Source organism: Cibotium barometz, chromosome 34 (assembly GCF_041138505.1).
Source record: "Cibotium barometz isolate CiBa-2024 chromosome 34, ASM4113850v1, whole genome shotgun sequence".
NCBI lineage: Eukaryota > Viridiplantae > Streptophyta > Polypodiopsida > Cyatheales > Cibotiaceae > Cibotium > Cibotium barometz.
In genome coordinates this window covers 31,456,755-31,528,843 of record NC_141079.1, presented here as the reverse complement: position 1 = coordinate 31,528,843, position 72,089 = coordinate 31,456,755, and the positions used below count along the sequence as shown (strand labels likewise).

At 43.4% G+C, this 72,089-nt stretch overlaps 1 protein-coding gene across 1 annotated transcript; it reads left to right on the top strand.

The window, feature by feature from the left end:
- Positions 1-26,239: 26,239 nt before the first annotated feature.
- On the top strand, positions 26,240-63,181 carry LOC147618910 (chaperone protein dnaJ 15-like). The gene is made up of 11 exons (XM_086774043.1): positions 26,240-26,907; positions 40,901-41,024; positions 41,163-41,245; positions 41,614-41,725; positions 41,821-41,925; positions 42,028-42,078; positions 55,473-55,562; positions 55,685-55,793; positions 55,894-56,042; positions 56,176-56,229; positions 62,311-63,181. The coding sequence occupies exons 1-11, from the start codon at positions 26,774-26,776 to the stop codon at positions 62,524-62,526; spliced, it is 1,227 nt and encodes a 408-aa protein (XP_086630169.1). The 5' UTR covers positions 26,240-26,773; the 3' UTR covers positions 62,527-63,181.
- Positions 63,182-72,089: the final 8,908 nt, after the last annotated feature.

Here is a 72,089-nt window from a genome sequence, read left to right as displayed (position 1 = left end):
GCTAGAGTCATTTTAGCTTGGCTTAGTCAACTAGATGACTATTTTTTTGGAGAAAATTTTTCAGAGAATGATAAGATTAAATGTGCAGTCAATCATATGGTAGACAGTGCAGCTTTATGGTGGAGTGTAGTTAAGCAAGGTCGTGACAAGCCAGATTCTTGGAAAAGATTTCAACGGCTGGTTAAAAAGCACTTTTTACCCTCACAATTCAAGTCCAAAGTTAGGCACCAATGGGACACTTTGCATCAATTGGAAAAGGAAACTATGTCACAGTATGTAGAAAAGTTCTGGAATACTTTATTACAGGTGCAGGTTGTCGATAGAGTTAGTGAGAAGGATCAAAAAAGGAAGTTCATATCGGGCCTTAGATCTACTATTAGGGCCGATGTGAATATGTTTCGACCTCATTCACTATCTTCTGCAATATCCTTGGCAACTAATTCAGAACGTAAAAATGGTTTTCCTAAAGAGCCTAAAGCACATGAGGGTACTTCTTCTAAACCATTTACTAAATCTTTTTATGCTTCAAAGAAGATGTATAAACCAGGTTATGACAAAGGCAAGGACGAAGCTAAAGGCAACATGAGTACCAATAAGAAAGTCAATGGTGGCAAACCGAAGATATCTCCTATCAAATGTTTCAAGTGCCACAAAGAAGGTCACATAGCACCGAATTGTCCGGAGCGTACCAAGAATTCAACACCAGCAGCAAGCAGCTCGAGTCAACATGATTGAAGAAGACGACAATGAAGAAGAATCATTCGAGCAAGAGGGTAATTCCGATCCGGATTACTCAGAACAAGAAGGTAAACCTCATGTTCATTCTTTGCTTAAAATAAAAGGAACGATAAATGGACATGAAGTTCTTATTTTGCATGATGATGGTAGTACACATGATTTCATTTCTGAAAAGGTACTTAGAGCATTAAATCTTCATTCTTTACCTACGCACTATAAAGTCAAAGCAGCATTTACTGGAACAAAGTATAATTGCATGCAAGTAGTGAAAGATTTGGATTTATGCATCAAACCTTTAACAGAAAAGAGGGATTTCTTAGTTGCACCTTTACAAGGGGTAGATATAATTTTGGGTATGCCTTGGAGACACAAAAACAATCCTATTATAGACTATGACACTCATAGTATTTCTCTAAGGAAGGATAATGAAAATATTATCCTCCAGTGTTAAGTCAAAGGAGAAATGAGTCCTTTGTTGAGTCACACTCAAGCAAAGAGAGCTCTAAGAAAAAGAGACAAGACTTATATGGTATGGGTTAACCAGCTTGATGCTGAGTTGGACACATCCAAAAGACCAAAGTTTGATTCTTTTATCTCCAAATTTAGTGACTGTTTCATGGAAGATCTGCCTCCAGGATTACCTAAGTCTAGGCCTCAGGATCATAGCATTGATTTATTGCCTGGAAATTCCCCGCCTTGTAAAGCTCCCTATAGAGTCAACAATTTAGAGCAAAGAGAAATCCAAAGCCAAATAGAAGACTTGCTAGAGAGAGGCCTTATTCGACCTAGTAGTTCACCTTTTGGAGCTCCAGTACTTCTTGTTAAGAAGAAGAACGGAACTTACCGAATGTGTGTAGACTATCGTGCATTGAATAAGATAACTATCAAGAACAGATATCCTATTCCTAGGGTAAATGATCTTCTTGATAAGCTTAGAGGATCAAAGGTCTTTAGCAAGATTGACCTAAAGTCTGGGTATCATCAAGTTCGTATGACTCAATCTGACATTTTCAAGACAGCTTTTAGAACCCAAACTGGTCATTATGAGTTTTTGGTTATGCCATTTGGTTTGACCAATGCTCCAGCTACTTTCAGCCGTATGATGAATCGTATATTCCTTAAGTTTCAAAGTTTTGTTATAGTGTTCTTTGATGACATTCTTGTTTTCAGCAAGGATCGACAAGAGCATGAACAACACTTGGAACAAGTGTTCAATCTTTCGAGAGAAAATGAATTGTATGTCAATCCTGAAAAGAGTTCTTTCTTTCAAGAGGAGATTGAATACTTAGGACATATAGTATCGGCCGAAGGAATTCGTGTAGATCCTAAGAAAATTGAGTGTATTGCTTCTTGGCCTACGCCTAGAAACATACATGATCTTAGATCTTTTCTTGGCTTATGTAGTTATTATAGGAAGTTCGTCAAGAATTTTGCTTGTATTGCCAATCCTTTGACTGAACTCCTTAAGAAAGCTACAAATTTCAATTGGACTGAAAAGCAAGATAAATCTTTTGCAACACTCAAGAATGCTTTAACACAAGCACCAGTTCTTACACTACCTGATTTTCAAAGACCATTGGAGCTGTTCTTATGCAAGACAACCATCCTATTGCATATCAAAGTAGAAAGCTTAAGCCTGCAGAGCAAAATTATAGCACTTATGACAAGGAATTAGCAGCAGTAGTGCATGCTTTGAAAATCTGGAAGCATTACCTAATGGGCTCTGAATTTCTTATCAAGACAGACCAACAAAGCATTAGGCATTTGCTTACGCAACCTCTTATTTCAGATAGACATATCAAATGGGCATCTTTCATTCAAAGTTTCCAACCTATGATTCAATATCAACCTGGAAAAGAAAATGTTGTTGCCGATGCTTTGAGTCGAAGACCAAATATCAACAACATTTCTATAATTGAAAGTGAACCATTTGTCCTCATGAAAGAAACTTATGAAGTTGATCCAGATTTTTCTCAAATATGGATTAAATTGCGTGAAAACAATTGGACACCTCAAGGAAGTTATTCTCATAATGATGGCTATCTTTTCTTTGAGAAGAGATTGTGTGTTACTCAACCTTATAGACAACTTGTCTTGGAAGAGATGCACCAACCACCATTTGTGGGACATAGAGGAGTTTCCGCAACACTTCAAGTAGTTTCTCGAGAATTCTATTGGCCCCATTTGAAGAATGATGTAGCTAAGTTTGTAGCTGAATGTAACATTTGCCAAACAATCAAAAGCTACAAAGGCAAAGCTTTAGGATTGCTTATGCCTCTACCTATTCCTGATAGACCATGGGAACAAGTGTCTATGGATTTCATTACTGGCTTCCCTACTACTTCCAGTCACCATGACATGATTTGGACAATAGTGGACAGATTTAGTAAGCAAGCCTATTTCATTCCATGTAAAAAGACACTAACTTCTCAGCAAGCCGCGAACATATTTGTTAAGCAAATTTTTGTTCATCATGGTCTACCCAAAGTGATAGTTTCTGATAGAGATTCTAAATTTTGTGGTCACTTTTGGGTTGCTCTTTTCTCAAACTTGGGCACTAAGTTAGATTTTTCTACGGCTTTCCATCCGGAATCGAATGGACAAACCGAAGTTACAAATAGCACTATCTTAGATATGCTTAGAGCCTATGTTTCCCAGCAACCTAGTGCATGGGATAAGTACATACACCTACTCCAATTTGCTTATAATAATACTCCAATTTGCTTATAATAATACTCCTCATACTGCTACTGGTCGAGCACCATTTGAGATCATCTATGGAAGAGCATTGCCTATTCCGGCTACTAGACTCTCTCATAAGATTGAAGTAGCCGACCAATATGTTAGAGACTTTGATCGCATTCTATCTGAAGTGCGTGATTGTATTCAAAGAGCTCAAGAGAAGTATACATCTCAAGCAAATAGGAAGCGTAAAGATTTTTCATTTCAAGAAGGTGATTATATACTTTTGAGAATTGAAAAGCGTCGATTAAAGAGTGTGGAAAAATTCCCTGCAGTGAAGCTAGCGCCTAGATATTATGGGCCATTTAAAATCCTTCAAAAGATTAATGATGTGGCCTATAGACTAGAGCTTCCATCTAATTGGAATATCCACAATTCTTTTCATATCCATGTCTTGAAACCTTTTTGAGGAACACTTCCTACTCACCCAACATATGAGGAACCACCTCTTATTGAAGGAGAGGAAGAAGTATTAGTTTCTGATGCAATTATTGACCAAGAGATAACAACAACAAGAACAGCTAATCAATACTTTAAGTATCTTTTGACTTTTAAGAATCATCCACAAGAAGATGCTAAATGGATGGCTCAGAAATTTTTCCGAGTTTACCCTGAAATTCTTCATTCTTTTCAAACCCAGCAAATCCGCAATTGAGGACAATTGCAAACTCAAGCAAGAGGGATGTCATGAGAATATATTTTAAGTCCTCTATAAAAATATAATTCATCCCCTCTTGAGTAATTTGGGGACGCCTAGATTACTCTTGCGTCATGCCGGCTAGGTTAATATCATGGGTGACACCACTATAAATATTAATACGTGCGGTATATGACGTATGTTTTAGGCCACCTATGATTATTTCAGTTAGGTTTGTATGGCAGGGTGATTCCTGGGGTACTTACGCCTGGTAGTCATGAGTTGGTGATGATTTGTGCCTGTCTAATATTTGTGGGATTAATTTAATAATTAATTGGGCTTATATTTTCAGGTGATGAAGACTATGGGAATTGAAGAGTTTACTTTGGAAGAAATGTCTTGGATCATCACATTTCATTTTTGGCAAGCATAGTAGCTTGTAATCTTATTAAATGATTTTTTCATTTTGAACATTAGGAAAGATACATTTATTTTTGTGGAATTTATTAAAGCCTATGGCTTTACCCTAGTCCCAATTTGACACTCTATTTTTGTTAAAGAAGAGTGCCGTGCTCTCTAAAAAGCACATCTTGTATTTTGGGGGCTATGGCCTAATTTTGGTGAAAAGGAAAGCTAATAAAGAAATACTCTTGTGTGGGGAGAGGCCACGCACAAGAGGGGGGAAGATTGCACCCAATATGGTCTTTTTGGAGCTAAGTATTTTTGTTTAAGTGTTTAATTTTTCAATTGCTTTGATTTAGTTGAAGCTAACAAGCAATGGTTTTTATGATTGAATTAATTCTCTATCTTTCCACAATCAATTCCTAGAATAAGATTCCGGTTGCAAAACAAGAGAGAGGGATTCCTCTCTCCTCTTCTCCATTCAATTCTCTCTCCACCCCCTCCTTCTTTGTTTTAACAGAGAGGAGGATTAAAGATTAATTAATCTTTTGATTAAAGAATTTAATTAAACCAAGCTTAATCATAATTAAAAATTAATTATGATTAGTGTTTAATAAAATTGTGCCTATTAAGAGACGTTCACAATACGACAATACGGGCGAGAGAAAAATAGAAGAGAAATTTAGATTTGAGAGACGAAGAGGGTCCCAGGTACACGGGAGAGCATTCCATGCACCAACATGCTGTCCCTACTGCATTTCAGCAGAAAATCGGTAGAAAATAGATAGAATATCTGTGAAAAACTCGCAAAAATGCATAAAAAATATATTTTTAACCATAAAAATACTCTAAAAATTTCTAAAAAATTAGGAAAAATTTCTAAAAAATTAGATTTTTTTTAAAAAAATTATTAAAATTCAGGGAATCCATTCTATCAAAAATATTCACAATAAAATATGTAATATTTTAGTAAAACTTTCCATAAATGCTTATTTTAAGCCACAAAAAAAAGAAACAATAGCATTAAACTCACGGAATTCCTTCGCAATGTCGATTCGTCCATTGAATAGTAGTAACACGCGTTTCAACTGCCATATCGATGATCCACGTGTAAATCATAAACACAAATCAATAAAATAATATTTTTATTTAGTATTTATTAAAATTTACTTAAAAAAATCAAAAATTACAATAAGAAAGAAAAAATAATAACAATTAACTATTGATTGCTCTGATACAACTGTTAAAACCTTAAGATCTCTCTAGATAATTGTTATGCATAAACATGCATAAATCAGGTGTATAAACTCATCCACCTGACCACCCCGAGCCCAAGGAGATGCACAAATGAATTATAATGAAGTACATCATACCTTTACCTTGATGTCCCATACCATCAAGAGGTATAACTCCAATCCAGTAGCATGTTGCTATAGTGTGAAATGGTAGGTGAGTAGATATAATCCTCTATACAAGAGAACATCATATCATAACCTAGCCTCGAGATAACATAGCCTTAGCCTCTCTTGAGTGTGCCCCATGTCCCTATTATATAGGAGGGCCCTCAAGTGACTCTTGACTCTCCATTTTCCATGTGTGACCCTTGGATGCCTGACCCTAACCTTAACCCTTAAGGTTAGTCCTAACCCATGTTCCACTAGAGCTTGTTCCCATGCTCCCATGCTCACAAGTCTAATGTGGGTTAGCCTCCTAGTATATGCACACATAATGTGCATATAACAACGTGTCTCATGATTCTGCCAAAAATGATACATTATTAAATTCCTATTTGATTTCGTCAACGAGATCTTAAGACTTAAACAAGATAATCGATCTTATTGGAGATCTACGACATATGTCCGAGGAATAGATCTTGTTTCTTCAATTCGTCATATAATAAACAAATTACTTATATAACTGAGAATTTTCCACAAAACATTTCTTTATTTATATAAAGGTTGCAATATGTACATAGAGCAACGTGGCTCCATAAAATCAAAACCTTTGTGGTATAAGCATGAGACGGCGATACTGGGCTATTGACATGCCGCGATACAATTGTTCCCTTACCGCTAAAGATGCTACAATCTTACTACTTGGGATAAAACATCTAAGAAGTCTATAAATATGACAAGAAAGCCTAAAATCTCGAGGTGTGGAGTGATATAGGATAACACCGCGAACCACCTTTAGCCTCAAGAGGACCATGGCTAAAGAGATATTCTTTCTCAGTAGTATCAGGCGTTGGTTGCAAGAGGTGTGGACATAGTGCCCTGCATGCCACTTATGCTGCCGTCTCTCAGCTGGGTCCGAGAAATATAATTTCTCAAAATATTTTGTAAGTCTTACTCTGCCCGTTCGAGTCATTAGTAGAGGAGAGGATATGCTCAAAGGCGAAAGCGGTCATATCCTAAGACTGAGTGAGATCGGGAATACCAGATAAACATGGAACTTCCATCTATAAAACCAAATTTATGGATTAAAAGTCTTCATTAATAAAGCTTAAGGAGTGAAAACACAATACGTAAATGCTCTTTCTGAGTTTTTATTATAAATTTATGATAAAATTCGTTTTTCCTTCCTAGCTTTTAACAACGCTCTGATACCAGCTGTGAGACCCCCGCCCCCTCCGATTGCCCCATCTGGGGAGCGGTGGCGACGGAAGCAGTGTTGGCCTCTCGTGCGGGGTAGGGATTCACACTCGGGACGTCACCCACGAATATCCGGACAAGAGACTAGCCCAACATCGTACTTGCTTTTTGACACTTGTCAATGCCGTCAATTCCTAAGCGTATACTAAATTGCTAATGTGGCCGAGAATTGTTGTTTGATGCTAGTCAAGGATGTTTTGACATGCACTAACTAAGACAAAGGCCAAGGGCAAGTTGTGTTTGGGAAACTATTTCTATTGAGCCTTACATCAATCCTTTCACCATGAATTGAAGAACAAGTATCCTTCATATTTAAATCTATTTATAACTAAAATTAAATTTTTTTGTGGAGTTTTATTTGATTGAGAAGCCTTCCCACCATGCTATTGTGTGTGTCCTATTCCATGCAAAATATTGGTTTATAAAGCCGGCAAAGCTGGCCAAGATACTGACTTTAAAAAAAAAATCAGTGACCCACTCTGGCAATCGAAACCATAAAAATAAAACTATAACACTAAATGGAAAAAAAAAAGGGCACGCCTGATAAAAAAAATAAAATTAAAAAAACTGCAGCACAAGCAGAGAGCAGCTACATAGGTGCTCTCGACTTGTCATGTGTTAGCAGCCTAGGCAACATGCAGGCACACATGCAGACATAGTATACCTCTGTTTTGGCTCTCTAGTTTTGTCATGTGTTTGGGTCTTTCGAAGATGTTAGCTGCAAGCCGTGTATTGCAGGTGCTGTGTTTCTTCCTTCTATCATCTGCTCAATATGTAGTAATTGTCACCTACGCTGCAGCCACTAATGTCGGTGATAATCCTTCTCTGCTTGAGTTAAATGCGGGCCTCAATCTGTCTATGCGCGCATCCTTCCCAGCAAGTGGCCATGCCATCTCCCAAGACCTTATGTTTACTGCAGCCATTCCAGCCTATGGCCAGGGCATCTTCTTCCCTATTCTGAGCTCCCCAGGCTTCAACAGCTCCAATTCGTCTGAAAGCCTGGGTTTTTCTGTTGGTTTCTTCTTCTCAAATTTAGGTTCTTCTTTTTTATATGACATCTACTTGGCTGTGTGTGGCGGGCTATCAGGCAACTACTCCGGCTTCACTTCCAACATTTACTGAAGAGGAAGTGATGACGGGTTCAATTATGGTCTGTACTATCCATGGACAGGTGCTGATGGCTATGCAGTGCCAGTGTGGATTGCCAATCTGGATAGTCCTCTTATGTCTGTGAATTCATCTCTGGTGGTCGTGGAGCTTTCAGACGCGGGTGCGGACACCAGCAGCAAAGAGTTGCAGCTGAGGGATCACAATGGCACGGTAGTATGGTACTATGTAAGCAATGTTGGCATGATGGAGATGCAGGACACCGGAAATCTGATCATCTACGACACAAATGAGCAGAACAAATGTGGTATGGCAAAGCTCCACGCATCCCAGAGATACTCTTCTTCTAGGGCAAAACTTGACAGTGGGACAGGAGCTGAGAAGCAACGACTCCCACTACTTGGCTCGTATGGAAAAGGGAGCGCTTATACTATATTTCAATGCCCAGTTTATTCAGCAACCATCTCCGTTTTGGGTGATCCCTATCTTCTTTACCAATGTCACCAATGCTCTTGATCGCAATACACTGGTTTCTTCGTCACCATGCAGCCCAAATGATACAGCTTACAGCAGGCTACACAATTCCGACTTGAGTTTCTTCCTTGAGCCAGGACCCTGCAATAAATATGCCTCTTTCATCACGTCTGAAACATTTTATGATGGTGAGACCATGTCCTGGAGCTTTATAAAATCGGAAACGATGGGAGGCTATACGCCTACGTGGTTAAATCTAAAACTAGCCCACCCTCAACTGAACGATATGCAGTAGACAAGGGATACGGGATGAGCATAGCTACTCCAGAACCAGATGATCGTAATATTGCAGTATCGGTTCCATGGATGGGATACCAGGTGCTGCAAGCCCCTGCGCATGCCCGCGTTCCTCACCTGAAGAGATCGTGTTCTTTGATCCTACATATAGACACCATCGATTTCTCAAAAGGCTGCGCACACCATACCTCTCTGCCCAACTGCATTAGCGGTAATGAGCATATCAGCACCACAGATTTCCTGCAGTTAAACCAGACAGCAAGCATCTTCCTTTTCGGCGGATGGGCCTTTGCCTCCACTTCTGCGCCAGTGGAAGAATGCAGCAAGTCATGCTCCTCCAACTGCTCTTGCATTGGGTTTTCCTACCAAGCTGACACTTCTGCTTGCTTTTTTATAACCAATGAGATCACCTTGCTCAATGTAACGGACCAAAATTTGACTTCCATTAACAGCTCTCACCCTTTGAATGGCACCTGGGTGTCGCTGGAGATCTTTGCCAGTAATTATGTCACCTATTTGAAGGTTACATCTGCTCCCGAATGGCTGTTGCACGGGGCTGTGAGCAAGAAGAGTGATGTATACAGCATGGGCATGGTGATGTTGGAGATTGTGGGAGGCAGGAGGCCTTACGCTCCTCAGTGGCTGGAAGGGAGCTCTCGTGTGAAGCAGCCTCCCTTCTCCACCGCTGCCAACCATCAAGTGCTCTTACAAATCTCAACAAAGTCTTCATCATGCACCAAATTATCCTCATGGCCCAGTCTTCTTCTTAAGAGACTCACATTAAACATTGGATGAACGCTACATTCTTCTGGAAGCTTTAATTCATAAGGAACTGCACTAATCTTTCTAAGCACTTTGAATGGACCACAATATCTAGGAAATAGCTTAAAGCATGTTTCCGGCTGTTTTTACGATTTCAAAAGAATACATATGGATACTTAAGAGCTTACACATTTATTGGTGGGTTCTCCGACACCTCCTATGACTCATCCCTATCACTCCACCACTAGCAAGGTCTCTTTGACATAAACTTGCTCTCAACCTTTGTCGTGGATCTACCACTGTTGGGTGTAATGCCAAATGGCCACATAAGGTGTGGCTACCCGTAATCAAATGAGATGTCAAAAGGCACAAGTCAAAGGACATATCTCCTTATATCATACCTCATCTTGGGTACGTATGTAACCACCAACCTCAACCTGTAACATACAATTATGTGCTTTTGTCTATGAGCACTCTGAGCGTTAGAGAGAGGCTATGTAGGTGTTTACCTTTCTCTACACGGTATCAGATGGGTACCTTTCTCTACGACTCTAACTAATACCGGTACACCCAGCTACAAGCCTAATAAGTGCTCGAAACATCCATCCATAATTCAAGAGGGTTACACCCATGTGCGGGACAAGCCCCACTTAACGGGTGTGGGATGTGCACACATGACCCTGACATTCCTATGGTGCCACACTCAATGTTGTGTCCCGAATAAGGGCTCACAAATGACCAAGTGTCCAACCACAAGGCTTGCACTTATCCTTTACAGACATTTCCATAGTATCCAAGTACGGGATGCACATGACATCCCCTCATGCTTGATCGAAGCTACATTGCCTTCTAGTAATCTGTTTATAAAGTCGGATACTCCTAGAACAAATATTTATTGAGCCAAACGGCTTCATGCTTTGTTGCATGTGCAAAAGCTTTGGCTGTAGTGTTCCACAACGCTAAACTTGATTAAGAACAAGATGCTAAACAAACATGATTAAGATAGGGAGAGAGAAGAGAGAAGAGAGAAAGAGAGTTGGTGTTAGGGTTTTATTTGTATTATAGTACAAAAAGGTGACATGAATGTTTGTACATCTTGTAGACCCTTGGTCTACCCCATAGGGGTGACCTCTTGCCTTCTACATGCTTCTATTGACTTATAACTTCTTCAAAAGGTGTTATGATGCAATACAAATGATGTCTTGTGCTTATATACATTCATGGGCTATAGGTCGACCATATGGATAGATATCTTCCAGTATTTGGACAAAAAAAGCCTGTAAGTGGGTCGGCCTGCATGTAAGCTAGTCGGCTAGGTCCTCTTGCCCTGATGCGTAGCTGAAAGGTGCATTGAATGCTATTGGCATGCTACTACTACTGTAGATACCCATGCTAAGCCTTAAATGTTTTCTTAAACATGGATTATGCTGAATATATATTGAGATTATGTGTAAAATGCAGAAGCTTATAGATAGGATTATACTTTGGATAACAAATAATCAGCACCATGGATCCAAATGATTGCACAATGCAGTGGAGTTGAGAGTGCAAGAGAGAGGGGGAGAGAGGGAGGGAGGGAGAAGACAATAAGGCATAATACACCCGATTGGGTCCCAAATACCCTCTGCAGGGCCCCCACCAAGGATGGTTTGTTTGCTTTATTGAGTGATGAGAAAAAAACTCAACTCTGTAGATCTTCTCTTGGTTGTAGATTTTCACCCTGTAAATGATCTAATTCTTGACCTTCAATCTTCACCTTTGCTTGAGGAGTCCCCTTGGCTGTCCTGACCCTTGAATACCTTCATCACTTTTTTTTTTCTTGGGAAAAAGATCCTTCAATTAGCTAAAGAAAAATAGCCACAAAGGGCTAGATGCAATTACCAAGGGCTACATACAAACTCGCCTCATTTAAGGGCAGGAGTCAAATGATCGTGAGGGGAAGAGACGCTTCTCCTCCGGCTGGCCGCTCTATGAGGAGAAGGCTATCTCATACAGGGGGAGGGGGGGAACAACCACACAAGTGGTCTATAGTGTCAAATGGGGTCTCCTCCTCTATTTGGAAAGGGTCAGGCCTCCAAAATCGCAAGAAAGCTTCCCACCGCTTCCACATTCAATCTGAACTTCCCTATAACTTTTCCCACTGACCGCAAAGGGTGTGAATGATATCAACACATATTCTCTTGATGGTCTCCGCCGACAGAGTGTGAGTACCCTCAATGGCCTCTCTACATTTAGCACACCAAATGTGCCAGGCTGCTATGCTACTACACCTAGCACGCCAAATGTGCCAGGACTTCAGATCTCTCACCTAGCCCTCCCCCATCCTCATAAGCCCTGACCACTCCAACCTTTGTGGCCCAAGCGACAGTGCCCCATGTGATGATTCGCGATGGGTTGATGCCATGTCCATAGCAGAGATGTGGAGAATCCTTTACCAAATCTGGTGAGCCTTCGAGCAATCCCAAAGGCAATGTCTCTAAGTCTCTCTTGGGGGGGTGGCCATTGGTTGACCACACCAATTGCCAGCTAAGTACCGACCGCTAAACTCGTATGTGCCATCAACATCCAAATAAAGAGGGTGATCTTTCTTGGCAAAAATTTGTCCCATAGTCTCTTCTAGAAATCTGAAAGGAAATGCTATGAGAGTCCCTAAGACTGCCAATGTGTTGCCTACAGGTGTGCCATCTATCTCGGGCATCTAGATCCTGCGACCTAGCCGTGCAGTATACGCAAAGAAGGTAGCAGCTAGAGTCTCCTCCCAATTTGCTGGATCATGCCATATCCACTCTCCTGGATTCCACTATAGGTGCGTGAGAGGGTAGCACTTCGATATCCATAGCCGCCATAATCTCTCCCTGGCCACCTTGGCCACCGCCGATGCTGGATCAATATGCCATTCCTGTGCGTGAAAACCAATCACCCTCACCCTCTGCAAGGTGTAGCCACTAAAATCCTCCAAAGGAAGCCCAGATCTCTCTAGTCTGCCATGGGATCCAATAGAGAAAGTGAGCAGACCGCCACACTAGGATATTGTGCTGGTGGGTAAACACGACACCAGGGGAGTTAGGTCTAGGGGACTGAGCCACTCCTAAAGGATAGCTGAGTCAATGCCGATGCTGAGCCTATCTCTGCCCCCCCGGATCCTTGTCAAGCCTCTCTCCTGCACCTCTGGGGGTAACTACCTTTGGGCAATCCAATCTCGAAGAAACTTGGTTGGTCCCATGCTCAAGGTGCCCCAAGAAATGTGCGATCGGGCCCCTAGCATGTGGCCATTGGGTAAACAGATCAAGGGGTTCTAGACCAAAGGCTGCCAAAGTCGTTCCTCTGATGCAACTAGAGCTATTTGTCTGAGGGCCGGGCCCAAGGTGCTCCCAAGCACGAAGTAAGCTGGTTGCAAATCTATCCTCAAAAGCCAGACTAAAACCATGGGCTCACATCTCTGTGAAGATCCATCGGGTACTTTGCAACCAAGGTCCCCCAAGACTTGGAGTGTGGGCTGAAATCTGGGCCAACAGAAAATCCTTCTAGTGCTCACCACCGAGAAGGAGGGCTCTAACAATCAACTTGCCCAACAGGGTGGGGCTCTAAATAGCTGGGTCAATGAGGCCTAGCCCCCCTCTCCGACAAGGCTGAATAATCACTTTCCATGCCACCTTGGCCTTGGCTGGCCGCCCATCACTTCCGGCCCATAAGAAATTTTGGATCAATTGTTGTACCTAGCCAATACAAACCTGAGAAAAGGCCCAGCATGAAGTGATGCACTACATGGTGGGTAGAAGTACCTAGTTTGCCACCACCACCCTGCCTACTAAAGATAGCCTTGATCTCCAATAAAGAAGCTTCTTCCAAATACTCAGAAGAAGCAGGGTGAGCTGCTGCTCAGGAGAAATATCAATGCCAACCTCGTATAGCTGAGATGTCAAATTGGAGTGCCCCTCGAGATCCACTGGAAATCCTCAACTGGTCGCTAAGTCGGGCCAGGTACTGAGCCTACCCAAAAACTAGACTTTTCCTAGTTGATCTATGCTCCTGATGCGCGGTAGAAAACCTTGATCTCCTCCGCAAATCTCTATAGATTCCCCACATCTCTAGCCAGGAAAGCTGCTATGTCATCTACAAACTCTGAGTCCAGCAGCTCCTATTGTGTGCGGAGGGAAGACGCAATCACTGAAGCTCGGTCTCTTGGGTGGAGAGAAAACTACTTATGGAATCAGCGACAAATAGGAAGAGGTAAGGTGCCAGAGGACAGAGGGGGAATCTATTGCCCACGGGATCCATGAATGAGAACCTAGTTGTGTCAGGCTGAGTAAAGTCCTGAGACTCCATGAATCCACTCCATGGGGAATCCCATCCGGTACATAGTATCCTCTAGAAAGCTCCAATCCACCCTATCATATGCTTTCTCAAATTCTAGGAGTAGCACAATGAGGTCCTACTACCGTATCCTAGCCAAAGTTGTCGCCTCTTAGAAGGTAAAGATGTTGTCCAGAATGCTTCGATCTTGAACAAAGTTGGTCTGAGTGTCGTGGATCAAGTCTAGGAGAAACGGATGAAGTCTCCTGCTGATGACCTTGGCCAAGATCTTATAGGCTATCTCTAGAAGAGTGATGGGTCTCCACTGCCGGATCTCCAATCTATCACCACACCCTCCTTGGGAATCAAGTGAATCAAGCCCTCTTAGAGCCTCACTAGCATGGCACCTCTGATCATAATCTCATTGAAGACAGCTCAAAGGCCACCATCCATAAGGTCCCAATGGCAAAGAAAGAAGGAGATGCTAAAAGACTTTCTAGACTATGCTATGCTGGTCGGTGAATGCAAACATGGGTTGGCCTATTAGATAAATCCCTCCATGACTTGTTTCTCATGCATATATTATGCATCTTATTTTCCCATGCTATGGCCACCTTGGTTATGTTGTCTAGGTTGCCTAGGGTAGCCACTTTGCTGGACTGGCTGTATAGCTGATAGTCTAGCCAAGCCATAAGGGCTAGTCGACTCGGCTACCCAGGCCATATGGGCTGGCCGACACGCTAGCCAAGGCCTTTGGGCTAGCCGCCTTGCTACCTAGGCTCTTCTAGGCCTCTGACCCTGACAGCATGCTATTGGGCATTGGCCATGGTCATTCTTGACCCCCCTTAGGGTGGCCTACAAGCGTAGTCACCGTCCAAAACGAAAACGTTTCAAAAATGGAAATGGGGAAACAAGTTTTTAGGGATGGAAATGGCCATTTCCTATGACAATATCACTTGGGAAATGAGAAACGGCCATGGAAACAGATGGGGTCCTGAAATAGAGAAATGCATTTCTAAGGACTGAAACGGCCATTTCCTGTGACTATGCCTACAAGACCTACCCCTTTCTTAGGCAATGGTGTCAAACCAACTTCTCGGGTGGCCCATAGGTTTGCCCCTTCTTGTACATGCAACTCCATGCAACTACCCAAATGCCTGGTATCTAGCCACAAGCCGAACACCAGAACACTTGTCATCATTCCAGAGGGTGATTCATTGTACAGGCTGACATTGCTTCATGTGCGAGACTTCCACACCTGACCAGACCATGTACAAGACTTGTACACCTGACCTTGGATCCTTAGAGTGGAACCCTGGCTGACTCGTCCCGGACTGAGGCTCGTAAGGGACCAGTCATTAGGCGAATTTTGGACTCAACTTTGGGCCTTTTTCCTCTAGAGAGAGAAAGGCTTTTGATAGGAAGAGAGCCACCGTAACGGAACTTTTGATAATTAGACATTTTTTATATATTCTTTATATGAATATATTGTTATTAAAGAAATACGAAATGCATTTGACCACACTTTATAATGTTAATATATATGAAAAATAGAGTGTTGTCAGCTCATTTAATAAATCTCAGCTCATTTAATGAATGGTTTTCAATCTAAAATTTTCCTCGTTCAGCTCATTTAATTAAAGTGCTTTTTTCCTCTAAAAATTTGAAATGTTCTCTTCGAAGTTCCTACGTCATTTAATGAATGGATTTCCCTCTAAAAAATTCGCACGTTTTGGAGGTTATCTCTTCTTCCATCTTCTTACATCTGCTTTTATTTTCTATTTGCTTCCATGGAAACCAGACGTCCTAGGCGTCCCTGCTCCTCTACTAGTGCTATTATAGTATACAACAGTTTTGATATGGATAATCAAAGGTGGATTCCTACCATAATCTCTATTGGTAGTTGGATTATGTTGCAGACTAGGAAGTAAAAAAAAACAAAGAATGAGTTCATCGACACTTACAAAGGCAGAGTTCAAGACTTCAAACTCTCTGACACAAGTAGAAGCATTAAGGAAGTCCTTATACATGCCTACATGCACTTAAAACTGCGTCTGCAATGTTTGCCTGATGGAATCCCACTCCATAGACCAAACTGTAAGTAAATGTTTTTACATTATGTTTATGTAATGTGTTTCATTTCTATACTTATGCTTCTCTTGTATTCGTTTTTATAGATATATATCCTTCAAACTTGGTTGACTGGCAGCCTATAGATAGTATTGTGGGAATCTTCGATGTTTTTCATGCATCTATGCTTCTCTTGTATTCGTTTTTATAGATATATATCCTTCAAACTTGGTTGACTGGCAACCTATAGATAGTATTGTGGGAATCTTCGATGTTTTTCATGCATCTATTGGTGAGAAGATATACAAAGAAACATCCAGTAGGTCTTTGGCAGAGAGAGGAGTTTTCTTTCATAATGAATTTTACACAGCACCTCATAGTGTTACAGGTTATTGATCTTTGAAAGCATTACCACTACCTTCATTTGATAGTCCAGAATGGCCCATACCATCAGCAGAAACAAGTGAGTGCTTTAGATTAAAGATATACCAAGATGTGCAGAGGTGTATAAGACCAAATGTAGCAAATCGTCAGGTAAAAATCATTGTCTTTATGCCATTGCATGTTTTTGTCGACTTCTTTTATGACGAGGAGGTCAAAAAACATTGTCAATGTTTTCTGTAAATCAGAGAAATGTTTGGATTTCTTAAGTCAAAATTGGGATGTGAAAGAGTTAAATGGGGTTACCTGCAAAATCCATAGGAAATCTATTGTCTGTAAATATATGATTGGCTCCCAGAATTTTATTTTGGCCTTTCATTATATGCGATGGCATTATGTCAATGGAAAACTTCTAGCAATTGATCAGGACTTGGAGGATTACATTGAAAATCCATTGATGTTATTAGAGGTATGGTTTGAACATGAGATGTTGACAGTACTCATATAAGGTCAAAAATCTCACTGCATTAAGTGAGAACAGACTTGGCAAATGAGGATGACCTACAAGTGCCTGATGATTATGTGTTCAAGTGCAACGACCATAAGGTATGTTATTCAATCTAACCTATGCCATAATCATTATTACTTATATACATTACTTTGAATTTTGGAAATAGGTACCAAGGAGAAAAGAAAGGACCATTCAATGTAAAGACATAACAAGGAAGCAAGTTTTCGTGTGGTGAAAACGACCATCACATAGAGATATTTTTGACAGCATATAGTTACATCAATCATGACAACATTTTGTATTTCTTAGAGCAATAGAAACTAAGACAAATATTCTACATTTTCTTATTGGATGTTTAAAACATTGATAGCATGTTCTCGTTTTTTCCTACAAAGTGTGCTATTGTGTGTGGGATGATTCTTGTTGTTCGGGCGGTGAGGCTTGTCGTTGAGGGGGTGCTTGCTCTTCGGGACGCTCTTGGGTTGGTTGCTCTTCGGGACGCTCTTGGGGGGCTGGTTGCTCTTCCGAACACTCTTGGGGTAGTTGCTCTTCCGGATGCTCTTGGGGTGATTGCTCGTCTAGAACTGAAGCTTGCTGTCGTTGTTGCAAGGTTGAAGCTTCCAAATTGACGTCTTCAGATTCATCAGATTCTGGAAGCTCGCAACAAACCTGTCGACTTGTGTTCGTGGGTACTGCTGTGGCAGTGGTCCTGGTCGCGGCCGTGGTGGAGGGGACACAAACGCAACAGGGATATTAGGCGGCTTGCTATGAATGTTGACAATAATATGCTCAATGGCCTCTTCCTTGAACAACCCTAAATCCACATCAAAGTATTCTGATAATCGTGGATTCTACAAAAAGTCAAAAAAATAGACATGTGCCGTCAAAGAATGAGGAAGGAAAGTAAGATATCATTCAAAAAAAGGAGCATGCCTACATTTTCTGTGGGTAACAAGAGAACTAAGTGTAGCAGCAACTTTGCGTTGTAGCACACCCTCCAACTGCAACTATGGCCATCCCGTTGCTCCGAGACTTTGTATCTCACAGTCCTTGTGTGTTCTAGTAGTGTGTCCTGGATTATGGCCTCGAGAGCAATTATTAGCTTTCTAACTGATCTGCACAAAACAATACTGTTGTCAATACTGAAAGTTCTCTAACTACTTCTCCTTCTCTCTCTCTCTCTCTCTCTCTCTCTCTCTCTCTCTCTCTCTCTCTCTCTCTCTCTCTCTCTCTCTCTCCAACTCGTTTACGATATATAAATACTGAATGTATGGACTTACTGTCTCACGGTGCCATGAAATTCTTCACCTGAATTGGCCAAGTAACAAGAATTGAGCTTAAGGAAAGAAGAGCTCGATACTCGAAAGGCAAAAAGAGATGAGAAATGTGAACCTATTTCAATCACATGGAAAAGAACCAGAAATGGTTATGGGAAGGAGTGAGGGAGAAATTCCAAACTTAGAGCCCATCAATGAAGAGACAAGAGCAGAGGAAGTGTTCGTAAACCAAGATGAAGGGGATAATCTACCGAGGGAAATGGGTGAAGTAGAAGACTGCCTATACACCAAGAAAGACATCGAGTAAATGATCAATCATCCCAAGTTCTTACATGACATGAAGCTCTTGATTCTACAAAGGCGTATTGAGGCTGCTAATGATGAGCCAGTTCAGAATGAAGTGGCCAGACCATCCTATAGACCAAAAATGCCTAAAAGAGCCAATGTTAGAAGAGAACGAGGTCTAGGTAGGGGGGAGTAGCTCCTCAAAGACCAAGGGCGGATCCAAATATAGATCTTAATGCGGTCACAAGGATGGATTCGTTGAATATGGTTACGAAAATAGACCAAGGAATGGTCAAGGAAGTAGGCACTGCTCTAGAATCCAAACCATCCCAAATGAAGCCACACATCATTTCAAAGCTCATACAAAAGTTATCTGGGATGGGGATCCGATCTAGTATGTAGAGATCTTTGAGTCCACATGTGAAACCTGTGGGCCAGTAAGTGATGTAACCATGATTTATGCCTCCTCATTGACCCTAGAAGGAAAAGCTCATCAATGGTTCTAAACCCTCAAGCTAGAAGATAAGATCAATTTCACGGCTCAAGAATATGTTTGTGCCAAGCTTCGCCAGAAGTGGCGACATATAGAGTTATGTGGCGTAGTTGCATAACATTAAACATAAAGAAATTGAGTCGATGCGAGACTATGTGTCCCAAGAATAAAGCACTTGAATTCAAGATGCAAACTACGGGAGAGGCTAACTGATGATCAATTATTGCCATGCTTCCGGAGAGGAGTTCGAGAGACCATAAAATGCATGATTATCTATTGTTAGCCCGAACGACTACTTTGGATGCATGTTGTAAGCTGGAAACTGAATATGAACACAATATACTGGAATTGCCATTCACATCATGAAATGGAGATTGTTCACGTCGTGAGATGTAATTGGTTCACGTCGTGAGATGCACTGAAATAGTTCATGTCGTGAACTATTTAGTGCTTCACGTCTGAAGCATTTTCTGTTAGTTCACAGATCACAATTTTGTCAGACCCGTGGTGTCATATATGTCAAGATAAGACAACCTTTTTTTAGCAAGGTAATCCTATGAATTGTGGCGATGATTTCAGGAACGTTTCATGCCGTGAGATTGCAGGAAGTAGTTCACGTTGTATCTGTTTTCTTGCAATTTCATGTGGAAAATTCCTACTCGATAGAGAGGAGTTTGTGTGCAAATTACCTATCTAGACGCTTCCAAAATGATTGTGCTAGGCATAAAGAATGTAATACGAGTTCAAAACACAACCAATAGCTCCTTATTTTTGAGATTTTTGTAGATTTTTTCAAAGAAACAAAAATAGAGTATCACCCTGCTCTTTCACGTTCACAATTTTCGTGAAATAAACATCAAAATTGAAAGGAAAAACAATGGAGCTTTCCTCTAAGGTCACTCCAATACACTCCCACACAACAAAAACAACCAATTTCTCACAAACTTTCACTTTCACTCAAACCTTATCCATTCATTCCATACACAATGCACTACAGAATGCAAAGGCAATGATGAAACTTATGTAATGGGAGGTGAAACTCAAAGAGGATGGAAGAAACAAAGGTGTTTCCCCGATAGTGGTGCCAAAAATGCTATGGGCTACCACACCTCCAAGAAGGAACTCAATGCATTCACCTTTGGAAGAAGCAATAGAGCACAACTATCGTAGGGAACTTATCAATGCTTCGTGCTTGTGTCCCTTGAGGTCTCCAAGCTCACGAGAAGCTCCAATCCTCCAAACTCCACCTCCACGCTATCACCATAGAGTCACTCACATCACCACACAAGGCAATCACTCTCTCTCACTTCTCCATACAAGCATACAAGTATAAAGAAGGCACATGTGCTAGATTAATCTCTCTCTCAAGACAAAAGCAAGAACTCTCATAGCACAAAGGGGAATTGTGTCCATTCATTATGAGAAAATGCCTTATATACAATTGGCCCTTATTCACACTTGGGTGCCCAAAACTTACTAACTAAGGCCCTTGGTGGTGGCCAATATCTCATAATGTATAACTTTTATAGTGCCTTTGCACATGACACTTATTAATGTCCTCAAATGGAGGAGCATATTTGTTAATCTAAAATGGGATTAACAATTCCACCTTCTTAGGGTCCATGCACGTTCCCTCTTTAAAAATACGATGACCCAAATATTATTATATTTACTTAGCTAAAAACGTGCATTTTCTTTCCTTCACAAATAACTTATTTTTTCTAAGAAATTTAAACACCAAGCACAAATGTTGTAAGTGTTCCTTTTTGGACTTACTATAAACTAGTATGTCATCTAGGAAAACTTTTGTAAACTTTCATAAGTATGAATGTAACACATTGTCCATCAGTATCATAAATGTTGCGACACATTTGTCAGGCCAAACAACATAACTAGGAACTAATAGTGTCCAAAATGAGTCCTAAATGTGGTCTTGGGAGTATCTTGTTCCCCTATCTTAACTTGGTGATACCCGAAGCTAAGATCAATCTTAGAAAAGTATCGCGTACCATTAAGTTGGTTAAATAACTCGTCAATGGATGGCATTGGGTATTTGTTCTTAATCGTAAATCTGATTAAGAGCATGGTAGTCTATCCACATCTACATAGATCCATCTTTCTTTTTTACCAATAGAATGGGTGATGCCCATGGTAAAGATCTTGGTCTTATAAACCCTTTCTTCATGTACTCGACTAGCTGTCGTTCCACCTCTTGTGCTTCGAAGTGGCTAATTCTATAAGCATGTTTGCTTATAGATCTCAAACTAGGGAGCACCTCAATGCTATGGCCAATGTCCCTAAATGGTGGAGCACCATCCAATAAATCATCAAGAAAAACATCCCTAAACTCTCATAATAAGAACTCAATGTAACTGCATACTTGTCAGCTTTTGATTGTCTTGGTTTTCCCCTTGGATTTTTGGTTTTGCTCACAAGATGACAAAATAGTATTTAACAAACATGGGTCTCTTCCAAGGTTGTGTAAGCTTTCATTACTTAAACCAGTTTCAACTCTATGGAAACATTAACTTTAACGCTTGCTTCATCGACGGAAACAACATTATCAACATATGTTAAAATCTCTAAACATTTTATAAGGCTTTAAAAACCCTTCGCTTTAGCCAAAGCCCATAAACTTTATAAGCTTTAATATCAAAGCTTGCACAAGATCTATGTTATTTGTAAAATCAAGGTTTTCAAAAGGGTTAAATTTTTTGACTTAAAGGCTTTTAAAACTCTCAGAAGCCTTAGCTATAAGCTAAGTTTATAAAGACCATAAAGATTTATATTCAAAGATTACAAGAGGGTCCATTTTAGGTGTAAATCTTCAAGCAAATTAAGCATCAAGGAGGATTACGAGAACAAGGGGAAATTTAAAGGATTTATCAAAGGGGTTACTTTTTGGAGATTTAATTAAGGGTTCAAGGGTAATTTGAGCATCAAGGTTCTCCACCTCTCGGGCTTCTTTAACATCTCTTTCTTAAAGCTTCCAAGACCACTTGCGAGCCTTTTTGACATTTGAAGTTGTTGATTCTTACTCCACAAAAATTGGTACAACATGCGACTTCATCAAATTCGAAGTACGACCATAAGTATTATTTCACACATTTTATTTTCTTGCTAATGAGGAACGAGGTGATCTTGGAGTGTTGAGCCTAAACTTGACATTTAACATATCATCAAAGAGACTTTTCAAGAACAAGAGAAGGATGTAAAGATGGCGTTGTCTTGGATTAGCCAACTTGATGATTATTTTTCTAGGGAAGAATTTTATGAGAAAGATAAGGTCAAATGTGCTATAAACCATTTAGTCGAGAGCGTATCATTATGGTGGAATGAAATCAAGCAAGGACAAGAAAGGCCAAATACTTGAGGAGTTCCAAAATCTCATAAAAAATAATTTCTTGCCACCTCAGTATAAAGCAAGAGCATGTTAACAATGGGACATGCTTCACCAACTTAACAAAGAGACTGTGTAAGTATACGTGGATAAGTTTTGGCAAGTTTTCATCTAACTTCAAGTCATTGAAAGAGTGAGATCGAAGGACCAAAATCATAAATTTATTGGTGGATTAAAGCCTACTCTTAGAGCAGAGATCAATATGTTTCAACCTCATTCTCTAACCACGACAATCTTTTTGGCTTACAAATATGAGTGAAAGAAATGGAGTTCCTTGGGATAACAAACTACCTCAAGATTCTCAAACTAACAAATTTAAAAATTTTGTTCCTTTTTGTAAGTTTGACAAGCATATTAATAATACCAAAGGTGTTGTTTCTAACAACAACAATAATCGTTTGGTGCTAATGACAATAACAACAACAAGGGCGATGACACAAACAAAAAGCAAGATTTTGCACCTAGAAATGTGACATGCTACAAATGTTAACAAAAAGGACATATTACACCCAATTTCCTAGAGAAGAAGAACTAACCAACTATATGAATCAATCATGTGGATGATGAATTCTCTCTCGAGTAAGAGGGTAATTTTGAACATGAGAATATTTATGATCATCCAAGTATGCCTAAACCCGTTTTAATAAAGAAAGGAGACTAAAGTCTGTAGAGATTAATCCTATGGTAAAGTTAACTCCTAGATTTTATGGACCTTTCAGGATTATTGTAAAGATAAATGACAATGCATTTAAGTTGGAGCTACCCTCCAACTGGCATATCCATAATTCTTTTCACATTAGTTTTTTGAGACCTTTTAGAGGACTTCGATCATCCTATATTAGAAGAACCACCTGAGTTGGTAGATGAAGAAGAATATCTTGTCCCTAAGTCTTGTTATTGACCATGAGACCACCACTACACACACATGAAATACTTATGTTAAGTATCTTGTGACTTTCAAGAATCATCCCATTGAATATGCTAAATGGATGCCAGGAACGTTTTTCCATTGTTACCAAAATCTCATCCATTCATACCATCCATGTAATTGAGGTCAATTGCAACCTGAGGGAATGCTAGTCATTCTAATGGCGACACCCATTATGTATGAGGATATCTTCTTTTTAGATGTGCCTTATATTTATATCCTTTTTCAAGATTAATAAGTTTAATCAATTATGTGCGCTAGTATGATATAGTTAGGATTAATGTGTTTAATCGGCTTTGTATGCTGACTAATATTATTTAAATGTAGGCAATAATTGAGTGTGGATTATTTGTTAATTATGGATGGAACATCTGTTGGACCACAATGAGATATTTAAGAAGACATCTGAACACCCATTATGGGTATTTATTTTTGCATTAATACTTTTGGAAGGAAACGGCCTCAAACTTGTGTACATACCAATTAGTATTTATACTTTTGGTAGGCCCAAGACTTGATAGCTATAGCTTGCTATATTTTTGGAAGAGCTTATATGCTCAAAAACTCAAAAATCTATTATGCTTTGTTTTTGGAGTTGTAAAAGCAAGCTTTTAGTACATATAAATATGGATGAGTGGTACGATGGGCCACACTCATCCAACCCTATCTTGTGTCGACGGTGATCTTTTTCTTATTTTCAACTTCTCTTGTTTATTTTATTTTGTTTATGTAAGGTTTTTTTTTTTGTGTTTGAGAAATTGAATTCTTCTCCAACTGTTATAAAGGTCCTGACACACGACACTCACGTCTAGTGGCTTAATGTTTTTTGTATAAAATGGGCTCATGGCTCACGCATAGTGGTTTATGCCTGGTGATTCATGCCTTTGGTGTGGCTCATGTTTGGTGGCTCATGGTGGCTAATAACTCATGCATGTGTGTGGTTCATGACTCATGCGTCTCATGCTTTTTTTGTATGAAATGGACTCGTGTTTTTGGATGAAGTGGGGCTTGGTAAGCTAGGTGGGAAATGGGACCTCGGACCTATGATAGGGTTTGTGAGTAATAATTGAAGTTAATGCTGTAATAAAATGAAATTTCCTTGGAATTTGAAGCTTGTACATATTTTAAGACACAATTTTTTTTGGGGACATGGAAGGTATGACCTTATAAGTCTTCAAGGTGGTTTTAATCGCCCAATATAGTACTACCACTCTACTCACGTCATGTCCTAGTCATCACGTCTAAATGTTCAAGTTACGTTTGGATCTGCTTACGTCACGTGTGATTTGCATATGACTGTGTGTGCTCATATCTCCAACCCGAGACCTATTTTTTTAGCTTTTTTTTTTTGGGGTTCCTTGTGGTTTCTTGAACTTGTGGTTTCTTGAACTTGATTGGGGATGTTTAATGTTCCTTATCCTAGAAAAGTGAGTTTATGCAAGTGGGCGAGTGTTCCTTGATTGTTTTTTTGTTGGTTTTATGTGCTGTAATGCTACCAATAGAAGTGCATGAATAATACAAAGAAACTAACTTCCACACCCTAATCCACACATTTTGTTATAGCTTATGTTTTTGAGGGAACGACACCCTTAATCACATTGCTAAGCAACCTCTTAGCTCAATGCCACCAAATCCTAGCCTCTTAGCTTCAATCCACACATTTTGTTATAGCTTATGTTTTTGAGGGAAGGACACCCTTAATCACATTGCTAATCAACCTCTTAGCTCAATGCCACCAAATCTTAGCCTCTTAGCTTCAATCTAATGCAACTAGCAAAAGAAATAGGGTTTCTCCTTCCAATCTTTGCAATTAGAATGTCAAAACCTACACTCAATCCTATCCATGCAAGTCACAATCAAACTAGAAAATCCAATAAAACACTAGCAAGCAAGAGAGCAGGGAAGAGGGAGAGCTCACAAGTATTGCAAGAGGGAATGAATGTGTATTACTTATCCACTATTTCTAGCCTTAAGCAAGCATATACATGAAGTTTGTGAATTTCCTATTTGGCATTAAGAATAGGGTAAGCCCACTTCATAAAGTCTAGTATCATCTTATGGGCTTCCGTATGATGGTGGCAAAGCGCCTTATGGTAGGATAGGTGGGTGCGAAACCATGTTAACTGGTGGAGTGGTTAACAATGGTTAGTTTATGAGTAGTTCCTATAGGTTATCAAGCTCCATTCCCCCAGTGATGGATGTGTATGTATCTCGTATTTGCCTTGAGATGATCTTTGATTAAGCCCTAGTTTGAGAAATACTTATTAACGTAGTATGAGCTTGAACCTTGTGAACTTAGTATGCTTTAGGTCATGTCCCTGTACATTGACCATGATTATTAAGTACGCCTCACCTGTTTGTGAACCTTGTGAATATAGCTAAAGGTGGTTTCTTCATGTAATGGGGGTTGGTGTCTTTCTATAGCTTGTGAACTCCCCCTTAGGCCGGTATAAAGTCTAGACACATTGTCTTTGATTAATGCCGGCCTATGCCTCACATCTTTATGAACCTTGTGAATATAACTAGAGGTGGACGACTCTTTTTTAGCATGACCTTGCTCCATGTAATGGGTGGTGCACTGGTGGTGTCTTTGTAGAGCTTGTGAACTCCCCCCCCCCCTTCTTAGAGTGGTATAGACTCCATAGAGATTGAAAGAAATCAAATGGAAATGTGAAAAGTAACCATGCAAAACACCACCATAAATACCTATGCTACATGCATGATGTATGTCTGTATTAATATTATTATGTTAATAAATGCTAATAATAGAAAGTTGTGAAAAGATTCTCTCTTATTTGCCAGTTGTTTTGCTTTTCTGATCTCACACAGGCCTTTTGTACTCAATAACTTGTCTTTGCCTATTTTGCAGTAAATCAAATGATATCTTCGGCATCTGACGAAGAGGAGAAGTATCGATCGATAATCTGCAGATGGGCACCTCGGATCTCGCAATTATTATCGCTTAATCCGTGTGTTAATGCCAGCCAGATCCCCTTTGGGCGATCGATACCTTACGTGTTGTGTGGATTGGAAAACTACAGCGTCCTCCGCAAACCCTAATCCGAGATCAAGCCTGCCAAAAACCTTAGTCAAGCAGAAACCCTAACTTTTGCAGAAACTCTCGTTGCAGAAGCCCACTCTCTGCAAGGACGAAACGCATCGTTCGCGCTGCAGAAACCCTAATTTCGGTCCTGCATAAACCATAGTTTCTGCACTTCTTAACCCCACATTTCTGTCCCGAAACCCTAGTTTATGAGACAATAAAGTGGGTTTCTTGTCTGTCTGAGGGCAGACTTTCCTTGTTAGCCCAATCGGACAAGGAGAAATGTCCAATCACAAGATCAAGGGAGAAGCAAACGTCCACCTACCGGCAAGAAGGGATCCTTACGAGGTCTTGAACGTGCCCCGGGATGCATCTGAACAGCAAATCAAGGCGGCTTACAGAAAATTGGCTCTCAAGTAAGCTCTCCTTTCATTGCCATTTCTGTATTGTTGAGCTTCTTGTGCTTTTTGTACACAATTAAATAAGATCAATGTGGCGCACAATTTGTACAATCTGTAAAAAATGGAGCATCTCCTGGAGGTTATAACAATAAAAAAATGAAATAGAAATGCGGGGTGAGGTGAGTTGAGCATGTGATGATGGATGGCAGACGTTGGGGATTTTCCTCCCTATGCCCATCTCTGAGAGAGAGAGAGAGAGAGAGAGAGAGAGAGAGAGAGAGAGTTATTACATTAAAATGTCTTCAAAAGACCCAATGGGTCTCTGAGACCAAAGTTTGAGTAGAGTTCCATGTGATACTGGGCCATGGAAGAAGACCAACGAAACTGAAAAAAAGTACAAAAAGATAGACTAGCTGTATGTCTATCTCATCATCATCATTGCATGTGAGTACATGTAAAAATACATGTGGAGGATACATCTCCAAGTCAGTACAAGAATTGGAGGGCTCATGTGGGAGTGATATTATCATTCTCATCCATCCTGAATATCTAGCATAGGTGAGTCTATGACTGCCGCGTGAGACTCACCAAGTCCACCCTTAGAGTGGGGGAGTATCTCTAGTGTGCTGGAGAATCTCCCCAATCTGGAGCTGTCATGTGGAGAGCTGTTGTGGACCTAGGGCCTGTGGACATCGAGTGCATTGTAGCTGGTGGGTGTGTTTCAGGGGGACTCCAGTGGACTGAGGTGGGACATGGGGGCTTTGGGGTGGATCTATATCATAGAGCTAGTGATGATTTGCTGTGAGGTGTTCCGGGGCTGGGCTTTGCTCACTCTAAAGAGTGCTGAATAAAGTCCTAGACAGGGGTGCTGAGGAAAGTCAGTGATCCCAGACAGTGGACGGAACTCCTATCGGAAGAGGCAATGGAATTTTCCCTGGATCTCATAAATACTAGGCATCTGCATTTGTAGTGCTCCTTTGTCTCGACCTCTGTGGAGCAGAGTTGATAGATCTTGTCCTCTCTGACAATGCCCTCTGCTCTAGATCTTATAAATACTAGGCATCTGCATATGTAGTGCTCCTTTGTCTCGACCTTTATGGAGCAGGATCCTGTCCCCTCTGGCAATTCCCTCTGCCGCTAGAGAGAGAGTGCTAGAGAGAGAGGAACGATTTATAGAGCATCTACTAAAGACCCAATGGGCCTATGAGACCAAAGTGATACAATAATTTCCGTGGCATTTCTCATAATGGAAGAGAACATAAAATAGAGCAAATCAAAACTCTCACTGGAGTGATACAAAAATGTCCACGGAAATCTCATCATGGAATACAAGAAACATGAAACATGAGAGGAGCATAATGAGATGTTTTCATCTCTCCTCTCTCCTGTTTCAACTAGAACCAAAAAGTAAGCTAAACTGACCTAAAAATGCCATTGTGTACCGAATTTCTCGGAATCCATGTATGTGTGCTTCATGTTGTGTAGTCCCGTACCAACAAGGTTGAGTCTTGGTTTGAATCAATGTCACTTTTCCCTTCTTGCTTAAAGCATTGGCCACTAGGTTGGCTTTTCCTGGAAGGTACTCGATCATACCACTAAATTGCTGGAAGATTTGGTTCCAGTGGTGCTGATGGTTACTCCACTGTGCACTTGGCATTGTCTGGATCCAGCATAATGTTTGATGGTCAATGTGAACCTCAAGTTTATGGCCATAAAGGAAATGCTTCCAATGTTTCAAGGCCTGAATAACTGCTAGGAGTTCCCCATTGTAGACTGAGTAATTCTTTTCTGCGGGCAGTTGTTAGGAGTCATCCCCCCCTGTCTGTACCATAGTACTCACTGAGGGCCTCTGTTGTGGGCGTGCCCACCCAAGAGTTCTCTCCATTTTTCCCCAGTTTTTCATGCTTTTTCCTTGTTTTTATGGTTGTGGGGCAGTAGTGTGCTGGTCGACTCTTACTCTTCTGGCCGACTAGTTTATGTCTTGGCCAATTGGTTTATGCAGGCCGACTTTCTATTTTTATTGTTCGTGGACATGCAGTGTGCTGTCGGCTGCCTTTAGGCTGGCTGACTAGCACTAGTGGGTGGTGTAAATACCACCCATAGTCCCCCACTCATTTTTTGTATTGGATCTTGTGTATAGAACAGAGTTTATACATAGTTCACACAACCTAACTGCAAACATAAGTTCGAAATTTTAGTGGCAAACTGAAGGACTGGTTGCACGTTTTGATGCGCTCCCCTAAACTCGTCTTCGAGTTGCTTAAGGTAATGGGGCGGTAGAAACCGTTGCTTAAGGTCGCGGACAAACTCGTCCCAAGCGTAAGCTGCCATACCTAATCTAGTGTGTGGGCATGAGCCCGTTGGGTCCACCAAGGAACGGCCTTATATTCCAAGTACCAACAAGCTAAGATCACCCTGTCAATATCATTTTTTCTAACTGCGGCAAAGTAAGCTTCAAATTGATGCAACCAGGAATAAAAGAGTTGTGGGGTCGAGTTTACCATTATACTTACTGAAATTCATTTTCTCAGGAAAATGATTTGAAGAAGCTGTTGGTGTCAGTCTTGCGTCCAAAGCCGCAAGGTATTGCTCATGTTCCACGCGTCGCATGGCTTCGTCTTCATGTTGTCGGATCTCAAGTATCGAACTCGGTTGCGGTCGTGACCCTTCGAGAGGGTCCTAGTGTAGAGGATCTGGAATTTGGGAAACGGAAGGAGAGGGAGGAGGAGACGGAAAACGCCGAGCTGGAGAACGGCTTCCAGAGCCAGTATTTGCGCCTTCTACTCTTCCAACTTGGTACTCTGGTCTACGATTGCTCGCATCATCGGTTGGAACATCTCTTTAACACTCATGCCTGATGCCTTTGCTGGGCTGCCTGGTGCACTTTGGTCCCAAGGTTCTTGGTGTCTCTCGTCGTCGAAGCTCGCCATAGCAGGAAAATGCACCTCCTTTCTGGAGTGCAATCTGACCATCCACTATGTGTGTGGGAGACTTCTGGAGGCTAAAAACCAACTGTCCTTCGAGGGACAGGATTCACTCCGAAAGGGGTGGTCCACCAGAGTTTGAAAACCAACCACACGAGCGAGAATTTTTTTTTGGTTTCTTGCTGAATCTTTACACTCAAAGTAGGCTTTGATACCACTGTAACATGCGAAAGCTTCGGGGGAGATCGGTAACTTCAATGCTCAGAAATGAGCACACTTTTTGCAATGAAAATAACGCACAAAACTGAACATAGATGTGCAGAAAATAGAGAGAGAGAGAGGGAGAATGGACATAGTATTGGGTCCCGAATACCCTCTGTAGGGCCCCCGACCACAGATGGTGTATTTTCTTTTATTAGAATGATGCAAATCTGAAAATAAAAGATTGAACTTGAACCTTCTTGGCTGACTAGAATCATCTGCCCTTGACCTTCAATCCTTCACCCTTTTGCGTTAGCTTCTCCTTGGCTGTCCTGGCCCCTTGATTGGCTTCAGCACTTTGTGAAATATGAGATAGCTAGGACTGAATTATGCTTTGGGTATTTATGTTAGAAGTCATCTCCTGTCTAGTTTTATACACCAGGGCCTTTGTTGTGGGTGTGCCCGCCCTTATGAGGTGTTTTCTCATTTTTCCCCACTCCGTATTTTTCCCTTATTTTTTCCCATTTTTCTATGGCTTGGGTGGCTTCCGTGTGTTGGCAGGAGGGCCTTTATGCTGGCCGACTGAACCTTCATGTACCCGACCACATATCTGTTCTGGCCGACTCAGTTTAGCTGGCCAACTGGAGGCTTTTGCTGGTCGTGGAGATTCAGGACCAGTCGGTTGCCTGTAGCACAGTCCGAATGGTATATGGGGCCATATAAATAGGCCCCCAGTCCCCATACCATTTTGTATCATACTCCGGGATCTTCTTGTGTATATAGAGCAGAGTTACACGCCTATATCTCTCTCTCTCTTGTGCTGTATTTTTTCTGCACTGCGTTTTGCTCTCGTGTTCCCAGATCTGGTCATCATCTCCCCTGCGTATTCTGACATGGTATCAGAGCCTAGGCTCTAGATAGTTCTTGGGATTTGTGAGAGCAAGAGGGGGGCTGCTGTGCTGCTGATTGGTGAACCGTACGGGACTGTTCGGGAAGAGGAGAAGCAAGAGGACGGCGGGCTGATTTGCTGGACAGCCACTTGCAGGTGTTAGTTCTTCTTTGTTCCCACCCAGCCACCCTTTTCAGAGTACATCCCCGCAATGGCAGATCTGTTTGAGATGGCCGAGAGGCATGTGAAGATCCCGACACTCCCCACGTTCCCGGTGGACCGTCAGTTGGACGGGAGCAACTACGGCATATGGAAGGTTATGATGGAATCTGTTTTGGAGTCTTACGACTTCGTTGATTTCGTCGTCGTTGGGGTTCCACGGCCGGAAGTAGAGGAAGGGGAGTTACCGTCGATCCGAAAGGACCAGGAGGCTCAGACACAGATGTGGGATCGTGTCAACGCCAGGGTCCGTTCGTTTATCTTTCTCAACTGCACACCGTAGGTAATCAATCATGTAAAGCATATGACGCTGGCCAGAGGTATATGGCAGCATTTGGCCTCTCTTTACAACAGGGTATCGCCCATGAAGAGGATTTCCTTGGAAGTACAGATGCGGGGTATGAGCCCTGCAAAGTCGGCGACGATGCGGGAGCATATTAACAAGCTGCAGGCTCTTCAGTAGGAAGTTCTTCAGGCTGGGAAGGAGATATCGTCAGAGGACATGGCCATAACGTTGCTGTCGCGTTTGCCCTCTCAGTACTCAGCATTTTACTCGTCTTTGATTACCAGTGGCAGGCTCAGCACCATCACGTGGGAGGAGCTTGTGCCCATGGTCTTGGACCAGGAGGAACGATTCACGAACCCTCCTCAGGGTGGAGGTTCGGAGGCCTTAAATTGCCAATGGTCGAAAGGCTGTAACACGGGCAAAGGGAAGGCTTCGATGGAGAAGTCTTCTGAGAAGAAGTCTGTTTTACTGACCGCGAGAAACTAAAGGCAGAGAGGACTTGTAATGATTGTGGCGAGAAAGGCCACTATTGGAGGCAGTGTCCCAAGCGAAAGACCGAGAAGGGTGAAGACTCCTCAGCAGCAATCATGAAGACTCCGGCTTTTGTGCACCTGGAGGTGGTGGACACCGCTGTTTCATTTTCTTCAGGCAGGGAGGAGATTGGAGGACTCTCCGCAACGGATACTCGGGAGTGGATTCTAGATAGTGGTGCTTCCAGGCACATGACTCCTTCCCGCTCCGGTTTACAGGATCTCTGCTCGACAGTCAGAGGAAACTGGATAGGTAACTTATGCTCTGATGTCTCGTAGTATTTGGGACAAAGAACCTCCTGTAGCTGAGGATGTTCTTTCCACGGGGACCTTTCGGAAAGCCAGGTAGGTGGCAGTTGATTACTTGCAGAAGGAGGTGCATACTCCAGGCTTTGTGGTTCCGGATTCAGAGGGGGTGGTTGACAGGTTTCAGAAGGCCTTGCGTGGTCTTCATCAGGTTCCAGGACTTGTTTTTGCACCGTAACAGGTGTTGATCCTTATGAGCAGTGTGATGCCTCTTTGACTCAGAAGCAGAATGGTTCATTGATCTGGTTGATGGTGGACAGGTTTCAGAAGGCCTTGCGTGGTCTTCATCAGGTTTCCAGGACTTGTTTTTGCATCGTAACAGGTGTTGATCCTTATGAGCAGTGTGATGCCTCTTTGACTCAGAAGTAGAATGGTTCATTGATCTGGTTGATGGTGGACACTAGATTGGACGGGAGCTTCCTGATGAGGCAGTTGAGCTCATGGTTGCAGATGACTCTTTGGGAGGCAGGATTGCGTTTCATGTGGTTTCTGCGCATGCGAAGGATCATGGACTCTTGTACACAGGAGGGGGATTGTTGGATGGAGTCCGACTCCACGGCAGGAGTGACTCAGTTTGGGGAGGAGATTCGGACACGAGGAGATCTACTTCAGGCCCAGGAGCAGTTTTACGGAGCAGTAAGAAGCAATCATCTTTTGCCTTATCGCTGACAGAGGCAGAGTACCGGGCTGCTTGTGATGCTGCTTGTGAGGTGGTGAGGATGCAGAGGTTGCATTGCAGGATTGGGCTTCCACTGGAGGAACCCATGGTCATCCAGAGGCACTTTGTTCGTGAACAGATCGTTGCTGATGACATCTTGCTAGAGTTCTGTTAGATGGAGGACAGTACGGTGGACCTCTTCACGAAGTCGCTATCTCAGGATTTGCTCAGGCGGCACCCTAGCTCCCTGTGGTTGGTTTCCCAGCCAGGAGCTGAGAGGGGGTGTTAGAAGTCATCTCCTGTCTAGTTTTATGCACCAGGGCCTTTGTTGTGGGTGTGCCCGCCCTTATGAGGTGTTTTCTCATTTTTCCCCACTCTCCGTATTTTTCCCATTTTTCTATGGCTTGGGTGGCTTCCGTGTGTTGGCAGGAGGGCCTTTATGCTGGCCGACTGAACCTTCATGTACCCGACCACATATCTGTTCTGGCCGACTCAGTTTAGCTGGCCGACTGGAGGCTTTTGCTGGTCGTGGAGATTCAGGACCAGTCGGCTGCCTGTAGCACAGGCCGACTGGTATATGGGGCCATATAAATAGGCCCCCAGCCCCCATACCATTTTGTATCATACTCCGGGATCTTCTTGTGTATATAGAGCAGAGTTACACGCCTATATCTCTCTCTCTCTTGTGCTGTATTTTTTCTGCACTACGTTTTGCTCTTGTGTTCCCAGATCTGGTCATCATCTCCGCTGCGTATTTTGACAATTTATACCCTTCTCTAATGCTGGTCGGCTGGTTTTACCCCAGTCGGCTGACTGAGAAAAGCCCCATGATTGGGTAAATAGCATTTAATGCTGAAAAGTCCTACGTTTCACACCAAAACTGCCTGATTAGCCTGGCCACCGCTGTGGGTTGCTGTCCAGGCCAGCGCAGGCTGCTGGGCAGCCCCTGGACACTGGCCACCTGCAGTCCTGGCTACCCCATGGGCCAGCCGACTGGCTGGGCTGGCCCAAAGGCAAGTCGGCTTTCTGGCCAAGCCCTCTTGGGCTGGCCGACAGCCTGCCCAGCCCCTCCTTGGGCTGGTGGGCAAGTCCTGGGGCCTGCTTGGCCCCCTTGGGGTGGCCCATAGCCTTCCCCGTGCCCAGGCCTGATGCATATCTACATCTACACAGCCGTCTGACATCTGGTGGTAGACCAAACATATAGAACAACTGACGTCATTCCAGAGGGAGACTCACAGCGCGGACTGGCACTGTTTCATGTGTAGGACAATGCACACCTGACCTTGGATGCATGTACAGGACAATGCACAACTGACCTCGGACGAATGGAGTGGAACCCTGGTTGACTCGTCCCGGACTGGGCTCACATGGGACCAGTTTTCCACCCCAGGTCCTGCACCTTCTTGTATAGATATGTCTACGTGGCATCCAAGTGCAGGATGCACGTGACAACTGGCCAGCGGTTGAAAAGCTGTAACAACAATAACAATAAGGGCAAAGGGAAGTCTTCATTGGAGAAGGAAGCTCGATTTAGAATGTGATAATTTGAAGGCCGAGCGGACTTGTAACAATTGTGCCGAGAAAGGCCACTATTGGCGTAAATGTCCTAAGCAGAGTATTGAGAAGAATACTGATTCTTCAGCTTCAGTTGCGAAGACTCCAGCTTTTTTGCACTTGGAGATTTTGGACACAGATGCTTCATCTTCTTCGAGCAGGGAGGCAGTTGGTTTCACCGCCAGGGATACTCGGGAGTGGATTCTCGATAGTGGTGCTTCCAGGCACATGACTCCTTCTCGATAGTTATTACAGGATCTTGAACGGCAGTTAGGTCGCATTTTCATTGGCGACAATTCCACTATACCGACTCTCAGTGAGGGAAGGATGGAGATTATTCCCGATGGCAAGGGGGGGAAGCATTCCTGTCATGCTCTTTACGTCCCAGCACTTCCACTATACCGACTCACAATGAGGGAAGGATGGAGATTATTCCCGATGGCAAGGGGGGGAAGCATTCCTGTCATGTTCTTTACGTCCCAGTACTTGGTTTTCATCTATTGTTAGTGCATGAGGTTTGCAAGACGAGCTTTCAAGTGGAGTTTGAGGAGCATTCTGTTGCTCTACGGGACAAAGAAACAGGCGAGGTTGTATGGGAAGCACAGTTGAGAATGGCATCTAGTGCAGACGTGCACCTACTTCATGCAGCCAAGGCCAACAACAGTTTGGAGGCCCGCGAGGGTAGCTTCGTTGGCAGTATGGGACGTCATGAGGTAGAGATTGGTCGGTACGTCCAACTAGTTAGCTCAGCTCGTGGCTTGGTGGGGACAACCAAGACTTGTGGGCTTGCCCACGACTGTCAAGGTTGGGAGGTGAGTCAGGCATGCACCCCCTTCACGTTTGTTTGGTTTGTTTGCAGGTTTTGAGTCTTGTACCAGAGCGTTCTACGAGGTGATCCTATGGGGATTTGACAAGGAGCCTGCTTAAGACCATACAAGGCCTTCCGTAACCTGTAAACCATCCCCTTTGATCCCCGAACCTCTAAGCCTGGAGGTTGCTCAACATACACCTCCTCCTGCAGTTCACCATTAAAGAACGCGGATTTTAGCATAAAGCTCCTTCTCAAGGGTTGGCCAATGAGATTGAGTGTCGTCTAGCTTTTTTACTTTCAAAAGCAACTGATCCACCATCTTGAAATAGAGCAGTCCCGATAGCAGTCACTGGCATCAGTTTCAAGAACATAAGGCCGACTAGGATCAGGTAATGCTAAGATAGGTGCTTCCTTGACTTTATCTTTCAAAAGTCTGAAGGCCATATCCAAATCGTTATTCCAAGTGATAGGCTGATTTGATTTACGTCCACGACCTTTCAATGAGTCGGTCATCGGTAGTGTGAGCTGAGAGTACTCCCGTACAGATTTCCGAAGAAAAACAACAAAACCGAGAAAAGAACGAAGTTGTTTCACTGTTCGCGGTATAGGCCAGTCCAGAACCTTCTTAACTCGGTCATAGTCAATGCTCAATCCATCTCGAGTGATCTTGTGTCCCAAGTAAATGATCTCGGTCATAAAGAACTCACATTTACTTAACTTAGCATATAGTCGATTCTGTCTTAAAATAGATAAGACAATCGTGAGGTGTCTGACATGATCCTCAAGAGTACGACTATATATCAAAATATCATCCAGGAACACCACCACAAATTTGCCCAAATGTTCACGAAAAAGATCGTTCATTTGTTGGAAAGTGTCTGGAGCATTGGTTAACCCAAAAGGTAATACGAGAAACTCGTAATGGCCATACCTAGTCCGAAAGGCGGTTCTTTCGACATGCCTTTCTTGAATACGTATCTGGTGGTAGCCAGTACGTAAATCTATCTTCGTGAAATATTTCGCTCCTGCTAACCGGTCAATCAGGTCATCTGATCTAGAGAGAGGATAACGGTTCGTAATGGTCAGTTTGTTCAATCTCTTGTAATCTATACACATTCTCCAGGTATTGTCCTTCTTTCTCCTAAGCAACACAGGTGCACCCCAAGGTGATTTACTTGGACGGATTTGGCCCATCCTCAAATAATCTTCGAGTTGTTTAGCCAACTCATCTTCCTCAGCTTGGCTCATCTTGTAAGGTGGAATACTGACAGGATGAGCACCAGGGATCAAGTCAATACGATGATCTACTGCTCGTTCAGGTAGTAAACCCGATGGCAGTTCCTTAGGAAATACATCTTGAAACGAATCAAGTATCTTCTGTAATTCTTTGCTTTCAAACACACTTAATTCATTTACATGCAAGGAAGGGATGAGAAAGGAAGAAAGTGGAATCAATACACAATGGAAAGCGGTATACAAAGAAGAATCCATTATATTTTCAAAATCAATTGTATTTACAAGAGGTCCCTGAGAGGGATGTATACAATCACCTAAAATACTATACTAGGTGTCCTTATGCTGAAAAGAAAAAATATGACTAGACCAATCTATCTAGACTTCAAGAGTCTTAAACCACTCAATCCCTAATAACAAGTCTACATTTTCTAGATGCATTACATAGCATTTCAGAGTGTCTTTGTAGTCCTGAATCTGGATTGGAAGCATCTCCACCTTTCGATACTTGCCTTCCCGTAGGTAAGCGTACCTCATAGGTATGATCGCTGGGTGTCGTATCAAGACTCAATTTCTGCACAAGTTTGTAGTTAACAAAATTGTGTGAGCTACCAGGGTCTAGAAGAATGTGAATCTTATGGCCATTCACTTCTCCATAAACTCGGAGAAGATCATGCAAGCCAAATACTTTAGAATTGAACAGACAATCAGAACAAGTACTAGGGCGAGAAAGTACAGTAATTGACGTACCTGTCAAAGACAACTGGTTAGCTGCCTTTGGCTTGGGTCCTGCGTTTGTCTTGGCACCCTTTTGCTTTGGGCACTCGTTACGCATGTGTCCTTTTTCTTCGCAGATAAAACGTCGTCCTTCCTTCTTGAGCTTTTACTAAGGAGTCGTTTCTTCTTCGCTGGTGTCGAACTTGAATTCTTCGAAGGTTGGTCCGAAGACTTGCCTTCAGTCGTGTTAGCCATAGGTGCGGAGAACTTTCGTTTATGCTTGTTCCCTTGCTCGGTAACGGGTTTCGACTTGGAAGAGACCATTGTATCATCATAGATACGAGCTGAATGAATGGCCTCGTCCAATGTTTTACATTTGTTATTTTTAACCTGTAAATGGTATGAGTATGGTAGACCAGCTAGGAAGAACCCCAAAAGAGTAGTGGGATCCATCTTTGTAGCTTTCATCTGCAAGTCTCGAAACTTCTGGAGGTAGACCTCATAAGTGAGGTGCTGCGAGGTCATGGTCAAAGCTGAAAACCGGGCAACAATATCATAATCATCCTCTTTCTTGAGGAATTCCTTCTTGAAGACATCTTCGAATTGTGCCCAAGTCGTTGGCTTAGGGTTGAGTTCCTTCTACCAAAGCAAAGCTTTGCCGGACAGGAAACCTGCTGCTAACTGGATCTTCTTTCCATCATCATATGGATGAAACTGAAAGTGAACTTGCCACTTATGTAGCCACGTGTCCATGATCTCCTTGGTGCGCTGCTTTTGCTTGTCCCCGAACGGTTCCGGAGTAATATTGGGGCCTAAAGCAGAGGCCAAGGTATCCATACCCGATAGAGTAGAGGGGGTAGTGGTCAATAGAGCGATGGAGTTCTGCAAAGCTTGCATCTGGGCTGCGATTTGTGCCTGACGTTCCGTTGAAGAAGCTTCGAGAGCTACTTTGAACTCTTGGAAATCTGATTTTGACACAAAATTGTCAAAAAGATCGGCATCGGTACCTTCCGTAGCCGGCAAGCCTTCGCGTTCCACAAGGGGCTCCAACTCTGATTCTTGGGTCGACATCGTGAAGAGGGTACGCGGAGAGAAAATTTGATCTTTGCACAATAAAAGTGCGAGTGAACTTGAGAGCTTGAGAGCTTGAAAACTTGAGAGATGTGTGGCAAGAAGCCCAGTTAAGGGGTTTATAAAGGTTTTCACAAAAACTAAAAGCCCCCAAAAGCTATCTTTAGCTTTTGCTTTGGTGTTTTTTTAAAAATATATATATATAAATATAAATATATATATGGATATATATATGCTATTTTCTTTTTAAAAAAAATAAAACACCTTGAAACCTTGGAGGAGGGGTTTTTTAAACTTTAAAAAAAAATTTAAACTAAAAAAAACGAAAGCCCAAAAAAAAACGAGTGCTTTCCTTGTTTTTTTTTCTTTCCTCCTGGATTAGCCACTGGCATGTTGTCTGTTGACGTCAAGAGCTGCCGGCGCTAGCTTTCCTGCCGGCGCTTGCTCGCTTGTCGTCGGCATGCTGACATCCGGTGTTTTCTCGCCATCTTGCGCCTGCGACAGCTCGTAGGCGTGGCCATAAGGCCACGTGGGCCTGGGTGCCCGCCTGGCCTGGCCTGGGCGCCTGTGCTAGGCTGCGTAGGCATGGCTGCCTGGCTAGGCAGACCTGGCCGCCTGGCTATATAGCCCTAGGCGCCTGCCCGACTGTAGCTGCCGGTACCAGCGTGCAAACCCGCCAGCATGTCCACCTTCTCACAAACGTGCTCTCTCTCTCTCATTCGCGAAAAGCAAACCTGCTTTTTCGTGTTTTCTCTCCCTACGTTCATGCGACTGCACAACGAATCATGCCTCTTCTTTGCAAAGCAAAAAACCCTACTTAGACTACCACCTCCCATCAACATGGGTTTCTTTGATGAAGAAAAACACATACTGAATCTGAAAACAACAGTATGCACAGAAAAAACAGCAAGCTTTTTTAACACATACCTTTCTTCTACCTCATCTTCTCTACCTACCGACTTGCTCATTCACGAGGTATGCTCTGATACCACTGTCAAATCCCCATGGATCTCCTCGTGATCGTTCTTGGTACGAGACTCGAATCCTGCAAACAAGCAAACAAACAAGCAAGGGGGTGTAGGCCTGACTCACCTCCCAACCATGACAGCCGTGGGCAAGCCCACAGTCTTGGCTGTCCCCACCGAGCTAGGAGCTGAGCTAACTAGGTTGACGTACCGACCAATCTCCTCCTCGCGATGTCCCATACCGCCACGAAGCTACCCTCGTGGGCCTCGAGATTGCTACCGGCCTCGGCTGCATAAAGCAGGTGCACGTCTGCACTAGATCCAGGCTCCAAGACCATAGAGCTCTCACAAACTCGCGAGACTCTCTATATCCCAAGAACTAACCTTAGCCACCCTTTTATAGGCTCTTGGCCGGTCATCGGGCGTCCACACTTGGGCGCCCGCCGTCCATACTTGGGTGCCCGCCCGTTAGTCTATCCCTAACTCAGCTCGTCAATCAGCCTGCCTAGCTCCAAGCTTCTCCAAGCCTCGAAACTAGTCTTGCGTGCGTGTAGCACACGGTAGATACACACTGTGCACATGGCAGGGGGGTGGGGTTGTGTCGACCGAAGGCTATTCCGACCCCCTAGTGTGGTGTCCTCTCTCTCTACTCTCTATCTTTTGTTTATTTTCAGATTTTCTCAAGGTTTTACATGTGAATTTGTTGTTTTCTTGAAGAGAAGCCAAGTACTTGTGCCACAATGGCCAGCCCTTACGAAGTCCTATTACAGTGGTATTAGAGCCAAGGTTATATCTCTATCCTACAGGGATAACGATCTTTACACGTGGTGCTTTTTGCTTTTTATTCAAGCAATGGGAAGCACTCACCACCAAGAAGAGGATCAAGCCACCAAAAGTGGAAAGCAAACCCAAGAACCCACATGTCAAAGAAACTATGACCAATTTGGACACTATTCTTCAAGATCCCGACTTGATGATAATTTTTGAGCAACTATCCAAGAAGATCGAGCAAATGAAGAAAGGGGATGAGCAACCAACAGGACTCGCATGGCTAATTTACATCATATGGAGACGGCCAATGCGCATGGTGGGGTGCACTCATTGTTGAGGGAAAATCTCCCATGAAATGAAAAGACTTCAAGAAGCAGTTTTATGATCAGTTTTTACCTAAGAAGTTTGAAGATGATGTGCACCTTGCATGGGAAGGAGTGCGGATGGAATCAAGTGAGACAATTGATCACTAGAACAAGAAATTTTGGGATGCGTATCTCAAGATTACTCGCTTTAAGGAGATTTCTGAGAAGTGTAAGTTAAGAAAATATCGGGTCGGTTTGAATGGCAACATTCAAGATTTTGTGAATGTATGCCCGAATGATACGCATTCAGCCCGTATGTCAGATGTGCAATCCTAAGACGGGATTGCTAGAAAGCTGGTGTATAGATTCGTCGCATGACAAAGAACTGATGCCTACTCTAACTAGCTGGATCCTTGTCTTGGAGTGGTTTGCTGCCATTGAACCCTTAGTTGGGTTGGTGAGATGAGTGCGGTGTGTCTCTACTTTGTGAAGGATAGTTTACTTGACGAAGTTAGGTCTGCCTTGATACTTTAGATACACAACTTTAATGTAGGGTCTTTCTGGACAGGTTTCACCCGGACAAAAATGTGGACAATCCAGAGGCGGCTGAGATGTTCAAAGAGATTGCATACTCCTATGGCATACTATCGGATCCCGAGAAACGTCAACAATATGATTCAGCTGGTTTTGAGGTATTTCTGTGAGGTTTTTTTTTTTTGGTTTTTTTGGGGGTCCCTTATTTTGTTGAAAATAATCAATTTATAATAGCGTACCCAAAGGCCAGCTATGTAAGACAGTTTATCGTTCAATGCTTTTGTACTTATAATCAGGGTGTAGATGTTGATGGTCTTGAGATGGAGCTTGACCTTTCAAATCTTGGTACTGTAAATACAATGTTTGCAGCCCTTTTCAGGTATATTCCCACATTATGCTTAGCTGAGTTCTCATATGTATAGCTAAAACATTGTTTTGCAAAATCGATGGGCTCTTTCCTGAGTGGCTATCGCATCATGTTGCCGAGGAGGGGGCAGGAGTTCGAACTTCGAACCCCCACACTTTTATATTTGTATGCCTGCCTATATGTATGTGAGCGCGCACATTCAGCCCCCCATGCAACCCACATATCTACATGTGTTTGTGTGTGGGTGTGTGTGTGTACATACATATATATACATGTGTGTGGGTACACACAGACGCACGCAAGTGTGCACAGCGCACGCGCATGCGCACATACACACATATAACCCATATTGTTTTAATCTTAATGGGCTACATTTTCAGCAAGCTTGGTGTTCCTATAAAGACTTCGATTTCCCCTTATGTGTTGGAGGAGGCAATCAACGGGACAGTAACAATTAGACCACTTCCATTGGGTAGACCTGTAAATGACAGGGCAAGTGTCTCACTGTGCTCTTTGTTTCCTTGAAAACTCAGGACATTTACTTTCAGCTTTCTTTTTAAAGGGCTGCATATGTTCTTTCTTGACAGGTTGAAAAGCAAGTTGCTCATTTTTATGGAGTGACCATCTCGGAGGAGCAGGCCAATGCTGGAGTTGTGGTTCGCGTAACGTCCCAAGCGCAAAGTAAATTTAAGGTAAATTTAACACGAGTAGTTGAAAGATAATTAATCTAAATAACTTTTAGGGAATGATTTTGTTAGTGCTTTTCTCTAACCAAGCGTAATGTATTCTGGCAGCTACTTTATTTTGAGCAGGAAGAGAATGGTGGTTTAGGTTTGGCATTGCAGGTCAGATAACCCTTTTTGGTGTGGCGTGAAAACTGGTTTCTTAAGAGAATGAATTCCTGCTTGGTTGATCGTTTTGGAGTCTTATGGTCTGATTGGATAACCGAAGTTGGCATGTGACATTTTGTTTGCTTCAAGAAAAGCACATTTTGATACCTAGCTGCCAACCTGCTGCCCCAATTCTCAGGAACACTTTTGAATGGGTTTTGGTTCTGCAAACATGGGTACAAGCTGCCCCAATGTAGTCTGTAAAGACTCATCAGCTTTTTCGTGGTGGGGCCTGCCCAAATGAGATTTGTCTTTACTTTTGCTGTGCAAGATCCTGCTGTCGGGTCACCCATGTCTAGCATGAGCGATACTCACTCAAACATGACTTTTCCTCATAATTGGTGTGCTATAGATGCTTGGTGCAATATCCGAGGTGGAACCTGAGGTACTAGCATTGGCTTTTGTTATCGCCCTCAATGCCGGAAGACAAACTCTCTTTTAATGGACGAGAGACTGGGGGTCCCAAACCCTGCCCGCCTAGCTGCCCAGGGAGCATCCCCAAAAGTGTGCAGGGGGATACTGGTTCCTTTCTCTTTCTCTAGCCCTTATAGCCCTTGTAGGACCCCTTGACCGAGCATGTGGGACAACTCCAATGATCTGCCACGTGCCCAGAGGAGGGTGAGGTCGTTTGTTACCTCCAACACCCCCCTTAACGTGACCATCCTGACGAATGCTGCTGCAACCGAATGGAGATGACAAACACCACCAGGCTCTGCCAGCCAAACATGTGCGGGAGGCCTTTCCCATAAACAGGAGGAGCAACCAGCCACCACAAACGGCATCCCCATCAATAGGAGGGGCCAATTCCACTGGCAACCTTGGTAATGGCTCAGACACTACACCTTCCACAAACAGCGCTTTCTAATGGGGTGAGGTGCATGACAGCAGTGACCAGCTTTCCCTAGCTCTGATACCATAATGGACGAGAGACCAGGCCACATAGCGGGGTCCCAAACCCCGTCCGCTTAGCCACCCAGGGAGCCAGCATCCCCAAAAGCGTGCATGGGGATTCTAGCTCTTTTCTCTTTCTCTAGCCCTTATAGCTCTTGTAGGACCCTGTAGCCAAGCATGTGTGTGGGACAACTCCAATGATCTGCCACATGTCCAGAGGGTGAGGTCATTACCTTCAACATCTTTGTGGTCCAATCACAAGCTGATGAAGATAATGCTTCAGCCTAGAGTCTTGGTAAAGAGATGGTAGTGGTATACCATGCCGACAATAATGAGCTATCGCACAAAGTGACAGTGGACTTCAATGTGCTTGGTGCAAGCATGAAAAGCTAGATCTCTTACAATTGCCATCCAACCATAATCTTTTGCAGAGCTCTCAGGTCCTGCAAAATCTACCTCAACCATAATGACTCTTAAGATGTGAAACGCGTGTTGTGTAAAAAAGAGAGTGAGCATAGCTCTTGGGGCGGTCTCCTGAAGTTCAAGGCCTTCTGTGAGAGAAAGGGATTGTGGTGCCGTGTACGCAGACAAGCCTTTCGCCACCTACCCGTGTGATCCGATTCTCCTTGAAGCTCTCCCCATTGGCCGCAGAGGGTATGAATGATATTAGGAAGGGATGGACTCAACTGGTGCCGGGGGGAGAGGGGGGGGGGTGTTTGTGTCATATATGCCATGCAACAATGCTATTGATGATCTCCCATCTCTGATAAGTGCCTAGAGACTTGGTTTTTGTCGACAGGTGAGGAGTATGAACTGCCTCGACCTTGCAGTACGACTTGTAGAAGAGGGTAGGGCTGGCCTTTGTCACCCAGTCTACCGGCCCCAGGTGATAACATGCGACACGGACTGCACCGCTGTGTAGAGGCAAAGAATCCTCTGCCAAACCTGTTGCACTTTGGGACAGTCCCAAAGATAGTGCCGCTGTGACTCCAAGGGGTGGCTGCAACGCCCACACTGTGCCGGCCATCCTGCAATGGCCAACCAAGTGCTGACAATGAGGCTGCTGTGGGCTAACTACCAAAGGAAGAGTGTGACCTTCCTTGGCCGATAGCTGTTCCACAGACGCTTCCAAAAAGGGACTGCCCTGGGAAGCCCAGTGGTCTGCTGATAGATGAAATTTTTGAATGCGGCATTGAAGGAATCTGGTGGTGTCAGGCCCTTTACTGCCTTTGTTGCACATTGATTGAGGATGTAGACTGTGGTATCGCAGCTTCTGTTGGAGAACAAGCCTTTTCCAAGTACAAAAGGAGAAAGGGGTGTGAACAGCCTCTAAAAAGGCTACATGTGTATGTGTGTGTAAACCCACTCTTAGAGTGCTTCACTAAAATATCTAGATATTATACCTATAATGATCTAAGCAACGATGTCATACAGGAGAGGCTCTAAGCCTATAGAAGCATTGTACTTGATTGAAGTAGTACAAGTCTCCTCATTGAGTCATGCAATTTAATTTTTCTTTGAAGCAGTCTTTCCATCAAATCCCATAGCCATGTTTATCTTCAAGCCTCCATAGCTCTCCATGTCAGAGTCACATGGGGACGGGGGACGGGGACGGGGACGGGGACGGAAGTGCCGTCCCGGGGACGGGGTCGGGAACGGCAAAAAAAAAAACCTCTTTTTTAAAAGCAATTTAGGAGTTGTATGCATGACATACATATAGAGACACACTTTGAACAAAATTTTACACCGAATAGACAAAAAAACAAGAGTCATTTTGAGCAAAATGCGCTAATAAAACATCGATGGCACACTGATTATGTGATTGATAGTCTGATAGATACAAAGAGATAAGTACATGCCTCATGGGCAGTGAGGGTTACAAAAAAGAGTGGGTACAAAATAGGGATACTAGATAGATCACAATAGATCATGGCCATTGGCAGTGGGCACAAAAAAGGTGAGATGGCTCAAGGCTCAAGAGTCAAGCCTCAAGCTCCTGAAGTGCTAGCCTCCCGGGAGGCTTGGAAGTCGAAGTCGTCGATGCCATTTGAAGCCTCCTCCTCCCCCTCAGGCTGTAGCTCCTCCTCTACCTCCTCAAGATGCTCCTGAGCTGCAGGATCCTGCTGTGCCATCTCCCATTCGGTGAAGGGATCCGCCTTCCTTGTTGCTGTCGCACATAGCATGCGCAAGTTAGCGCTCACAAAAACCAAATCACTTGCCCTTTGCACTTCAAGGCGGTTCCTCTTCTTAGAGGCAATGTGACTGTAAATGCTCCAAAGTTGCTCCAAGCAACTAGAGCTCACAGCCTGGCTAAGGATGCGAATAGCCAAGCGCTGCAACTCCGGCCCATCTGATCCGTAATCCTCCCACCAAAGAGGAGACCCAATCTTGAGGCGGTCAAGCTGTGCATCTAAACATCCAAAAGATCCCTGCCGCGTCCTGTACTGAGATAGCTGGTCTCTGATCTTCCGCCTAATGGTAGGGTCGGGCTCTAAGCGCTCCAAAATGATCCGCCATCCCCTGCTTACTTCCTTGTCGGCCTCTTGCTTTCTGCCCTGGAACTCTGGATCAACCACAAAGGTAGCCGCATGAAGAGAGGAGTAGTAGGAGTTCCACCTGGACTCACATAATGAGTGGATCTCCTCAAACTCGGCCCTGTCTGGCACAAGGTGCTGGAGTGACTCGATCATGCGATCCATGGCCTCATAGACCTTGTCGATACATGGTTCACGGCCGTCAATGACTCGTAGAAGGTGAACAATAGGCTTGACCAAGGCATCGAGTGTCTTCACCTTCTCCCACCAAGCGGCATCGTCGGCGCGATCTCGGCACGTTCTCCCTGTTGCCGATTTTGACTGCGGCATGGCAGAAAATTCATCACTAAGGAAAAGCCCTCTTAGGGCTCCGCCACATGTAGACAAGCGGCCTAGCATGAGGAAGTTGTATGCAAACCTTGTCTTAGAATACTTGAGGAGGGAAAGAGTGCTCCTTTTAGAGAACTCATGTCGCAGCCTTTGGTGGTTGAGGACAAAGGATACAAGCTGGTTAGCCTCCTCAAGGGTGGGTGCAATCCATGGCAAGGCACCTATGTCTTTGAGGAGGTTGTTGAGACAATGGGCCATGCAAAAAGAAACTGTGATGGATGGATACATTGACTCAATAATGGTCCCGGCTGCCCTGGCCCCTATTTGACGCCTCTCCATCCGCCACCATGCCGACCACAAGCTCCGGCCCAATGACCTCGATCGTGGACGCCCATTCCGCGGCAAGCACATCCACGGCCTTCCCAGTGCCACTCGCATCATGTGACTCGATGAAGTACACTTTGCCCCTTGAGTAGGCCACCACTCCATGGATGGAGCGCTTGCGCGTGTCACTCCATCCGTCTACAATGAGAGAGACTCCGTTAGTCTCCCACGTTGCCTTTGTATCTGCCGCCGCCTGCTCAACGGCCAACTTCTCCCTATCAAGCAAAGTGGTGCGAATCTTTTCCGATGAAGGTGGCACATAAGAGGGGCCATATTCCCCGATCTTTGTGGCCATCTCACGGAAGTAAGGAGACCTATTTCAAGTAAGGAAAACCATGTAGCATGTTAGCTTTTTTTGGCAATATGACAAATGCTTTGAAGCATGAGACATTTAAAAAAAAAAAGAGTGAAGAGAATTGAGTCTCGACTCTCACCGTGCCGCTTGAAACGCAATGTGGTCGTGGTAGAAGAACCTAGCCACCGACCTATCCACCTCATCCTTCAATTTTGGGTTCCAATTCTCGTTAAGAGTGGATTGACGGCGGATGGGAATGGAGGCACCCGATGTGGATGGAGTGGACTTGAATGTTTGAGAGCTTGAAGCAAGATTTGGGTTCCTCTCCACCTCCATTCGCGTCGGTTGCTCTCGTGCTCTCACCACATCATGAGGATCAACGGCAACATGTCGCCCTCTCTTTGCCGCCTCGGCTGCCTCATAAACCTTGAGCTTCTCAAGAAGCTCCGCTCGCTTCTCAGGAGTAACGCGTGCGCAAAATTGCACTTAATGACCGGCCTCGTGCAAAAAGTGAGCTCGCACTTTGTTGGCGCCGCCACTTCTCTTGTCGGAACAAAGCTTGCAATTCCATGCCCTTGAACCACCGCCCACTCCACGACTAGCGTAGTGGACCTCATCCCACCATGACCATGTGTGCACCGCCGGCCTCCTTCGTAAAGAGCCCACAACGGAAGATGTGGCGGCGGCGCCTTCACCTTGAGATGCCATGAATGATGATAGTGTGAGAGAGAGGGAAGAAGGGTGCAATAGAGAGTTGCAAGTATTGCTTGACTCTTGAGGCTTGCAAGTCTCAAGAGGGATGGATCATGGAACTTGGAGAGAGAGAGAGAGAGAGAGAGAGAGAGAGAGAGAGAGAGAGAGAGAGATGGCTTGGAAGTTGGAGAGAGAGAGAGAGATGGCTTGGAGAGAGAGAGAGAGAGAGAGAAGGAGAGAGAGAGAGAGAGAGAGATGGCTTGGAAGTTGGCACAACTTGGAACTTTGAAGTTTGGATTCTGGAAGCTTGAGGCTTGAGAAATGAGTGTGGGTGCAATAGAGAGTGTGCCTTTTTTTATAGCTGGAAATCTGCCGTTTTCTGCCCGATTCTGGCCGTTTCTGGCCGTTTTCTGCCCGATTCTGGCCGTTGGAGACGTCCCCTCACCGCGTCCCCTGCCTGTCCCGCGTTTCGGGAACGCGTCCCCGGGACGCCCTCATGCGTCCCCGTGTTGCACGGCGTCCCCTGCACGTCCCACCCGTCCCCGGCCGTCTCCGCGTCCCCGCGTCCCTAAGGCCCGTCCCCGCGTCCCCGTGTGACTCTGCTCCATGTTAGCAGGCATCTCCTGTCCGTATATTTACACTAGGGCCTCTGTTGTGGGTGTGCCCGCCCAATTTAGGTGTTTCCTCATTTTTCCCCACTCTCCATATTTTTTCCTATTTTTTCCCTATTTTATTCTGGTGTGGGAGGTTGTCCTGTGTGGCTCTTGGCTGATCCAGTGTCGTGGCCGACTGCTTCTGCTGCTCCCCGCCCCTCTCTGTAGCTAGCGGACTATCAGTAGCTGGCCGAGTGATGTTGCAGCAGTCGGGTGACCTACAGAGGGCTGTCGGTTGGTTTTCTACTGGCCGACTGGATCATAGGGGCCATATAAAATGGCCCCTAGCCCCCACACACTTTGTATTCGGGTATTTGGGTTTTCTTGTGTATATAGTAGAGTTACACGTCTCTCTCTCTCCCTCTCTATTGCCGTGTTTTTCTGCTGTGCACTTGCTCTTGTGTTTTCAGATCTTGTCTTCATCTCCGCTGCATATTCTGACATGGTATCAGAGCTCTAGGCTCTTGGAAGATCTTGGGAACTGTGGGAGCAAGAGGGGAGCTGTTTTGTTGCTGATTGGTGGACTGTTTTGGACCGTACGAGAAGAGCAGAAGCAAGAGGAAGGCGGGCTGATTTGCTGGACAGCCACTTGCAGGTTTAGTTCCTCATTTTTTCCCACCCACCCACCCTTTTCAGTTACACCCCCGCAATGGCAGATTTACTTGAGATGGCTGAGAGGCACGTGAAGATCCCGACACTCCCCACGTTCCCAGTGGACCGTCAGTTTGATGGCAACAACTACGGCATATGGAAGGTAATGATGAAATCTGTTTTGGAGTCTTACGACCGTACTAATTTCATTGTTGTTGGGGTTCCACGGCCGGAGTTAGAGGAAGGGGAGTTACCCTCGATTCGGAAGGAATGTGAGGTACAGGCACAGTTATGGGATTGTGTCAATTCGAGGGTCCGTTCTTTCATTTTCCTTAACTGCACACCACAGGTAATCAATCATATGATGCTGGCCAGAGGTATATGGCAGCATTTGGCTTCTCTTTACAATAGGGTATCGCCCATGAAGAAGATCTCCTTGGAAGTACAGATGCGGGTGATGAATCCTGCAAAGTCATTGACGATGTGGGAGCACATCAACAAGCTGCAGGCTCTTTAGCAGGAAGTTCTCTAGGTTGGGAAAGAGATATCATCGGAGGATATGGCCATAACGTTGCTGTCACATTTGCCCTCTCAGTACTCAGCATTTTACTCTTCTTTGATTACCAGTGGTGGCAGGCTCAGCACCATCACATGGGAGGACCTTGTGCCCATGGTCTTGGACCAGGAGGAAAGATTCTCGAACTCTCCACAGGGCAGAGGTTCGGAGGCCTTAATTGGCCAACGGTCGAAAGACCGTAGCAACAAGGGCAAAGGGAAGCCTTCACCGGAGAAGTCTTTTGAGAAGAAGTCCGACTCAAACCGCGAGAAACTAAAGGCAGAGAGGACATGTAATGATTGTGGCGAGAAACGCCACTATTGGAGGCAGTGTCCCAAGCGGAGCACCGAGAAGGGTGCAGAATCCTCAACAGCAATCGTGAAGACTCCAGCTTTTGTGCACCTGGAGGTGATGGACACCAATGTTTCATTTACTTGGGTGGTAGTCGGAGGTCGGTCAGCAACTTGCCCGAGGTGCGGCCACTCCCAGGAGTCTCAGCAACATTGCCTTTGGGATTGCCTAAAGGCTCAGCAGATTTGCAACGGATTCTACCCCCCAGGGCATCGACCCGGATCATCACTTGGGGAACTCTCTCGCTTGGGCCACCGAGGCTAGTGGTCAGGACTTACGAGGAGCATGGGGGAGAACTAGCCCTTCAAGTCTCCCACCATCGTATTGCAACAGTACCAGTCACAGCCCCACCGGCATGTGTCTAGCGACCACGCCACCCTCTGCGGTCAGTGCAGGAAGCTGCAGGGAGGTTCTGACCGCATGCAGAAGCAACGGAAAGCCTTCTTGAGACTTTGGAGGCCTAGCCCTTTCCTTACTAATAGAGGCAGTGATCCCATTTGGCATTATAGACCACCTGTATGGTGGTTCCCCCCCCTCCCCCCTTTCCCCCTATATGAGATAGCCTCCTCCTCACAAAGCGGCCAGCCGGAGGAGAAGCATCTCTTCCCCTTTGATCATTTGTCTCCCGCCCTTATATGAGGTGAGGCTGTATTTAGCCCGTCGTCGTTGTACTTAGCCCTTTGCGGCTGTTTTTCTTTCACTAATTGAAGGATCTTTTTTCCGTGAAAAAAATAATAATAATTCTTTAAATATTAGCAATGGAAAAACTAATAAAGAGGAGCTAAACTCAATGATGACGATGTAATTCTTGGTAAGAATTCGTATTAGACACATTGTTCTCTTGTGTAGAATTTCTTCAAAACTACAACAATAAAGCAAAGCTTCTTTCCCTTAAAATATTGTTAGAAATGTGGAAGTATGGAATTTCTTTGTATGAATACAACTCTCTCAAATTGTAGGCCTTGTTAGAAATGTGGAAGTATGGATTTTATTTGTAGGAGTACACATATCTCAAATTGTGGGCCTATTTTTGGATTGTAAAAGGTTTCAATTTTTTTTTCTAAAGGTCATATGTTAGGGTCATTTTGGAAAACCCTTTATTTGTGAGTAAAGGTTTTTTTCAAATCTACTTTAAAAAACACCTTCTCCCTTTTGCCTAAAGCTTAAGGGTACACTGGAGAGCTATGGAAGCTTGAAGGTAAACATGGCTTTGGCATTTGATGAACAGAGAAGAAAGGGGGGAAAGAGAGAGAGAAAGGCAATGCTTCAAAGAGAGAAATTGCACGACTCAATGATGTGACTTGTATTACTTCAACTACAATGCTGATGCCGTTAGTGGGGATGTCGTAGTATCTAGTCCATACTATGCATAATGGAGTTGATAGTTATATAGTCTTGTGAGTTGACTACCATGAGTATATAACATGCACGTTCCTCAAAGGTGAATTTGCCAATTTGGGCATGTTCCTGGATTCATCTAGGTATATATATATATATACAATGCTTTTATAGGCTTAGAGCCTCTCCTATATGACATCATTGCTTAGGACATTGGAGGTATAACATCTAGATATTTTAGTGAACCACTCTAAGAGTGGGTCACACACAAATAGACATGTAGCCCTTTTTAGAGGTTGTTCACACACCTTTCTCCTTTTGTACTTAATTAAGGCTTGTTCTCCAACACTCCCCCTCAAGCATTATCCTAGTGCACACTTTATTTGGATAAATCTATGCCTACGATAGAGTTTGGTTAGCTACACCTACCATCATCACTTTCGAAGCTTTGCTTTTGGTCTTCGCTATAGCAACGTCATGCCCATATCTGCTTAGGTGTCCCCATAGAGACGGAAGACTCAAAACTATGAGGTGCAACCACATGAGAGCTTTGATGTACACATAATGTCCACGCCAAAAGAGCTTATGGGAACCTCATCACCACATTGAAGAACCTGCCAAATCTTACCTTGGAAGGGGTCGCACAGGTCCTTCTCCACAAAGAGAACTTCAAATGTATGAAGTGTTCCCTTTCTGGAAGGATGCAGAAAAGGACTATTATTCAAGGAAGCCTTGCAAATATTGTGGGAAAAACAGCCACAATGAGAAGAATTGCTTTCACAAGAAAGCAGAGGCCAATGTCACACAAGAAGAAGATGTAGCTTGCAAAGAAGAGGCAGCAAACTTTTAGTATGAAGACTCGTGTGCCTTTTAAAGGTCTACTACAACAAAAGGTGGCTTGACTACCATTGTACTCTACTCCAAGCACAGTACCAGAAACTTCTTCTCGTGAAGATATAGCTCTGATACCAATTAAAGGGTACAGTGGAGTGTCAGAATATGCAGCGGAGATGAAGTCAAGATCTGAAAACACAAGAGCAAGTGCACTGCAGAAAAACACAGCAATAGAGATGGAGAGAGAGAGAGACGTGTAACTCTACTATATACACAAGAAAACCCGAATACCCGAATACAAAGTGTGTGGGGGCTAGAGGCCATTTTATATGGCCCCTATGATCCAGTCGGCCACTAGTAGAAAACCAGCCGACAGTCCTTTGTAGGTCACCCGACTGCTGCAACATCAATCGGCCAGCCTACTGATAGTCGGCCAGCGTACATACCAAGTCGGCCAGCTACAGAGAGGGGCGGGGAGCAACAAAAGCAGTCGGCCACCACACTGGGATCAGCGAAGGGCCACAGCCTCCCACACCAGAACAAAATAGGAAAAAAATAGGGAAAAATATGGAGAGTGGGGAAAAATGAGAAAACACCTAAATTGGGCAAGCACACCCACAACAGAGGCCTCGGTGTAAATTTACAGACAGGAGATGACTACTAGCACCCCCTCTCAGCTCCTGGATGTGGAACCAACCCCAAAGAGCTAGAGTGCCGCCGGAGCAAAGCCTAAGATAGAGACTTCGTGAAGAGGTCCACCGCACTGTCCTCTGTCGAACAGAACTCTAGCAAGATGTCATCAGCAACGATCTTTTCACGAACAAAATGCCTTTGGATGACCGTGGGTTCCACCAGTGGAAAGCCAATCTTGCCAAGTAACCTCTGCAACTTCACCACCTCGCAAACAGCACCACAAGCAGCCCGATACTCTACCTCTGTCATTGACAAGGCAATAGTTGGCTGCCTCTTACTGCTCCATGAAACTGCTCTTGTGCCAAGGGAAAAACTATAGCTTGATGTTAAGGTCCTCATGTCTGGCTCTCCTCCCCAATCTGAGTCACTCCAACCGTGGAGTCTGACTCCATCTATCAATCCCCTCCTGCGTAGAATAGTCGAAGATCCTTCGCATGCTGCAAAAACCACAAGATATGCAATCCCGCCTCCCAAAGTCCTCTGCAAACATGAGCTCAACAGCCTCATCAGAAAGCTCTCGTCCAATTTGGTATCCAGCAACCAGATCAATGAACCATTCTGCTTCCGAGTCAAGGAGGTATCATATTGCTCACAAGGATCAACAACTATTATGGTGGGATGCCAAGTCCTAGAAACCTGTTGAAGACCACTCAAGGCCTTCGGAAACTTGTAAACCACCCCCTTTGAATCCGGAACCACAAAGCCTGGAGAATATGAAACATCCACCTCCTTTTGCAAGTAATCAACTGCCACCTGCCTGGCTTGCCAATAGGTCCCCGTGGAAAGAACTTCCTCATCTACAGGAGTTGCTTTGTCCGGAATACTACGAGACATTAGAGCATAAGTTACCTATAAAGTTTCCTCTGACTGACGAACACAAGAACTACCGACATCTATACTGGAAAGTTCCTGCCAACCGCTGCCATCAACTAGGAAGCCATCCACCATCTGGTCCGGGAAAGCCTGCACCTGCAACGTATCTACACTTAAGTGGCCATTACCAGACTACCACTCATCACAAAACTGAGTACCTGGGAGAGAGAGTGCTGAAAGTTTGTAAACTCCATTCTCCACTCCGCCTTCCCAAACTACTTGGCCTATTGCCTTGTCCCGGAGAGCAACAAAATGCTCATCAAACTCCACCCGTATGCCAGCCTTACAAACCTAATGCACTGACAACAGATGAAAACCAAGTGATGGAACATACAACACTTGGGAGGAATGCTTCCCCCCTCTGCCATCGGGAACTATCTCCAACCTGCCCTCACTGTGAACTGGGATAGTGGATGTATCCCCAGTAAGAATGTGACCAATACCTGCAGAGATCCTGTAAAGCCGAACGGGAAGGCGTCATGTGCCTGGAAGCACCACTGTCTAGAATCCACTCCCGAGTATCCGTAGCGGGGAGTCCTCCAACCTCCTCCCTACACGAAGGCCTCTTCCAGAAATCTGAAAGGAAGTGCTGTGATAGGCCTTGAGATTGCCAGTGTGCTGCTGCCGGTGTGCAAGCATCTAGATCTTGTGGCCAAGCCGCGCTATATATGCAAAGAAAGGGGCATCCAGAGTCTCCACCCGATCTGTGGGATCATGCTGAGTCCACTCTCTAGGGTCCCACTGCAATCGTGTGAGAGGTTGGCACTCCCAAATCCATAGCCGCCAAAGTCTCTCCCTGGCCACCTTGGCCAGTGCTGGATCTATGTGCCATGCCCGTGCCTGAAAACCAATCACCCTCACCCTCACCCTCTGCAAGGTGCAGCCTCTGAAATCCTCCAAGGGGTGCTTTGATCTCTCTAGTTTGCCATGGGATCCAATAGAAAAAGTGAGCAGACCATTGTCCTCATCTACCCCATGGACCGCCACGAGGATATTGTGTTTGGTGAACATGCCTAGCCACACCGGGGGGGTCGGGTTTGGAATAGGAGTCAGCCACTCTTTAGGAATAGCTGAGTCGATGTCGATGCTGAGCCTGTCTCTACCCCGGATCCCTATCAGGCCTCTATCCTGCTCCGCCTGAGGTAACTGTCTATGTGCAATCCAATCTCCGAGAGACCTGGCTGGTCCCATGCTCAAGGCACCTCAGGCACCTCAGGATACATGCGGTCGGGCCCCTAGCATGTGGCCACTGGGTAAATGGATCAGGGGGTTCCAGATCAAAGGTTGCTGAAGCTGCTTCTCTGAGGCCACTGGAACAATCTGTCTGAGGGCTAGCATGAGATGATCCCAAGCACGAAGTAGACTGGCTGCGAATCTGTCCTCAAAGGCAGGACTAAAACCACGGGCTCGCATCTTTGTGAAGATCCATCTAGTACTCTACGGCCACGGGCCTCCAAGGCTCGGAGTGCAAGAGGAAATCCTTCCAAGGCTCACCACCGAGTAGGAGTCCTCAAAGCATTATTTCTTTCCTCTGGTTGAGCATAATTCTATCCATCTCACAAATTGCTTGGTGGTGGGCATGCCCCGTTTCCATCCTGAGGAGGGATATGGGGCATGGTCTCTCGACCCACTCTTCTTGCAGTTTAGTGATTTTCCTTCCTCCTTTGTCCTTAACATCTTCATTCTGGTGCCTTTTTCATTCTGGACCATTGATAGCTATACTTCAAACTTCTGAAATGCGTGTTGCTTTTCCTCAAGAAAGTATACCCAAACTTTGTACTGTTTTTGTCAATGACCGATATGAAGTAGTGAGAACCTTTGCGTGCTTGAGGGCTGTTACTACACAAGAAATGGATGCTGGGAAATGGTTTTGTGGTGTGGTGTGTGTGTGCCCGTGGAGGGGGGGGGGTGTGCTTATAGCACTCTATTGGCTACCTCTTAGCCAACTGCTGCAGCCAATCTTTGCAACCAGCTGCTAGGCAGTTCTGGTGAGCTTGGTCAACATGCCACATGACAGACAACCTGCTGCCCTTACACTTGAACACACCTTTTGTAAGGGTTTTGGGTCTCCCAAAGGTGCCCGCATGCTGCTTAAGACAGCTTACAAAGCTAAATGGGCTTTGTTCTGCCTTTTTTTGTTGTTGGATCATTCTGCTCAATCGTTTATGTTTGTAGATGCTTGGTCCAACTTGTGGCTGGATCATTTATTTTTAGCACTTATTGGATGTATAGTCTATGTATGCAGCACCAGGTGTGTGCACTGTGCATGGTCATACATATACACATTCAAATATAATAGTGAAGTTCTTATTCTAGTTATTTTGTTTTTACAGGAGGATAGTATGAAGACAGGAAAGGCTACCTCGGCAGGGATGTATTTCTTACATTTTCAAGTCTACAGGCTAGATTTGACGATGAATGCGGTGAGAATCTACATGTGTGCCAGCAACTATTTTGAGAAAGGAAATAATGAGCCACTGTTCTCATTTCCTTCTATGGAGATACTTCTCATATCTATATTTTTTTAATTGTACTTTTCCTATAGTTGGCCATGGCCAAGGATCCAGAGGCTGCTTTCTTCAAGAAGCTGGAGGGTCTACAGCCATGTGAAGTAGCAGACTTGAAAGCGGGAACACACATATTTGCTGTCTATGGTAAGAGCCCAATATTTACCTGGGCTTGGAGATATCCCATTTAACAATCTGACCAGCATACAAGAAGCAATAACTCTCAAGTTTTGCTTCCTCTTTTTAGGTGATAACTTCTTCAAGAGTGCAACCTATACAATTGAGGCTGTCTCAGCTGAATCCTTTAAAGACTCTGCAGAGAAGCTGAAAGCTATTGAGGCACAGTTGTTGAGCAAACGGAATGAGTTGAGACAGTTTGAGGTTGAATATAAAGAGGTCAGTTGGGGGGGGTGCTTTGTTTGTGTTGGGTTTTGTGCTGTGCTTTATGCTGATGGCTACTTGCACATGATCAACTGACTGGTGCCTTCATGGGTGTAAAGTGAGCTAAAAATATTATGTGAATGTGCAGGTCTTGGCACGGTTTACGGCTGTCAGCAACAAATTCAAAGAAGAGAAAACTGCTGTGTGTTTCTTAATCCCATGTTTTTGATTTGCTAAGATGTTTGTCTGAGCTGCTATCCAAAGGATGGGCTGTCCATAGGCATTACCAAAATTCCAAGAGGAGTATTGTGTTATACCATAAGCCAACCAATGGGTGCCTTGACTCTAGAGTTGAAGTTGCTTCATACCATGCGGTTTCTTAACTGCCACTCTCTAGGATCGCATTGCACACAAGCTAAGTAATAGTTCTGTTTTAGCTGGAGATCAGGTGTCCTTATACAGACATTGGTGAGGGGTGGTTCAAACTTGTACTAGGTACACATCCAAGGCAGCCTACCATGGATACCTTGACCGATGCACATAAGTCTACAGCGGTGGCCTCTTGGTTCATGATTTCTGCCAATTTTGAAGACTAGAGAGTCAATATATTGAGGAGACTAAAGACCCAAAGAGGAATCTTTTATACGGAGTAAATTTCCACCCAAAAACGGCTAGGAAATGGCTAGTCTTTGACCTTACAGAGTATACATTAAAGGTAAAATTGTAAAATTTAATAGAAATGAGGCAAACAGCTGAGAGAAATAGAGGAGAAACATGGGGTTGATCATAATTTGGAGGAGAGGAGATGGTGATAATTTTAAAAAAAAAATCCTAAAGAAAAAATTCATAGGGAAATCTTGAGTGGAGGTTAGGGAAAGGGAAACATGAACAAAAACGGTGACAGGGAAGAAATGTTGTTCTTGCTAGGAAATGGCTGTTACTTGTCATGCAATCCCAAAGGTAGTGTCATTGGAACTCTTGGAGAGTGCTGGGTCCGAGAGAAATGAAATGAAATGATATATTAATGTCAATACAATAAACTGATTGTCTTACAGTTATAAGAATTGTAAGTAAGACACCTAGATGATACTGAGTAGAAAATACTGGAAAATGTATATCAAGTAGATCCATGTATGTTGATCAGTTGAAGTGCTGCCCTCTCCTCAGATCAAATATCTCCGCCATGGATCTGTCTAGAATGGAGAGGTCGTAGAAGTGAGGTAGGCGCCTCTGATGCCGAGCAATAATGGCTCTGATCTGGCGATGGTGAGGATGCGGTGGTCGGGATCTTGGTGGGCTTATAAGAATTGCAAGTAAGATTCCTAGATGATACTAAGTAGAAAATACTGGAAAATGTATATCAAGTAGATCCATGTATGTTGATCAGTTGAAGTGCTGCCCTCTCCTCAGATCAAATATCTCCGCCATGGATCTATCTAGAATGGAGAGGTCGTAGAAGCGAGGTAGGTGCCTCTGGTGCCGAGCAATAATGGCTCTGATCTGGCGATGGTGAGGATGCGGTGGTCGGGATCTTGGTGGGCGTGGCCGACGAGCACGACATAAGATGACTACTCTATCAGTGGTGACTCCCTGGGAGTGTGGCCGCCGGTGCCCTAATGGCCCAATGGAGGAGGTATCAGGAGGTGTGTGGGCTAGGTTGCTGGTGCTGGTGCTGGTGCTGGTGCTGGTGCTGGTGCTGGTGCCAAAGAAATCTGTCAGGATCCTCTGTCTAGGTACATCATGGCTCAGTCTCCTGTCTGCCAAGAGGGTCTCTCTGTGTCTCCTGACCTCAAGTAGGAACAATCCCAGGCATCTCTGATCCTCAAACTCCATGACCCTGTGTAACGGCCCAAAACCCTCTCGGAAGATCTCCCTGAGATCTCAAAATAGACTGTACATCGGCATATGTAGTGCTCCTCTGTCTCTGCCTCCTGGTAACATAGCTGACAAATGTGGTCATCCGAGATATGATGCACATATCACCCTGTCTCAATCCGCAGCTGGTGTGATGAGGTCCGGATCTGTTCAATGGCACAACGTATCCCATGTGATAGGTGTACATCCATGTACGCCGGGAGGGTGATAAAATCATCTGGTGAGAGGTGTAGAAAATGGCTCTTGTAATGAGCCATTTTTGTGCCTAAGGGCTCAAGGGGCCCTGTCCTCTCTGTGTCCACTTTGATGATATCCATCCTGATCACGCGGTTTTGCTCTGAGCCGGTGTGTGTGTGTGTGAGAGAGAGAGAGAGAGAGAGAGGTTGAAGCGTATACTAAAAGACCTAGTGGGCGTATGAGACCAAAGTGATACAATAATATCCATGGCATGTCTCATCATGGAACGGAAAATAAAATAGAACAAATTAAAACTGTCTGTTTGGAGTGATACAAAATTGTCCATAGAAATCTCACCCTAGAATACCAGGATCATGAAACATAAAACTTGAGAGGAGCATCAGCCCCCAAGAGATGGTATACCACTCTCCAAAATATCAAGCATGGGACTAATGAGTATGGCTGAGAGGTCGCCCTCACCTACGTCATGTGAAAAAGTAGCTTGATGGCGATGGAACATGTCTTGGATTTGGAGTTGACGAAGGGATTGTGGCCAAGGTCCAGGGGGTCGGGGGTGTTGAGCACACTAGAATGCAAACCCGGTGTTCAAGGTAACTCCTCTCGGGCTAGGTATGTCGGCAACAGTGTGTGAGGTTGGTCCATGTGATCCATTGTATGGGTGTCCTCCTCATGGGTCCAGAAGAAGCTGGTGATGGTTAGCTGGCGAGGTTGGGGTCGTGGTCGTTGGGGCCGAAGCGCTCTCAAGAAAGTGCCCCTGTGTGTGCGGAGCTCGAGCAAGAAGAGCCCTAAGTAACGTTGGTTCGGGAAGTCAATGATCCTGAAAAGTGGGCCAAATCCCTCATGGAACCATCAGTGAAACCTCCCGCGGATCTCATGGTATATAGGGGAGCGACATATGTAATGCTCCTCCGTCTCAACCTCTGTGTGGCATAATTGGCATATCCTCTCCTCCCCGGGTCTCCGTGTGAGCTCCCCGGATTTGAAGATGTGCTCAACCCTCCTTGTCTCCACTTTTAGGTTGTGGGATGAAACCCGTATCTGGCCAATCGCAATCGGCATGGCATGGGTCATGTGAACACATAGGTAGCCCGGCTGGTGGATGAATCCATCTTTAGTGAGCCCGAGGAAGTGATCTCTGTAGATGTGCATCTTCAGTGGGAGCTCCGAAGGTGTGATCCATGTGCACTGAGTGTAGAGGCTGAGAAGAACTAACTGGATAACCTGGTTGGTGTCCTCATGAGAGAGCTGGAGAAAAGGGGAGTCCAAACTATTGAAGGGGTGGGAGGCGGCCCATGTGGAGCCCATATTATGAGAACCAAGTGAAAACTTGGGCATACCATACTCCAGGGTGGCACTCAAGTGCTAGCTGTCTGGAGGACTCCAGGGCAACCCTTGGGTACATGTGGGGATCGATGTGACTATCTTGAAGAGTGCATCCACTACCATGGGGCCTGCAGCAAACTCATGTGGTATGGGACTGATGGTTTGATGCAGATCATATGGGACATCATCATGACCTGGGGCCTCTCAACTCGTTGCCAATCCTCATCGGATAAATCTGGCCCCAGAAGGCTGCTCCATACATCAAGGCTGGTGTGATGAGGGTGTCAAAAAGCCAACCCTTCGTCTCAGGCTCTTGGACATGTGCCTAGAAGCACTGCCGCTCAAGAAGCTCAAGGCTGCACATCCTCGTATCACTCTGGCATGTGCTACGGGAACCATGGTGAAGCGTGGGCCTTTGAAAGTGACACCAAGGTAGACGTAGGATGAGAGAATCTCCACAGGATCCCCTCTGTATGTGAAGCTCGATTTGGATGTGAAGGGGCACGAGGTATTGAAGACCATTACCTTACTTTTACCAAGGTCCCACTGAGTGTAAAAATCCTACAAGGCATCCAAATGTCTCTGAAGGCCCTTGGTTGAATCTGAAAGAAGGATGATGCCATCTGCATAAAGTAGTAGGGGGATCAATATGCCTGCATGTGTGGGACTAGCCCTGCCTAATCTGTCAATGAAGCTCGAGATCTCATCAATGTAGAGGCCAAAAAGAGTGGGTGATAGAGGGCAGCCCTGTTTCACTCCTGTAATCTTGGGCCCGCTCATTATGTAGTCTATGGATGGCCTTGAGGACCATGCTCTTTGTGAACAAGGTGGATGTGGTGGGGCAGGTATCTAGTGGTGGGGGTAGAGGGGATATGATAAAGGGAATGTGCATGGGAGTGCCATGTGTCCAGGTAGGTGATAAGTGTGGCGGGACAATGTTCTCAGAGTTTCCTCCAAGCCTCTTTATAGTTCGGCCCTAAGAAGTGTCGGTATAATTCATTCTCTTTCCAAGCGTGGAACTCCCATTTCTTGCGTTGAGTGAGGCGTTGAGAAATCCCTTGCGCTTGGTGCTTTGTAATTTACCAAATCTGCATGTCATGCTTAAGATGGCAGTGTGTGGCTCGGCATTCGTCATATATCAACAGTTCTGGGGCATGGAGCTGTAAGGTGGGTTGGCGGTAGACCGCCTTGTGCAGATGTGGTGGCAGATGTGTGGAGAACGGTGGTGAGGTGTGATGTGAGGGCAGCTAGGGGGTAGTATGATCCACATCTTGGAGGTGGCGGTAGATGTGGTTAGAGCTTGTAATCAAAATGGACTTGGGTGTAATGTGAGATGGGGGGTGGTGGTGGGGGGGCAGGTGGTGTGCAAGTAAGAGTGAAAGAGCGTAAGGCATGGTCAGCTTCAAAGGGGGGTGGCAAGATGGAGAAGTCGAGAAGGTGTGTCAAACTAGACATCGCGTCAAGTAGTCCATGATGCTGGTACCTCATGAGTGTTTAAAGCTAGTGTGGGCATTGGAGGAGGGCCGTTGCTACAACCCGTTATAGATAACAAGACCATGTGCAGCTCCCACCTCTAGCAAGTGCCTCCCATACATTGTAATGTCCTCGGTCCTATGATGATCTCTGTAACTGTGTTAATGATACCCATTTCGCGTATTTTGATAGAGTCGTCTAGATTAAGTAGTGGGTCCTGGCGACTCCCCTGAAGCTCTTGAGCAAGAGAACTTACCCCAATTGTGAGAACTCCATAATACCCCATATAATGGGGCCATCCAGTAAAAGGGGAAAAAAATAGGTATGCTCCTAGCCATGTATTCACAGCTTATAGGGGAAAGTAATTAGAGAAAAAAACAAATACCCGTCCACTCTAAATAAGGCAATGAGCTAGATAGTGAATTATAACCCAAACAGTCCGTTCCCACGAGAATTAGAAATAAGAGTAGGGCATCCAAGTGTGGTAATATAAAGAGAAAGTGAGAACACAGGCTACTATGTACAAACACATTCCAGGGTTCCGGCCGGAATTAGGTGCCTGAAAGGTGGGTGTGAAAACCCCGGATCAATATGAAATGCATGAACATAAATTTTCTATTCCAGTCTAATCCACACCTAATGGAGCTTAACGCTCACAATCATGTAAATCACCGAGAAACGAGGGTTTCGCTCTTCCAAGAGATGAAAATAGAATGCCCTAATGCAACAAGCTTCAAATCAAAATAAAAAACCACCACCTAAATACATCCAAGACTCCAAAATTGTATGTTTTTCGGACTGTGACCTCCTAATCAAACACTGACAGATTTTGGGTGATTCCAATGGCTTAGAATGGACGGATGAACAGAGCTAAGCCTTAGGCTAGTCTCTGATGGCGGCACCAAATAGCTTACCTTAGCCTTACCGAAACATGTGTTCTTGGGCCTTGCCTGAGAGCCGCAATTGCAACTTCTCTATCTGGGTGCGCTAGCTCGTCTGTTGCAGCCTCACTCCATTGTTACACTGGAATGCTCCTTGCCGATGGGGTGAAGGGAGAGCTCTCTTTGCCTAGATGGAGGCAAATAGAGATTGTCCTTCGAGATGGTTCTCTTATAAAAGGCGGAGGAAGAATAGGGAAACTCACAAACCTATCTATCTAGAATGCCTCTATCAAGCAAGCAAGATTCAATAGCATACATGCAAGCAAGAAGAGGGAAGAGAAGAGCTCATAAGTATTCTATTGCAAGGGAATGATTGTGTATTGCTTGTGTCAAAAATGACTTATATACAAGTGACTAGTTTTTACACTAGGCTGGCCAAACTTAAAAATGTTCGGTCTCTATTACTAGTCTTAAGCAAGCATGTACATGAAGTCCTTAGACTTTCCCTATTTGACATCGTTTTGGATTTTCAGGTGGACGAGCTTTTGAAATCAAGGGAGAGTATTCAGGCCTCATTTTCCATTGTACCACAGGTGAAAAGGCATTCCAGCAGCAGCAATTTGGGGGTACAGGGCAGCGAAGAGAAAGCAGGGACCTCTGCAGATGAGTCTCTGACTGAATCAAGCGATAAATCCAACAAGAAGAGGTGGTTTGGGATCAATTTCAAGGCAGAAAAGAAAGCTTATTAAACCTATGTAAACTTGCGTGCTTCTTGTTGTGTCAGCGCAAGTGTCCGACAGCCATCACAGTGAATAGTGGGTATTGATCATCATCTTGTCTGCTGGCCTATTTTGATATCAAAAAGGGCGTATGGTCGTGATGTTGAGTCATCTCCCAATAGCATCAGTGAGAGGGGGATGATTTCCTCTCAAGTTGGGAGCGGTTCTCGTAAGCATGCCTTCGGGTCCAGCTGATAATGTTCATTCAAATCTCAAGGTGTATAATCTAAGTTGGTATCAGGTTTAATGCAATTTACTATCATATGCCGTGATGATGTACGGCCGTTTTAGCGCGTCTGTATACACAATGAAGTCTTGGTTATCAATAGCAAGAGTGGCTGCTGGCCACAAGCTTGCTCTAATTCATTCTTTTGACATAGTGGAGGTATCCGATGATCGGTGGGTACCTATGAATAAGATGTCGTTTTAGAGAATGCAGGTGATGTTGGCACCTGTTGTACACATGAAAATATATTTTGTGACTGCTTTCTTATTAAGGTTTACTGGGAAAGTTTTGTAATAGGGGAGGGGTCCTTGAAGAACGTATTGATTTGCTGTGTCGGAACATCTAGGTACACTAGCAAGATTGGTCAAGATATCAAAAGCTTGTTGAATTTTGCTTTTATCCTCTGTGAGTTGACTTCTATTTGTTGGCTGATAAATTTAGGTATGGTGGAAAATCAGGAGGGTCATGTTTATGGCTTGAAACCATCCTGCTGGGTAATGTTTTGTGCATGTGTGCTTCCACAAATGTATGCATGCATGAGTGTAGTACATATGTATGTGTCCACACAATTTTCTTTTCATGTATGTGGTTATCTTTTAATGCATATAGTATAAAATGTTTTTTTTAATGCATGTGGTGTACATCTCTGTTTTAACACTTTCTAAATTAACTAACCATATGAATGTAGGCAGAACCTTGCTTGAGTGGCTCTTACACTTCACTTCATAGGAGGCAGGAGCTTGCAAACTGCAATATATAATAAGTAAAGATTTCCATCAAGGTAAGGCTACAAATCTCCCACCCTCATAGGGCAGCTTAGTGGCAACGAAAGGGGGTTTCCAAGGCATGGGCCTGACTTTCATCTCTTACTAGTGGCCTTGAACTCAATTTATTGCACTCTTGAAAAAAGAGGGGAATGCAAAGCCTTGGCTTGCCACAAATTTCACGTAAAAATTTAATTGTGTGGATATGAGATTCGAGGAAATCAACCACAAAGGTTCGAATAAGCAAGACCATGCCACATGAGTTGGTTCATAATGTGAATATTTGCACAACTCTATATCGCCTGAGATAGACATGAATAGGTTCATGCAATTTCATCTAGAACATTCATTGATGACCACTTATGCATTAAATTTGTGCACGTGTGAGTACATGCAAAACAAGTACGACGATAACATCAGAAAGTCTACATGGACTTTATTTTGAACTAGAATGCTTAGGTAGCTGTGCTTGCGGTTTCTCGTGTACATTTAAATGTAACGTATGAGGTCCATGTATGGTGTTAGTCTAGACAATGAATCAACATGGCAAAGGTGAAGGTTCTAGTGATAACTTCTTTAGTAATAGAGCTCTTCATTTCAATATTGCTCTTCTCAAGGAATTGGGCACCTTGTACAACTCGGTCATAATTGATCATGACATTATTAATAGAGCTTTTCATTTCAATATTGCTCGAGGATTTGGGCACCTTGTACAACTTGGTCATAATTGATCATGACCCAGATGAAGGTTCGAGCGATAACTTCTCTATTTGTTTTACTGTAGCTCTGACAAAGGTAGGTCATTGTGTTGAACCGTGGCATGATGCAAACCTAAGCATGCAAAGCATTGATTCAATGAATCATTCATTGTCAATGTTGCCATAGAAATAAACACTTGTTGAAACAACATGCCATTTAAGCAAATTTAAGCATGTGTTACATTGATTTGTGGACATATTATTGTTTTTGCTCACTGGTGGTATAAAACGTTGGTTGAGGACTTATTCCCATTCTTGCTATAAAAAAGAAAAAGTTGACTTTTTTTAATTTTATAAGAATATTTGAGACTTTACGCTTCAATAACAAGTCAATGATTCATTCTCGATGTTGCTATGAAGAAACATAGACATAAGATTATAGTAAGAAAAAACTAGAATGCCGATAGAAGGATACTTGTTAAAATTTTGAGTCATTTTGAGGAACGAAGATGACGTAATCATTGAATTTAGAAGAAGCGTCTCACATAATTCTTGCACATCATCATATCAAATAATGTTAATGCTTAATGTTAATTATTACAACTACGGCAACCCTTCTTCCGTGCATGGGTGAAAACAACAAAATACACAAGGTACAACGGGGACGTGGCATAAGTCTCTCCTAGAAACTAATCATAGGGAAACATGCCATTCTCTTTGATGGAGGTGGAGGATAGTGAATTGTTACAATCGTACATAATGTGATAATGTACTTACATGGTAAGCACTTACCTTGAAATCGTTTTGGAGGGGTTTTTTTGCTAATTTAATATTTGTTATTGAGTTATCGTTTGGAAATGATATTATTTTAAAATATGTAAATATAATGAAAACAATTCTCACCTTGGAGAACTAAAACTTATAACTCTCTCCTAACTTAGAATTTTTGCTTCTATTGTACATATGAACCACAAACACTACCGTCTTCCAAGGCGTTTTGTGCATCCATCTATTCCTTAGCATTGTGGTAGCAAGGCCCATCCTCTAAGTGATAATGGTGGAGATCTTGGAGAAAGTTGCCCCTCCCATGTGCTTGGATTCGTAACATTGGTGGTTGTGCATTAAGCTTGCATCCATGTTGTGTCAACTCTTCAATGAGGTTAACACCCACAAGCTCCACATCTTCCAAGGTAGAATGCACATTCACCTTTTCTTAGGTATCTTCCTAGGTTTCGTGGTAGCCTTCACCTCTACTATGCATTTGGATTGGCACCATTGGCTAGTGTCCATTATGCTTGTGTCCATGGCCTCACTGGTTGCTTTGGATATGCCAAAAGGAAAATTTGCATCTCCCAAACTAGGGATATTTATTGCTATTTTTTTTTAAGTCCAAAATGGTTGGTTTTTTTCAACTACTTACATAATGCTACATGGTGAAACTTGTTGGACATGTCATCTCCAGCATTTAATCTCCTTCTTTATCCCATTTTATTTTCCCCTTTATGTAGATATTTATTTGATGTAATTAGGGCATATTTTTTCAGCTCTTTTAGGCATTTTTATTAGTCGTGGACATTTGTCCTCCAGCCCTACAGGCCGATTGGCTCTATATATATGTATATAAGCATGACATTGTTCATTCATAATTCATTCAATAGTTTTCACTTTTTGGCTTAAGTGTTGGATCTCTCTTGGTTGTCTACTCCCTCTTGTGTAATCATTATTTGCTTCTGCTTCATATTCACATATTCTCACATGGTATCAAAGTAAGCTCTTATAAGTAATAGTTTAGTCAAATCATTTAAGTCTTTTCACACACAACTTTAAAAATAACACATCAAATGTGTTCACACACAAGTATGTATATTCTCTCACATATAACTAACGTAAAGTACATAAAATCATTGTTACACCATTTAATATCCAAAATACTTGCATCAATAAAAAATTACATAGTTTCAACTTGCATTTGCTCATTTGAAAACACTAGTATATTAAGATTTGACTCTTGGGTTTTCCACTTGTTTTCCTCTCTTTCTTGAGTTCTCAACCATTCAGCATGCTTTTCTCTACCTCAAGAATTCTCAAATCTAACCTTTCTAACCTGGTGTTTGGCTCTTTGTATTGCATGTGATCCATTCAACATAGGATTCTTCTCCTCTAACCTTATTACTATCTTTCTATACCACCATAGAAGTAATTATTTCATTGGATTGACATCATAGATTCTACCTCTATGAGTAGTTACCTTCCGAAAATCATATCATGCTGCCAATGAGATCGTTCCATGCCTTGTGTAGACCATATTGCCAAAATTCCTTCATTTGCAAAGTAAGGGCCATGAACATGCAATATATACTACATCTATAAACAAAGTAATCATAGTTAGTCTTGAAAACCATATAAATTACTCGAGCACTTATTGTAATGCCATACTTACCATGTAATGTGTTATAATACTTGAAGTCCAGGCTTCAACCAACTAATGCATAGAATTTACTAGTTACCTCCTTAAACTCCTTAGAATTTACTAGTTACCTCCTTAAACTCCTTAGAATCATATGATCCAAATGTCATCTTCTGCAAAAGTACTACCAATTTGTCAAGAGAAATCCACGCATTTTCTTTTTCTATTCTAGTATTTCCTTCCTTGCTTTGATCTAGAAAGACTATGTGTATTTTTTTTCATGCTTCATATTTCTTTGGTTGTTGTACTAGTAGTTCTCCATTTTCATTTCGTAGTGCAAAGAGGAATTTCCTTGCTTTTGAGCTACCAAAGCACGGCTTGCATGGTACATTGCCTCTTGCTTTGAACTTCTTTTCATCCTTCTTTATTTCTACCTGACCTCGGTGAAATTTCATCCCAGACAATACTTCTTCCACCCTTTTATATATTTTTTGGGCATCAGAAGCTGGCTGCATTTTATAAGCAAAACATGTTTTCTAAGCATTAAAAACTGGCTACATTCTATAAGAAAAACGCACATATTCATAAACCTATTCTGTCTACGATCCTCACTAGTGCATGAAAAGTGCACTCTTGTTAAGTGGATTTCAAGAATGGAAACCCACTTAGGATCTACTCATACCATTTTCCCCCTAGGAAAAACAAATTGATCAAGTGTATGAAAATCTTCTCTGTCTGTCTGTTCATTCCATTGTTTCTTTCCATTCTTACCTTTCTTTCTAGACTGCATATAATATAAACAAGGAAAATCTGCAATTGTTGCATTTAACATACCAAACATGCACTTCAAAGTTTTAAGATCTCCAGCAAGGTGCCATTCACTTGTTACCATAATATTCAACGTTGCAAAATATTAGGTATCTCTATCAAGTAAAAGATCTCCACCAGCAAGGTGCCATTCACTTGTTACTCACCATAATATTCAACGTTGCACAATATTAGGTATCTCTATCAAGTAAAAGAAAATCTTCAAATTCTCGTAATCTTTCTTTGGTACTTCAAATATTTCATTCTCAGTATATACACTAAAGTAATGACAAGGCAAGATGTAAGGGTCGAATGCTCTATTCATGAGTGTTAGATTAGCATGTTCTAACTTTTGATCTTTGATAATGTCACTTTTATTAAGCTTCAAAACAAAATTTAGATTGCCTCTGCATTCCACAATAGATTTATTGTAAAATGTTACCATTAGAGATTGTAACTTGCATACATCCTCAACACAAAATTTTCAAGACAAACGGAACTTCCTTTGATCCATACTTGCATACCTATCTATGATATAAGTGCATTGGCTCACCAATAAATTGTTCCACTTTACTGTTTACTGACTATCATGCTTGCACCACATGAAATGTTTTAGGAAGAGGCAACACCCTTTTATTTTGTAACACTTTTTTAAACCTTGTATCTAACTATTTGTATATCACGCCGCCATAAGATCGAGAACTTATTCCTACCTTATCATATATTCACTGCACATCATTTGCTATTGTGAAGGCATTACTTACATTTTGTAAGCATTGTACAGCATCTTTATCACCAACAACTACTAGCTTAAACTTTGAGAATTTAAGCGCGGACTTCACCATATCTTTAGTGGGTATCTTTTTAATCCCTTGATTCTTTTAATTTTTTGGATTTCTAAACATCATCTTCATGTTCTCACGTTGTGCATAGATCCTTCACCTGTATTGTCCACCTCCGTTTGCCAACAGGTGAAGTGGTTCAAATGGCCTTTGGCATTCACATTTAGAAAGAGAAGATAGAGGAGCAATATTTTAACATTATCTTTGCACTTTTCTTTGATTCATGGAAGAGAGAAAGCCCTTAGAGGGTTAGTTTGTGAGTCCAAAATTTTTCCAATGTGTTGAAGCTTCCACGCATCTGTTCATTTTTTAATAGCATTGTGGGTTCAAATGTGAGTATGATGGATTAAGGATTTTAGACATGTAGCAAAATGACCCAACAATGGAGAGTGTAAAAGGCAACACAGGCCAACCACATTTATAACCTAGATGTGAATTGGTATGGTGTCATGTGGCGGTTTCAAGATGAGGGTGAGCAATTTTTGGTAGTTTTTCAAAAAGTGAGACCCCCTCCCCCCCCCCCCCCCGGAGCAATAATTTCAAGTGGGCACCCTACTTGATCGAGGTTCTTGAACCACAAAAGAGAAATGCGTATTCATTGAACATATACCTTAATTAAGGTATATGTCCATGCCATGTTAATGCCGACCAAGCCTAGGACATATCGACACAACACATCAACCATCCCTCTACCATGCTCCCCTTTGGCCTTGCTCTTTGTCTTACAAACCCCTTTAAGGTTTTCATAAACTTTTCAAGAAAGAATATTCATTTACTATTAGCCACACCACCACAAAGTTCTACTTTATCAACCAAGTGAACCACAACATGCATTTATAAAGTGACTATTGTTCGAGGGAAGCCCTTTTCAATCAAGAATACGGCCTCTATTGCATTACATGAGGGGTCAATCTCCTTTAATGATATAAATATATGCAACCAAATGCATTTATCAAAGTACTATAACAATATGAGGGTTGGTTACATAAGAGTAAAATGCATGCAAAATAACATGAGTTGAAGTTAATTTCATACCTTAAACTTCTTCCATCTTATAGATAGCGGATCTCACATTCTTATCACCACATCCAACAATAGCAATTGGTAGGATGAAATACACATGCAATAAGAGGATGAGTTGCCAATCATGAGACTTGAGGCCATATAATTGCTCCATTGCTTTCTTCTTTATCTTTGTGAATACAACCTTCAATGAGTACATAACTCCTGTGCGTGTGAGAAAAGAGGTTATAACACTCTTCACCTTATATTGCTCTTTCTTTTTGAGTCTCCATAGTGCGCTTTGTAAAATGATAATCTTGCCATTGTCATCCTATGGCCATGCACTAGAAGATTGATTACCTTCAAGTCATCTCGCCCCTTTTTTTATCAGGCTTTGAGAAGTTCAAATGATCCCAAATGTTTTTTAATACATTCATAAAAATATGCATGGGATCTAGTAGATGGTTTATCTTTGTAAACCTTTGCACAAGATTCTTCACTCTCCCAGATCTTCGTAGCGTTGCATTCATGTCTTCCATAGCCTTCTTTACACCAGGTGTTCTCATAGCTGGTATCCCAAGATCCTCATCTCAAGGCTCATCTTTGAGCCACTAGACTCTCCATAAACATGAGAATGCCTTGCAGAAATGTCAAGCATACTAAGGGGCTCAACAATGTGCCTGTTTTTCTGCTCAGCAACTCCATTTTGATGCGGAGTGTATCTCCATGTAAATTGTCTCCGAATACCATTCTTCTTCAAAAAATCAGAGAAATCATTGGAGAAGTACTCTCCCCCTCCATCTGACCTTAGGCACTTTACATATTTCCCTGTTAGGCTTTTTAACCATAACTTTGAAATTCTGAAATCATTGGAGAAGTACTCTCCCCCTCCATCTGACCTTAGGCACTTTACATATTTCCCTGTTTGCTTTTCAACCATAACTCTGAAATTCTGAAAATGAGTGAACACCTCACCCTTCTCCTTCATGAAGTATACCCACACTTTCCTTGTGTGGTCTCATCAATAAATGTCACATAATAATACCTGCAGCCTCCCATAGACATGGTCTTCGTAGGACCCCATAAACACCATATTGGGGAATATGGGAATTTTTCACAAGTTTGGGACACGTGGTCAAACATTTGGATTAACCATAACTTGAACACCACTAATCCAAAATGAGCGCTTTATAGCTCTTTAGATTCCATTTTTCAAGCGCTTTCCAACGATAGGTCATATGATAGGGTTTTGAGAAACTTACAAACATGTTATCCATGTCCCCTTTTTTAAGTATTCAAAAATGGGAATTGGGAAATTCCCAAATTCACTAATATGGTGTTCATACATCTGAATGCACAACATCTAGTGCATTTCTGTTCACATTTTTGTCACGTGGAAATACATGCTTTGTTTGCTTTCCAAATTGGCATGCTTCACATATTTTCTGCATACCTTCAACTTTAAACTTTGGCAGTCCTGTCACAATTCCTTTAGTCGCATAGACTTCATTCTCTGCACATTCATATGTCCAATTCTTTTATGCCAACTGTCTGTGTCTGCAACAATTCTTGAACCATTTGCAAACATCGCAGCACTCACTTTAGGCATGTTTACATTCAATGTAAACATTCTGCCCACTCTGTTGCCTTTTGCAACTAACCTGCACTTGTCCTTAAAGTCTTCAACATAACAACCATCAGGGTTAAACCGAACATGCAAACCCTGCTCAATCATCTGGCCAATTGAAACCAGATTCTTTGTTATGTTCGGAACATGAAGTACATCTGCAAGGTACTTCACTTTGCCATCCTGCGCATAGACAATGGCACATCTTCAACATGGGAAATTGGATGAGCAGTATCATCCCATGTTTCCACAAAACCTGGTCTTTCAAGGTTTTTCATCTCCTTGAACCACTCCCCTCATGACTTGTCATGTGGTTCGAAGCACCTGAATCAATGCACCATACATCATCTTTATGTGCTGCTTCAACATTTTCAAACATGGCATTAACGACATGCTGCATAACAAACCTTTCATTATCCTCATTGTTTCCGCTCGAGGATGCATAGTTGTTTTGCTGAAATTTTCCATTTTGCATGTCAGCCTACTTCTTATAACAATCTGCCTGCACATGTCCAGGAGGCTTACCACAGTAAAAGCATCCACGTGTAGTATCATTACACTACCTTTGCCAATTTCCACGACCTCTTTGACTCCCCCTACTCTGAATTGGCCTCTTCCACCTGCGTGTTGTTGTTGAATTCTGGGACTGTTGTTGTTGTTGTTGGCCATAATTCTGATTACCTGTTCGGCCACCTCCTTGGCCGCGTCCACGGCGTTCTCTATCTCGTCCTCTTCATGAACTTGTGTAGAAGGTTTGTTACTCTGAACTAATTTTATTTTGTGAAGACTGTTGGTCTTCACCCAAGCTCTTCTCTTCTATAATCAACATAGACAACACCGAATCTGCGAAATTGGGAATGTTTTCCTGAGTCTGAATAGACGTCTTGAACACCTTGTATTGTGGCTCGAGACCACGTAGACAGACTTCCAACTTATCATCATCATCTACTGAAATGCTAATAGATGCAAGGGATTCCACAATACCCTTGATCTTCAATGCATAGTCATTTACAAACATACTCTTTTTCTCCACAGTATGAAGTTCATTCTTCAACTGTATCTTTCGTGCCTTGTATTCGTTTCATAGAGTTTTACCAAGGTGTCCCACACCTCCTTGGGGGACTTGGCATCCTGTATGTGCCCAATCATGGTGTCCTGTA

Coding starts and splice junctions, on each gene's coding strand:
- LOC147618910 (XM_086774043.1), top strand. CDS start 26,774: ATGTCCAATCACAAGATCAAGGGAGAAGCAAACGTCCACCTACCGGCA. Junction 41,726..41,820: donor GTAGACCTGTAAATGACAGG/GCAAGTGTCTCA, acceptor CTTTCTTGACAG/GTTGAAAAGCAAGTTGCTCA. Junction 41,926..42,027: donor AAGCGCAAAGTAAATTTAAG/GTAAATTTAACA, acceptor GTATTCTGGCAG/CTACTTTATTTTGAGCAGGA.